The 72,089-nt window shown below is 44.7% G+C and overlaps 1 protein-coding gene across 1 annotated transcript; it reads left to right on the top strand.

Moving 5' to 3' along the window:
• Positions 1 to 29,204: 29,204 nt before the first annotated feature.
• On the top strand, positions 29,205 to 65,061 carry LOC308610310 (transcription termination factor 1-like; the record flags this gene model as incomplete). The annotated part of the gene is given in 16 exon segments (XM_081259493.1): positions 29,205 to 29,375; positions 31,885 to 32,089; positions 36,421 to 36,584; positions 36,586 to 37,094; positions 38,424 to 38,601; positions 38,605 to 38,650; positions 39,764 to 39,949; positions 40,886 to 40,964; positions 44,248 to 44,377; positions 47,439 to 47,671; positions 50,400 to 50,489; positions 52,084 to 52,149; positions 56,367 to 56,452; positions 57,334 to 57,483; positions 64,587 to 64,626; positions 64,797 to 65,061. Coding segments are annotated over 16 exon segments (2,598 nt in total).
• Positions 65,062 to 72,089: the final 7,028 nt, after the last annotated feature.

Raw genomic sequence — 72,089 nt, 5'->3', positions numbered from 1 at the left:
CTTTGTGACGACAATTGCATGGAGCATTGTGATTACAAGGTTCTTGGAGACTTGTGATGAAAAGGGCATGGACCATTGTGATGAAAAATGCATGGGGCCTTGTCATGACAATGTTCAAGGAGCATACTGACGACAAGTGTCAGGGAGCATTGTGATGACAAGTGTATTGAGCATTGTGATGACGAAGGTCATGGAGCATTGTGATGAGAAGACCATGTATAATTGTGATGACGAGCATCATGGGGCGTTGTGATAACAAGTGATATGGATCATTGTGATCACAAGTGTTTGGAGCATTGTGATGACAGAGGTCATGGAGCAGTTTGATTTCATTGTGATGACAATGGCATGAAGCATTATGATGATGGGCAAGGTGCATTGTGACGACAGGGTTCATGGAGCATTGAGAGGAAAAGGGGCACGGACCATTGTAATTACAGGGGTCTTGGAGCATTGTGATGACAAGGGGATGGAGCATTGTGATGAGAAGGCTATGGAGCATTCTGATGACATGCGTCTTTGAGATTTGTGAATGACAAGGGCATGAAGCATTGTGATTACAGGGGTCTTGGAGCATTTTGATGAAAAGGGCATGGATCATTGTGATAACAAAGGCATGGAGCCTTGTCATGACAGGGTTCAAGGGGCATACTGATGACAAATGTCAGGGAGCATTGTGATGAAAAGTGTATTGAGCTTTGTGATGACAGAGGTCATGGAGCATTTTGATTTCATTGTGATGACAATAGCATGAAGCATTATGAAGAAGGGCATGGTGCATTGTGATGATAGGGTTCATGGAGCACTGAGATGAAAAGTGTCATGGAGCATTGTTATGGCAGCGGTCTTGGAGCATTGTGATGACAAGGGCATGGAGCATTGTGATGAGAAGGCCAAATAGCATTCTGAGGACATGTGTCCTGGAGATTTGTGATGACAAGAGCATGGAGCATTGTGATGACTGGGGATTTGGAGCATTGAGATGAAAAGCGGTATGAAGCATTGTGATTACTGGGGTAATGGAGCATTGTGATTACAAGGGAATGGAGCATTGTGATGAAATAGGCATGGAGCCTTTTCATGACAGGTTTCAAGGAGCATTCTGATGACAAGTGTCAGGGAGCATTATGATGACAACTGTATTGAACATTGTGATGACAAAAGTCATGGAGCACTGTGATGACAGGGGTCATGGAGCATTGTGATGAGAAGGTCATGGAGCATTGGGCTGAAAATGTTCATGGAGTCTTGTGATGACAGGGGTCAGGGAGTATTGTGATGACAAGGGAATAGAGCATTGAGATGACAAGACCCTGGAGCATTGTGATGAGAAGTCCATGGAGCCTTCAGATGACAATTTTCATGGAGCATTCTGATGAAAAGGGGCATGGAGCATTGTGATTACAGGGGTCTTAGAGCATTGTGATGACAAGGGCATGGAGCATTGTGATGACAAGGTGGTGGAATATTTTGATGGCAGGGGTCATGGACCATTGTTATGACAGTGGTAATGGACCATTGTGATGACAAGGGCATGGAGCATTGTCTATAATGTTTCATGTATTACTGTGATGAGAGTGGGTATGGAGCAATGTGATGACAAGGGCTCGGAACACTGTGATACATGGGTCATGTTGGATTTTAGTGACAATGGCATGGAGCATATTGATGAGAAGGGCATCAAGCATTGTGATGACAAGCGTCATGGAGCTTTGAGATGACACGTTCATGGAGCAATGTGATGAGAGTGTTCATGGAGCATTGTGATGACAATGGCGTGGAGCATTGTGATGCCAAAGGTCATGGAGTTTTGTGATGACAAAGGTCATGGAACATTTTGATGACAAGGGCGTGGTGCAATGTGATGAGAAGGGCAGAGAGCATTGTGATGACAGGGTCATGGAGCAATTTGATGAAAAGGGTCATGGAACATTTTGATGACAGGGGTTATGGAATATTGTGATGTCAAGGGTCATGGAGCATTGTGATGAAAAGGGTCATGGAGCATTTTGATGACAGGGTTTATGGATCATTTTGATGTCAGGCATCATGGAGCATTGTGATGATCAAGACATGTAGCATTGTGATGACAGGGGCCATGGGAAATTGTGATGACATGGGTGAGGTAGTATTGTGATGACTAGTGATGGAACATTGTGATATCAGAGGTGAGAGAGCATTTTGATGAGAAGTGCTTGGAGAATTGTGATTACAATGTTTATGGAGCATTGTGATGACAAGTTTGTTGAGCGTTGTGATGAGAAGCGCATGGCATATTGTGATGACATGTGTCATTCAGCATTGTGCTGACAAGCACATGGAGCATTGTGCTGACAAGGGTCATGGAGCATTGTGCTGACAAAGGCATGGGGTATTGTGATGACATTTGTCACAGAGTATTGTGATGAAAATTTCATGGATCATTGTGGTGACAAAGGTCACAGAGCCTTGTGATGACGAGGGCATGGACCATTGTGATGAGAAAGGTCACGAAACATTGTGATGACAGGTGTCACAGAGCATTGTGATGACAGGGGTCATGGAGCCTTGTGATGATAAGGGCATGGAGCATTGTGATGACAGAGACATGAAGAATTGGTCTGACATGTTTCATGGATTATTGTGATGACAGTGGGTATGGTGAATTGTGATGACAAGGGCATGGAGCATTGTGAAGACAAGGCCATGGGGTATTGTGAAGACAGATGTCACGGAGCATTGTGATGACAATTGTCATGGCCCATTGTGATGACAATGAAATGGAGCATTGTGATGCCAAGTGTCATGGTGGATTGTGATGACAAGTGTAATGGAGCATTGTGATGACAAGTGTCATGGAGCATTGTGATGTCAAGTGCATGGAGAATGGTGATGATATGGGCCATTGAGAATTTTGATGACAAATTCATGAAGCGTTGTGATGACAAGTGCATGGAACTTGCTATGACACGGGTCATGGAGCATTGCGTTGACAAGTGCATGGAGAATTCTGATTACAAGAGCATGTAACATTGTGATGAGAAGTGTCATGGAGCATTGTGATGGCAAGGGTCATGGAACATTGTGCTGACAAAGGCATGTAGCATTGTGATGACAAGGGTCACAGAGCATTGTGATGAAAAGTTTATGGAGCATTGTGGTGACAAATGTCACAGAGCCTTGTGATGACGAGGGCATGGACCATTGTGAGGTGTGATGACAAAGGTCATGAAACATTTTGATGACTGGAGTCACGGAACAATGTGATGACGGGGGTCATGGAGCATTGTGATGACAGGGGCATGGAGCATTGGTCTGACAATGTTCATGGATTATTGTGATGACAGTGGGCATGGCTCATTGTGATGACAAGGGCATGGAGCATTGTGATGACAAGGTTATGGAGTATTGTGAAGACAGTTGTCAGGGAACATTGTGATGACATATGTCATTGTTCATTGTGATGACAATTGCATGGAGCATTGTGATGCCAAGTGTCATGGAGGATTGTGATGACAAAGGTAATGGAGCATTGGGCTTCCCTAGTGGTGCAGTGGTTGAGAGTCCGCCTGCCGATTCAGGGGACACGGGTTCAGGCCCCAATGTGGAAAGATCCCACATGCCGCGGAGCGGCTGTTCCCGTGAGCCATGGCCGCTGAGCCTGAGCGTCCGAAGCCTGTGCTCTGCAATGGGAGAGGCCACAACAGTGAGAGGCCTGTGTACCACAGAAAAAAAAAAAAAGGTAATGGATCATTGTTATGACAAGGGCTTGGGGCATTTTGATGACAAGGGTCATTGAAAATTTTGATGACAAGATCGTGAAGCATTGTGATGAGAAGCGCATGGAGCTTGCCATGACAGGGGTCATGGAGGATTGCAATGACAAGTGCATGGAGAATTGTGATGACAAGAACATATAGCATTGTGATGAGATGTGTCAAGGAGCATTGTGATGACAAGGACGTGCAGAATTGTGATGACAAGGGACATGGAGCATTGTGATGAGCAGGGCATGGAGCATTGTGATGGCAAGACCGTGGAGCATTGTGATGAGAAGACCATGGATAATTGTGATGACGAGTGTCATGGAGCACTGTAATGACAAAGGGCATGGAGCATTGTGAGGACAATTATCATGGAGTATTGTGATGATGGGGCTATGGAGCATTGTGATGACAAGGGTCATAGAGTTTTGTGATGACAATGGTAATTTAGGATTGTGATGAAAAGCGCATGGAGCATTGTGATGACATGGTCATGTAGCATTTTCTGAAAAAGGCTAGGAGCAGTGTGATGACAAGGGTCATGGAGCACTGTGATGAAAAGTGTCATGGAGCATTGTGATTACATTGGTCATGGAGCATAGGGATGACAAGTGCATGGATCATTGTGATGACAAGTGTCATGGAATATTTTTATGACAAGAGTCCCGGATCATTGTGTAACCACAATGCTCCTTGACACATGTCATCAAAATGTGCCATGCGCTTGTCATCATCATGCTGCACAACCTTGTCATCACAATGCTCCATAAGCCTTGTCATCACAATGCTCCTTAAAACTTGTCATCACAATGCTCCATGCACTTCTCATCAAAATGCTCTCTCACCACTGATATCACAATGTTCCATCACAAGTCATCACAATACTCCCTCACCCTTATCATCACAATGTTCCATGACACCTATCATCACATTGCTACACGCACTTATCATCACAATGCTCCATGAACCCTGACATCACAATGTTCCATAACCCCTGTCATCAAAATGATCCATGACCCTTGTCATCAAATTGCTCCATGAGCCTGTCATCACAATGCACCCAGCCTTTCTCATCAAAATGCACTACACACTTCTCATGAAAGTGCTCCATGACTTTTGTCATCACAATGCTCCATGTCCCTTTGGATCACAATGCTCCATGCCATTGTTATCAAATTGCTCCGTGAAACCTCTCATCACATTGCTTCATGCCATTCTCATCACAATGCTCCATGCTCTCGTCATTAGAATTCTCCATGACCCATGTATCACAGTGTTCCGTGACCTTGTCATCACAATGCTCCAAGACCCCTGTCATAAAAATGCTCCATGACACCAGCCATCACTATATTCCACGGCCTTGTCATCACAAGGCTCCATGACCCTTGCAATCACAATGTTCCACGACCACTGTAATCACAATGGTCCATGCCTTTGTCATCTCGAAGCTCCATAACGCATGTCATCAGAATGCTCCATGGCCTTCTCATCACAATGCTCCATGCCCTTGTCATTACAATGCTCCTAGTCTCCTGTAGTCAAAATGTTCCATGCCCCTTTTCATCTCAATGCTCCATCAACCCTGTCATCACAATGCACCATGCCCATCATCATAATGCTTCATGCTATTGTCATCACAATGAAATCAAAATGCTCCATGACCTCTGTCATCAAAATGATCCAAACCCTTGTGATCACAATGTTCCATAACACTTGTCATCACAACGCCCAATGGCCCTCGTCATCACAATTTTCCATGGACTTCTCATTACAATGCTCCATTAACTTTGTCATCTCAATGCTCCCTGACACTTCTCATGAGTATGCTCCTTGAACCCTGTCATGACAAGGCTCCATGCCTTTTTCATCACAATGATCAATGCCCATTTCATCACAATGCTCCAAGAACCCTGTAATCACAATTCTCCATGCCTTTGTCATCACAAAGCTCCATGATATATGTCATCACAATGCTCCATTGACTTCTCATCACAATGTTCCATGCCCTTGTCATCACAAAGCTCCATGACGCATGTCATCAGAATTGTCCATGGCCTTCTCATCACAATGCTTCATTCCCTTGTCATCACAATGCTCCAATACCCATGTAATCACAATGCTCCATGCCCGATTTAATCTCAATGCCCCATGAACCCTGTCATGACAATGCACCATGCCCTTCATCATAATGCTTCATGCTATTGTCATCACAATGAAATCAAAATGCTCCAAGACCTCTGTCATCACAATGTTCCAAACCTTGTGATCACAATGTTCGATAACTTTTGTCATCACAAATCCCCATGAGGCTCGTCATCACAATTATCCATGGTCTTCTTCTCACAGTGCTCCATGACCATTGTCTTCACAATGCTCAATACACTTGTCATCGCAATGCTCCCTGACACTTGTCATCAGTATGCTCCTTGAACCCTGTCATGACAAGGATCCATGCATTGTTCACCACAATGATCCATGCCCTTTTCATCACAATGCTCCAAGAACCCTGTAGTCACAATGCTCCATTCTCTTGTCATCACAATGCTACATGACCCCTGTCATTACAAAACTCCATGAACATTTTCAGCCCAATGCTTCATGATCTTCTCATCACAATGCTCCATGACACTTGTCATCAAAATGCTCCATGACCACTGTCATCACAACGCTCCATGACCCATGACTACACAATGATCCGGGACTCTTGTCATAAAAATATTCCATGACACTTGTCATCACAATGATCCATGCACTTGTCATCCCTATGCTCCATGACCAATGTAATCACAATGCTCCATGACACTTTTCATCACAGTGCTCCATGACCCTTGTCATCACACTGCTCCTAGCCTTTTTCAGAAAATGCTACATGACCATGTCATCACAATGCTCCATGCGCTTTTCATCACAATCCTAAATTACCATTGTCATCACAAAACTCTATGACCCTTGTCATCACAATGCTCCATAGCCCCATCATCACAATACTCCATGATAATTGTCCTCACAATGCTCCATGCCCTTTGTCATTACAGTGCTCCATGACACTCGTCATCACAATTATCCATGGTCTTCTCATCACAATGCTCCACGGTCTTGCCATCACAATGCTCCATGCCCTGCTCATCACAATGCTCCATGTCCCTTGTCATCACAATTCTGCACGTCCTTGTCATCACAATGCTCCTTGACACATCTCATCACAATGCTATATGTTCTTGTCATCACAATTCTCCATGCACTTGTCATTGCAATCCTCCATGACCCCTGTCATGGCAAGCTCCATGCGCTTCTCATCACAATGCTTCACGATCTTGTCATCAAAATTTTCAATGACCCTTGTCATCAAAATGCCCCAAGCCCTTGTCATAACAATGATCCATTACCTTTTTTTTTTTTTCTGTGGTACACAGGCCTCTCACTGTTGTGGCCTCTCCCATTGCAGAGCACAGGCTTCGGACGCTCAGGCTCAGCGGCCATGGCTCACGGGAACAGCCGCTCCGCGGCATGTGGGATCTTTCCACATTGGGGCCTGAACCCGTGTCCCCTGAATCGGCAGGCGGACTCTCAACCACTGCACCACTAGGGAAGCCCAATGCTCCATTACCTTTGTCATCACAATCCTCCATGACACTTGGCATCACAATGCTCCATGCAATTGTCATCACAATGAACAATGACATATGTCATCACAATGTTCCCTGACAACTGTCTTCACAATACTCCATAACCTTGTCATCACAATGCTCCATGCCCTTGTCATCACAATGAGCCATGCCCACTGTCATCACAATAATCCATGAACATTGTCAGACCAATGCTCCATGCCCCTGTCATCACAATGCTCCATGACCCCCGTCATCACATTGTTCCGTGACTCCAGTCATCAAAATGTTTCATGACCTTTGTCATCACACCTCACAATGGTCCATGCCCTCGTCATCACAAGGCTCTGTGACATTTGTCACCACAATGCTCCATAAACTTTTCATCACAATGCTCTGTGACCCTTGTCATCACAATGCTACATGCCTTTGTCAGCACAATGTTCCATGACCCTTGCCATCACAATGCTCCATGACACTTCTCATCACAATGTTACATGCTCTTGTAATCAGAATTCTCCATGCACTTGTCAACGCAATGCTCCATGACCCGTGTCATAGCAAGTTCCATGCACTTGTCATCACAACGCTTCATGAATTTGTCATCAAAATTCTCAATGGCCCATATCATCACCATTCTCCATGCACTTGACATCACAATGCTCCATGACACTTGTCATCACAATGCTCCATTACACTTGTCATCACAATCCACCATGACACTTGGCATCACAATGCTCCATTTCATTGTCATCACAATGGGCCATGACAATTGTCATCACAATGCTCCGTGACATCTGTCTTCACAATACCCCATGGCCTTGTCTTCACAATGCTCCATGCCCTTGTCATCACAATTCACCATACCCACTGTCATCACAATAATCCATGAAACATGTCAGACCAATTCTTCATGTCTCTGTCATCACAATGCTCCATGCCCTTATCATCACAAGGCTCCATGACCCCTGTCATCACAATGCTCTGTGACACCTGTCATCACAATGTTTCGTGACCTTTCTCATCACAATGGTCCATGCCCTCGTCATCACAAGGCTCTGTGACCTTTGTCACCACAATGATCCATGAAATTTTCATCACAATACTCTGTGACAAATGTCATCACAATACCCCATGCCTTTGTCAGCACAATGCTCCATGACCCTTGTCAGCACAATGCTCCATGTGCTTGTCAGCACAATGCTGAATGACACATGTCATCACAATATGCCATGCGCTTCTCATCACAACGCTCAACAAACTTGTCATCACAATGCTCCATAAACATTGTAATCACAATTCTCCAAGCACTTCTCATCAAAATGCTCTCTCACCTCTGATATCACAATGTTCCATCACTAGTCATCACAATACTACCTCACCCATGTCATCACAATTTCCCATGGCCCCTGTCATCACAATGCTACATGTCTTGATCATCACAATGCTCCATGATGCCTGACATCAAAATGATCCATAAACCCTGTCATCAAAATGCTCCATGACCCTTTTCATCACAATGCTCCATGACCCTTGACATCACAATATTCCATAACCCCTGTCATCAAAATGTTCCATGACCCTTTTCATCAAATTGCTCCATGACCCTGTCATCACAATGCTCTCTGCCCTTCTCATCACATTGCACCACGCCCTTGTCATCAAAATGTTCCATGACCTTTGTCATCACAAAACTCCATGACCTTTGGCATCACAATGCTCCACGCCATTGTCATCACAATGCTCCATGAACACTCTCATCACATTGCTCCATGAACGTGTCATCTCAAAGCTCCATGACGCTTGTCATCACAATGCTTGATGCCCTTCTCATCAATATGCTCCATGCCATTGTCACTAAAATCCAACATGACCCATGTATCACAGTGTTCCGAGCCCTTGTCATCACATTGCTCCATACCCACTCTCATCACAGTAATACATGAAACATTATAGACAATGCTCCATGCCCTTGTCATCACAATGGTCCATTACCACTGTCATAACAATGGTCCATGACCCCTGCCATCAAAATATTCCACCACCTTGTCATCACAATGCTCCATGCCCTTGTCATCACAATGCTCCAAGACCCCTGTAATCACAATGCTCCATGCCCCTTTTCATCAGAATGCTCCATGAAAATTGTCATCTGAAGGCTCCATGGACTTCTCATCACAATGCTCCAGGGTCTTGTCATCTCAATGCTCTATTCCCTTGTCATCACAATACTCCCTGACCCCTGTCATCACAAGACTCCATGAACATTTTCAGCCCAATGCTCCATGACCTTCTCATCACAATGCTCCATGACCCCTGTCATCACAGTGCTCCATGACTTTTGTCATCACAATGTTCAATACAGTTGTCATCATAATGCTCCCTGACACTTGTCATCAGAATGCTCCTTGAAACCTGTCATGAAAAGGCTCCATGCCTATTTCATCACAATGCTCCATTCCCTTGTAATCACAATGCTCCATTACCCCAGTAATCACAATGCTTCATACCGCTTTTCATCTCAATGCTCCAAATCCCCAGTCATCACAATGCTCCATGCTCTTGTCATCACAAATCTCCAGGACACATGTCCTCAGAATGCTATTTGGCCTTCTCATCACAATGCTCCATGCCCTTGTCATCACAATGCTCCAAGACCGCTGCCATAACAATGCTCCATGACACTTTTCATCTCAGTGCTCCATGAACCCTATCATCACAATGCACCATGCCCTTCTTCATAATGCTTCATGCTATTGTCATCACAATGAAATCAAAATGCTCCATGACCTCTGTCATCACAAAGCTCAATACACTTTTCATCACAATGCTCCCTGACATTTGTCATCAGTATGCCCCTTGAACCCTGTCATGACAAGGCTCCATGCCTTTGTTATCACAATGATCCATGCCCTTTTCATCAAAATGCTCCAAGACCCCTGTAATCACAATGCTTCATGCCCTTGTCATTCACAAATCTCAAAGACGCATGTCATCAGAATGCTCCATAGCCTTCTCATCACAATGCTCCATCCCCTTGTCATCACAATGCTCCAAGACCCCTGTAATTACAATGGTCCGTGCCCCTTTTCCTCTCAATGCTCCATGAACCCTGTCGTCACAATGCACCTTGCCCATCATCATAATGCTTCATGCCATTGTCATCACAATGAAATCAAACTGCTCCATGACCTCTGTCATCACAATGCTCCAAACACTTGTGATCACAATGATCCATATCACTTGTTATCACAACGCCCCATGATGCTCGTCATCACAATTATACATGGTCTTCTCATCACAATGCTCCATGACCTTCGTCATCACAATGCTCAATACACTTGTCATCACAATGCTCCCTGACACTTGTCGTCAGTATGCTCCTTGAACATTGTCATGACAAGGCCCCATGCATTTTTCATCACAATGGTCCATGCCCTTTTCATCACAAGTCTCCAAGAACCTTGTAATCACAATGCTCCATGCAATTGTCGTCACAAAGCTCCAAGACCCCTGTAATCCCAATGCTCCATGCCTCTTTTCATTAGAATGTTCCATTCCCTTGCCATCACAGTGCTCCATGACACCTGTCATCACAATACTCCATGAACATTTTCAGTCCAATGCTCCATGACCTTCTCATCACAATGCTCCATGACCCCTCTCATCACAATGCTCCATGAGCACTGACATCACAACGCTCCATGCCCCCTGAAAACACAATGATCCGGGACTCTTGTCATCAAAATTCTCCATGACACATGTCATCCCAATGATCCATTCCCTTGTCATCCCAATGCTCCATGAAACTTGTAATCACAATGCTCCATGCCATTGTCATCACAATGCTCCATGAACCCGCTCATCACATTGCTCGATGTCCTTGTCATCACAAAGTTGCATGACACTTTTCATCAAAATGCTCGATGCCCTTCTCATCACAATGCTCCATGCCCTTGTCATTACAATCCTCCATGACCCATGTATCACAGTGTTCCGTGCCCATGTCTTCACAATGCTCCATGCCCACTCATCACAATAATCCATGAAATATTTCACACCAATGCTCCATGCCCTTTTCATCACAATGCTCCTTTATCACTGTCATAACAATGCTCCATGACCCCAGTCATCACAATGTTCCCCGGCCTTGTCATCAGAAGGCTCCATGACCATTGTTATCACAATGTTCCAAGACCCCTGTAATAACAATTCTTCATGCCCTTGTCATTCACAAATCTCCATGGCGCATGTGATCATAATGTTCCATGGCTTTCTCATCACAACACTCCATCCCCTTGTCATCACAATGCTCCAAGACCCCTGTAATCACAATGCTCCATGCCCCTTTTCATCAGAATATTCCATGACACTTGTCTACACAAAGCTCCATGGACTTCTCATCACAATGCTCCATTCCTTTCTAATAACAATGCTCCATTTCCTTGCCATCACAATGCTCCATGACCCCTGTCATCACAATACTCCATGAATATTTTCAGCCCAATGCTCCATGACCTTCCCATCACAATGCTCCATGAGCACGGTCATCACAACGCTCCATGACCCCTGACAACACAATGATCCGGGACTCTTGTCATCAAAAGCCTCCATGTAACTTGTCATCCCAATGATCCATGCCCTTGTCATCACAATGCTCCATGAACATTGTAATCAAAATGCTCCTTGACGCATGTCATTACAATGCTCCATGACCCTTGTCATCACAATGTTCGATGACTTTGTCAGCAAAATGCTACATGACCTTGTCATCACAATGCTACATGCGCTTGTCATCACAATCCTCCATGAACCTTGGGATCCTATTGCCTCATACCTTTGTCATCACAATGCTCCATTTCTCTTGAAATCAAAATGATCCATGACCTCTGTCATCACAATGCTCCAATCCCTTGTGATCACAATGTTCCATAACACTTGTCATCACAATTTTCCATGATGCCTGTCACCACAATACTCCATGCCCTTGTCATCACAATGCTGCATGACATTTTTCATCACAATGCTGAATACACTTGTCATCACAATGCACCCTGACACTTGTCTTGAGAATGCTCCTTGAGCCCTGTCATGAAAAGTATCCATGCCTTTTTCATCACAATGATCCATGCCCTTTTCATCACAATGCTCCATGCCATTGTCATCACAATACTCCAAAGGCTTGTCAGCAGAAAGTTCCATGACCTTTTTCATCACAATGCTCCATGAAACTTGTCATCACAAAGCTCCATGACACATTTTCTCACAATGCTGTCCCTTGTCATTACAGTACTCCAAGACACTCGTCATCAAAATTATCCATGGTCTTCTCATCAAAATGCTCCACGGTCTTGCCATCACAATGCTCCATTCCCTGGTTGTCACAATGCTCCATGACGCATGTCACCAGAATGCTCCATGGCCTTCTCATCACAATGCTACATGTTCTTGTCATCAACATTCTCCAAAATCCCTGTTATCACAATGCTACATGCTCCTTTTCATCTCAATGCTCCACGAAAACTGTCATCATGATGCACCATGCCCGTCATCTTAATGCTTCAGGCTATTTTCATCAAAATGAAATCAAAATGCTCCATGACCTCTCTCATCAGAATGTTCCAAACGTTTGTGATCTCAATGTTCCATAACACTTGTCATGACAATGCCCCATGACGCTCATCATCACAATTATTCATTGTCTTCTCATCACTATGCTCCATGATCTTTGTCATCACAATGCTCAATACACTTGTCATCACAATGATCCCTGACACTTGTCGTCAGTATGCTCCTTGAACACTGTCATGACAAGCCTCCATGCCCTTTTCATCACAATGCTCCAGGAACCCTGTAATCACAATGCTCCATGTCCTTGTCATCACAAAGCTCCATGATACATGTCATCAGAAAGCTCCATGGCCTTCTCATCACAATGCTCCATACGCTTGTCATCAGAGTGCTCCCAGACCCCTGTAATCAATATTCTCCATGCCCCTTTTCATAAGAATGTTCCATGAGACTTTTCATCACAAGGCTCCATGGTCTTCTCATCACAATGCTTCAGGAACTTGTCTGCACAATGCTCCATTCCCTTGCCATCACAATGCACCATGACCACTGTCATCACAATACTCCAGGAACAGTTTCAGCCCAATGATCCATGACTTTCTCTTCATCATGCTCAATGACCCCTGTCATCACAATGCTCCATGACCACTGTCATCACAATGCTCCATGACCCCTGACAACACAATGATCTGGGAATCTTGTCATCAAAATTCTCCATGACCTTGTCATCACAATGATCCATGACCTGGTCATCCCAAAGTTCCATGAACCCTGTAAGCACAATGATCCTTGATGCATGTTATCACAGTGATCCATGACCCTTGTCATCACAATGCTCCATGCCTGTGTCAGCAAAATACTACATGACCTTGTCATCACAATGCTCCATGCGCTTGTTATCACAGTCCTCCATGAACCTTGGGATCACATTTCTTCCTGCTCTTGTCATCACAATGCTCATGCTCCTTGAACTCAAAATGATCCATGATCTCTGTCATCACAATGCTCCAAACACGTGTGATCACAATGATCCTTAATACTTGTCATCACAGAATGTCCTCTAAGATTTGCACAAAATGAAATATTAATCAGCCAACAGCACTGACTGAACTAAACATGTCTTTTAAAGTATGTTTTGATGTAATAAATAAACTGAAGTGCCTACATCTTACAAACTTCTCATCACAATAAAAAAAAATTATAATACAATGCACGGTGACAGATGTTAACTAGATTTACTGAGGTGATCATTTCACAATACGCACAAATATCAAATCATTATGTCGTATACCCGCAACTAATATAATGTGGTCTGTCAATCATACCTCAATAAAAATAAATAAATAAATAAATAGATAGATAGATAAATAAATAAATGCCTGAAATGGCATTAGCACAGCTAAACAGCAAACCTACACTTTCAAGATTTGTAAATATAGATGGGTCTGATGGAATCCTTTGTATTCACTGGAATAACAATTTTGTCCAACTGTTTCACAAAGCTGTAATATTTATACATATACAATTACTCCTGTCAGCAAAAACTAAAAGGGTAGAAATGTCCCCTCCCATTCCTTGAGGGTGGGAAGCCCTGGTCTGAAGGTAACTGTCTAAGAACTGGCTCCACTGCCACTTCTCATCAGTGGCGCCAGACAGGGCCAACTAGGGTGGGAAGAATCGGGCTCTTGTTTCTGGAAATCAAAGGACTAAATAGGAGCTGTGCTGCTGTTTAACAGGCACGAGACCGTTCATCCCCTTACGGTGGATACAAGAGCATGTTGTTCGTTCTTAGATCACAAGGCTTATCCCTGACTAATTAGGCAGAGGAAGACATCCACTCCGTGCCCTACATCATTTTACTCAGAAAGAGAACACTATGCCTGAGTTACTCTTCTGCCTCTCCTGCTAAAATTATTCTACAAAACCAATATTGGAGTAAACTAGGCAATTAGATTTCTCAGTTCACCTGGAAAATAGACTGAAGTTTAAACTGAATCATATTTTCCTGAGATAATACTACTTCCAACATTGAAAAATTCCTATGAAAGGATTTTAGAAAATCTGGCCTAAACCTTCTTGTAAAAACTTGAAAACACCTGTTTACCATCTTCAGTCAAAGTCCCAAGAAACCTTCGAGTAATCTGATCTAATGAAACCAGAACTTTCTACCACTTAAACTTGTCCTTCCCTCTTCCATTGTACCTTGACGAAAATCCAGGGAAGAGCAAGAAAACCACTTGATATCAAGATTTGTAAGTAATGCTTTCAAAGGAACTGTCTTGTTTCTGTCACATTTCGTCCGTCTTCCATGACCCCCAGGGCCGGCTTCTTGCGTGTGGGCCCGTGCTGTGTGGGACCTGGATTTACCCATCATTTAAATCTCAGGGCCTACCTAGCAGCCTACACAGCAGGCTTCCAACACAGGTTACTTAATTCTCTGGCCCCCATCCAGCAGTGCAGCCCACAGGCGGCCTCAGGAGAGCGCCATGAAGAAGAGGCTTCTGCTTCTCACACCACTGCCTTGGGCGCTCTGTCAGCTCTTTCTCTCCCTCACTCCCTGACAGCACCGCGAGGAGGCGCGATGGAGCTTGCCTGTCATTTCTGGCCCTTAAAGAGCTCGGGCCAGTCTGATCGAAACCTAGACGCACTGTCTTCCCGCCCTTAACACACAGCTTCCCTCCCCCGGCCGTGCTGGCCTCAGCGGCGTGCTCTGTTCCTTGACTCTCCTGGCTCCACCCCTCCTGCGCTTCGCCCCTTACCTCCCCGCAGTCCTGCTCACTGGGGGATGGAAAAGGGAGGTGGGAGAGGGCGGGGATCCGACAGGAGAGAAAAAGGCAAGCTTCATTTTCCCAAGCCAGGCTCCTTGTGCTGCCCGCTGGCCGCTGGTGGCTCCTGTCGGGGCGGGTCCTCGCGTTCTCCACCCAGAGTGCACCCGGGGGGCCTCAGGAGACAGGTCTGGGGGCCTGCGCACTGCCCCTGCCCCTGAAAAGGACGACACAGTCTGGCCGAAGGCTTCCATCTCGCCCCTCCCTGCCCGCTCTGCCGCCTTCCTTCGGCCCTTCACTTGGCTCTCGGGCCCCACAGGCAGCGACTCGTGCAGCTCCCTCCGGAGGCCTCTGCTTGTCCCCGGGCAGCCATCCGAGTGCAGGCTGTTGGAAAAGCCGCCCTCTCTCACCCAGCCACGGAGCCTCAAGCCAGCCTTTGCCCTCAGACCTCTCCAGCTAAGAGCTAGGCGCCAGTTTCTGTTCCACCCACGGGATAGTCTCAGTGGCTGGGGACACCATCACGGTGGCTCGCGCTCCAGGTGCTGCTACTCTGGTGGCATCAGCTGGAAGTGGCCCTGGGAACGTCTGCAAGCTGGGGAGTGATGTGCCCCTCTCTCCTCTCACAGACGGCTCCTCTCTCTACTAGCAGCGCTGCCTGACCTGAGGTGGGCAGGAGAACACGCAAGCGGTCCACTAGTGTGGCCTGGGCGCTAACTCATCTTATGGACCCAGCTGTCAGCTCCCAGCCGGCTGCGTGGTGCACCCACACTGGGGCCCATCCCCGCCCCTGTCCTGTGGGGAAGGCCGTGGACACACCACACCCTCTCTGCAGGGCCTCGCCCTCTGCTTCTCGGACCATCGACATTCTCTTCCACTACCCGCTTGGGGTCATGGTGACTGCACCCGTTCAGCTCTCCTGCAAGTCCTTCATGGATGTGGCCAGGACCTCGCTTTAGAAACAACACCCTCTTGCAGAGTCAATCCAGCTTATATTGGGTCAAGGGTAGGCTGGCGGTAGGTTCCCAAATATGCAGAGGAGACACTGAGCCCTGTGTCACTGGACGTCATCACGCTCGATAGGAGATACCATAGTTAGGACTGGGTGAAAGGTGGGACGGAGAGTCTTCATTACTCTGTTCATTATTTGACTATCTTTGGTGAGTTACTCTTTACATCTTCCACCCAGCGCATCTCAGTAGGTCTGAGTTTTCTGCAGTATCCATAGAATAAGCAGTGACAGGATAGGAAAAAATAGATGTAAAAAAACGGCCAATGTTCAAGATTTGAATGTCTAAAGCCATCCTAACAGGCATTCTTCCCACCCTGTAGAATCCACTCTGCCTCACACTGGCACCAAAAGACCTCTGAAAAGCACGTTTAAAATCTGATCCATTTGCCAAGCTAGTGGTGTCTTTCTATTACCCACCACACTCGGGAGAGCCAGCCTGTCTGGGAAGCTGTTTCCAATTCATCTTGCATCCTGTGGTGCCCTTTCCCATAGAGGAAACCTGCTCATGTAAAGAAGCAGCCACTATTGGGGGGCAGCACGTGTACTGCATCTTAAACACATCCTGATTCATGAGGCAGCCCTCAGCCCTCAGCCCCCAGCCCCCTGAGCGCAGTGCTGCTGGGACTCCAGCTGCCTGAGCGTTCGCAGGAAAACAATTTGTTGACCCCAATCTAGGTTTGCACTTTTCAATTTTTCAACTGACACTGGCAACAAAAGCCTCTATATAGCCTATGCACCCAGTTCCAATTAAAACACCTTTGCAAATAAACCAGATTACATATGCACAGACTCCTACAATGTCTGGGTTCCGAAAAATAAAATTCCCAAAGTCAATTCCTCAAAACTAATCTGAAATGTTACATATTTAAATTAACTTTTACTAAGGATGGAAATGTGATATAACACAGTCAGTTACAAGGTGTAATTTAGGTACTAAGAGGAAGTAATAATACAATGAACACAGCAATGTATAAAATCTGTTGATCAAACATGACAATAAGATAAAAAGAGAATAGCTGAGGGGCTAGCATTGTGAGATGACCAGAGGCTTTTTTCCTTATATTCTTCTCTTTTTTTTGCATCTTTTAAAATTGAGGTATAGGTTTATGTACAATACTATATAAGTTGCAGGTGTACAACACAGTGATTTACAGTTTTAAAGGCTATAACTCCATTTATAGCTATTATAAAATACTGGCTCTATTCTCTCTGCTGTATGATATATCCTTGTAGCTTACTTATTTTATATATAGTAGCTTGTACCTCTTAACCCCCTAACCCTATCTTGCCCCTCCCCCTTCCCTCTCCCCAGTGGGAACCACTGGGTTGTTCTCTATATCTGAGTGTGTTTCTTTTTCTTATACTCACTACTTTACTTTTTAGATTCCACATATAAGTGATAACATACAGTACTTGTCTTATTATTTCACTAAGCGTAATAGCCTCCCAAGTCCATCCACGTTATTGCAAATGGCAAGTTTTCATCCTTTTTTTTTCGGTTGAGTAGTATTCCATTGTATTTGTATGTGTATGTGTGTCTCTGTGTGTGTGTGTGTGTGTGTGTGTGTACACCACATAATCTTTATCCATCCTTCTGTTGATAGACACTTAGGTGGCTTCCGTGTCTTGGCTATTGTAAATAACACCGCTGTGTACATTGGGGTGCATGTATCTTTTTGAGTGAGGGATTTTCTTTTTTTCTGATATATACCCAGGAATGGAATTGCGGGGTCATATGGTAGTTCTATGTTTAGTTTTCTGAGAAACCTCCATACTGTTTTCCACACAGGCTGTACAATTTACGTCCCCACCAATGGTGTACATGGGTTCCCTCTTCTCCTTATATTTTCCCTTTTTCATTTCTTGGAAGGCAACCTTCTCATTTTTTATTTTTAAAAGGTTATTATAAATTGTTTTGGAAAGAATGCTTCTGTTTAAAGCATAAGATAAAGGCAAATATATCTTTTCTAAAAATCTATAAAACAGGAGTAAAGTTCACGTAGGGCATCATTTGTTTTTTTACCTTACACCTCCTTCTTTTAATTTTTTTGAATCATGTGAGCATGTTACGTATCTTAAAATACATACATGTGCTGTGTATATATGTGTGTGTTTGTGTACACACAAATCCACATATCATATGTTTATATTGCTCCCCCAAATGTTCCTCTTCTCTTTTATCCCTTATATTCACAGTCCATGCATGATACATTTTGAGTCTGAGGAAGACAATAAATAGAAACCCTCTTTGTCAAGTTCTCAATAAAATTAAGACAAAAGAATGAAGCAGACAGGAGACCACAATAAAAGGCTGCGTGGGAGGATATGACTTTTATCAGGGGGCAAGTTTCCTTCTTAATTTTAAAAATATCCTGTGATGAGATAAATTCATCTACACTGACCCAGGCAGAGCTGAACCGAGGCAGGTATCACGATATTCTGGTGTAATATGCAAGATATTTAACACCTTAGGATCTGGCCCCTACCAATCTAAACAGTCTACAGCTACAGACAGCACGGACAACCATGTGGGTGTGTGAGCTTGCCCAGGCAGGGCTTGATTCTGTACTTAGTGTGGGGAGCAGCACAGAAAAATGTGTGCAGAGGGCAGGCCGGCTCCTCAAGAGAAGGGAACCCATGCCCCGTTTATCCTTCCAGCCCACCAATCAAATCAGTCATTTCACCTCTCAAGGGAAGAGTGAAGTAAGGGAGTAGAGAGAAACCAGGAGTGTTACCCTAATCACAAATGGAGATGGACGGAAACATCACAAATAGGGAAGATTCCTTCGGAAGAACAGATTCAAATGTAAAACTATTAAAAGTTGGACTAAGGCTCTGAAGAAAATAAACAAGGTGCTGTGACAGATACCAACAGTGCGATGAACCAATACATATGTAAGTTATTTTCAAAAGGAGTGCTGTGCACTTATCCCCTTGGCCCCAAGTTCACATGTTGAAGTCTTAACCCCAAATGTGAATGTATTAATATTTAGAGATAGGGCCTATAAGGAGATAATTACAGTTAAATGAGGTCATAATGGTGGAGCCATGATAGAGAGGATTAGCACCCTCATCCAGAAAGGCACCAGAATGCTCACTCTCTCCCCTGTCACTTCCCCCTCAACAAAGGAGAGATCATGTGAGCATACAAAGATTTGGTGTTGCCTACAAGCTGAAAGAAGAGGCCCCAGAATGAAACCTACCTTGTCAGCATCTTAATCTTCAAGTTCCCAGCCTCCAGAACTGTGAGAAATAAATTTCTGTTGTGATAAATTTCTGTTGTGTAAGCCTCCCAGTCTGTGGTATTTGGTTATGGCAGCCAGAGCAGACCAATACAATGAGAAGCGAACTCTTTTCTTGCTATCTTTATCTATCTATCTATCTATCTATCTGCAAGAAAAAAAAATATATATATATATATTATATATATATATATATATATATATATATAAAATACATATATATATATATATATTACACACACACACACACACACACACACACACATATATATATAAATGTAGAAAGCTTATGACATGTAACTACAAATTTTTGTATTTATCTTCATAGTGCCTATTGAATGAAGAGCATTGTTTGAACATGATATAAACTATAAGCTGAGCTAGATTATAAAGGTTCTTTTTAATGTTAAATTAAAAAGTGTGTCCCTAAAAATTTGAGGTATACATTATTTTCAAGATTGAGTTTTCAATGAACGTCCTGTCTCAAATAATGCTGCAAACAGTCAATTTAGACTTTTCATTGCTTACTTACTCAGTTGCTTCTCTGTTGGGAACTCTTCTCATGGAGAAAGACACCATCACTTTGAAGAGATATTCTTCATTTGTATCCCAGGCCTACTGAAAGAGAAGTAAAACCGAAGGTAAAGTGAAGCGGCATGGGGTAAAAATTGGCCCATTGGGTTCTAAGTGTGGCCACACTGCTGTTGGTGTGTGTCAGTCTGTCTCTGTCTGCGTCTCTCTCTGATCTTCCTCATACAATAAAGACTGGAGACCATGATAAATCATGTCACCATAAAGTTCAGGATAGAGTTTCCTGGCTATTCTATCATTGTAAGTGTGGTGTGTTTCCCATGGCATTATCTTCTTCCAAATCTGCAGTATTAGTAGCCAGTCAACAAATAGGTCATTTGGACATCTCATCCTGGACATAAACAGTTGATTCCCTTCTTTCCTTTCACCTTTCCCTCATAAACTGACTCCCTTTCTCAGCTTCCTTCCCTTTATTAACACCGGTACAATTTTACTTTTTATATTCTTAGCTGAAAACTTGAGTGTACGTGTTTATATTATGGGCTGAATTGAACCCCCCTGCAGAGAAATTCATATGCTAAATCCTACACCCCCAGTACCACAGAATGGAACCACATATGGAGATAGTGTCTTTACAGAGGTGATTAGGTTACAATTAGATGACTAGGGTGGGCCCTAATCCAATATGACGGGTGTCCTTGTAAGAACAGGAAATTTGTCACAGACACATACAGAGGGAAGACGTGTAGACACAGGGAGAAGTCAGCCATCTAGAAGCCAAGGGGAGAGGCCTGGAACACCTCCCTCCCTCACAGAACTCAGAAGGAACCGACCCCGCTGACACCTTGATCTTGGACTTCCAGCCTCCAGAATGAGAGAAAACAAATTTCTGTTGTTTAAGCCACTCAATCTGTGGTACTGTGTTACAGCAGCCCTAGCAAACTGAAGTGGCTGACCCCATATTTTAGGTGGTAATCAAGTGTAACTGGAGAAAATCACAAAACAGCTTTTGTGGCTTAACTCTAAACTCATGATGACCTACTCCCAAATTGCCTGGGATCCCCTTAGTAGTCTCCAACAGTTTTCTCGCTCTCATGATTCACAATGACTATTTCAAAGCTCCTTCAGGCCTCTCCAAATCTCAGTGCTGCCCTCAAACCTCACTCTCACTAGGCACTCTTGTTTTATAAGTTACTGATAACATCTCAAGTCATCCACTTACACTCCCCCGCCCTCCTGACACCAAGTACAAAACTTCCTCCATAGGCACATGTCTTATCCACGCCCTCCCCCGAAGGGCCAGATGTGGTGTTTCTCCTCCTGTCAAAGGCTGTTCTGTCCACCTCTATTAGGAACACTTCCATTCGGCCCTTCCCGGGATCTAAACAATACAGTTTCGTCCTCTCTTCTGTGCATTCAGTGCTGACTGGAGGCTCTCCATTGACTCTGAACCATGCTCAAGTCTTTCCCATTAAAACAACAGCAAAACTAAATCACTTTATTCAGTCCTCCTTCTTCTACCCATTGCTGTCTCTCCCCTGCCCTTCACAGCCAAAATTCCCAAAGGAGTTATCCATCCTTCTGTCTTTACATGGTCACTGCCCACTTACTCTTTTTTTATATAAATTCATTTATTTTATTTATTTTTGGATGTGTTGGGTCTTTGTTATTGTGCGTGGGCTTTCTCTAGTTGTGGCGAGCAGGGACTACACTTCATTGTGGTGAGTGGGCCTCTCATTGCAGAGCACGGGCTCTTGTTGAGGAGCACGGGCTCTTCTTGTGGAGCACGGGTTCTAGGCACGTGGGCTCAGTAGTTGTGGCACATGGGCTTCAGTAGTGGTGGCTCGTGGGCTCTAGAGCGCAGGCTCAGTAGTGGTGGCACACGGGCTTAATTGCTCCGCGGCATGTGGGATCTTCCCGGACCAGGGCTCGAACCCGTGTGCCCTGCATTGGCAGGCGGATTCTTAACCACTGTGCCAGAAGGGAATCCCCACTGCCCACTTATTCTTACCCTCCTCCACCATCTGCCTTCCAATCCCTCCACTCCACAAAGCAGCTCTCTCACATTACCAATGACCTTCACGCTGCTCAACACAATGAGCAGTTTTCAGTCACGCCTCGCTTGGCCGCTCAATGGCATCTGATGCTCTTGAACAGTCCCTTCATCTGAAAGCGCTCTCTTCCCTTTCGTGATATACAGCATCGTCCTGGTTTTCCTCCTGCCCCTCCGCCTCCTTTGCAGGTTCACCCTCCTCTACAAGGCCTTTAAGCTTTCGAGAATCACTAAGCTCAAGGCTAGCCCCTCTCCTCTTGCCACCCTCCGCTTTCTCCCTCAGCACCGTCATTACCACCTCAATGCAGGTGACACAGGAATGTGTATCTCAAGCCACTTCTCTCCTTGCCTGTTTGTCAATAATATGTCAAAGTCAGTAAGTCCAAAATTAAAGCCATGATTTTCTTGTTGGTTCTTTGTTCCCTGACTCGTAAATGGGCCATTATGCATCCAGCTGCATAATTAGAAACCAAAGCTTATCCTTGACCCCTCGTCCTCTCTTCCTTGTGAACCCATCCCCGTGGCTCTCAAATCCTTTCACTGCCCCCTCTCTCCACCAACACACCGTACTCCAAATAGCCATCACCTCCCACCTGCACTACTCCAACTGCCTCCCAACTGGCTCCTCCTCTCTACTCCAGTCCCCTTGACTCTGTCTTCCACACTGTGGCCAGAGTGTCTTGTAAACACAAATTCTGTCATGACACCCCTTCCATGAAACTCCTCATCGCTTTAAAGATAATATCAAGGACTTCCCTGATGGTGCAGTGGTTAGCAGTCCACCTGCCAATGCAGGGGACACACGGGTTTGAGCCCTGCTCCAGGGAAACCCCACATGCCGTGGAGCAACTAAGCCTGTGCTCCACAACTACTGAGGCTGTGCTCTAGAGCCTGTGAGCCACAACTACTGAGCCCACATGCCACAACTACTGAGCCTGCATTCTAGAGCCCGTGTGCCACAACTGTGGAAGCCAGCATGCCTATAACACGGCATGCCCGTGTTCTGCAACAAGAGAAGCCACCACAATGAGAAGCGCGTGCGCAGCAACAAAGAGTAGCCCTGGCTCGCCACAACTAGAGAAAGCCCGCACGCGGCAACACAGACCCAATGCAGCCAAAAATAAATAAATAAATACTTTCTTTTAAAAGAGAAAGAACTAGGGGGTTGAAATTTTGTCCGCAGGCCCAGTCATAAAGCAAGAAAACTTTGTCTTTCAAATACAGGAAAAGGGGCCTAAATTCTACTATGAGCAGCACTTGAGCCTGGAAGATTCTGGAAGGTCTGGAAGCCACTGCCGACTTGTTCATCCAGGACTCAGAATTCTTCCTGGAGGAACGGCCTTCCCACCACTGATCTGTGAGGAGTGTTCAAAAGGGGGCTGAGCTCATCCCCCAGGAACCCACATTCTGTGGTCTTCATTAACGTTGCAAAGCCAAAGCCCCCCTTTTTTAGAGAAACAAAGAGGAAGGTGGGCCCCTCCTCCAGCAGATCTTTCCCACCCCCCGACCCGGGCCAGTGGTAAAAAGCATGGGAGGGAGCAGGTCTCCTTTCTGAACCGACCACAGGGCTGGGCACTGCTGCAGCCCCTGCTTGCTCACCCTTGCTCACCGAAGGATGTGCCAAGGCGCCAGGAAGCTGGAAGCTTTCATTTAAAAAGACGAAAAAAGAAAAAAAAAAAAAATGGACCGAGAGAGAAAGAGTTGCAGGGATCGACAACCACATAGCTTTCCCTAGAAAAATGAAAACTGCCCACCAGCCTGCCAAGACTGGGTCGTTAAGGTGGGTAGCTCAGTTTCAGCCCCCCTTCCTTGTGTTTTACCTTCTCCAGTTACATTGTAAATTGAACATAAAAGGATCTGAGCAATCAAAGGCATATTCTCTGCAATACATAGCGGAATATAACGTTTTCCCATTTCATTCAAACATGATAAAAATACTGACCAACGGAGGCTTCCCTGGTGGTGCAGTGGTTGAGTGTCCGCCTGCCTACCGATGGAGGTGACGCGGGTTCATGCCCCGGTCTGGGAAGATCCCACGTGCCACAGAGCAGCTAGGCCCGTGAGCCATGGCCACTGAGCCTGCGTGTCCGGAGCCTGTGCTCCGCAACGGGAGAGGCCACAACGGTGAGAGGCCCACGTACAGCCAAAAAAAAAAAAAAAAAAATTACTGACCTACGATGGATTGTTTGCCCGACTGTGTGTTTGTCTGCCCACCTTCTTTGCATTTGTCTCTACCTATGTGCCAATGTTCACCAGCCTCAATATTTATTAGAGATGTTAGGCTCTTAGTGTGGTTGAGTGTGGTTGCCTAATTTTGTAGAGCATCCAATTTGGACACACTGGCTCTAAATAAATTCTTCCCCGTGAAGACGATGATAAGAATCCCAGCAGCGGTGCTGAGTCTTAGGAAATAGAACTCGGGTTGGGGTGAAAGTCTATGAAACCTTAGGATCTAAGGAGGGGCGAGTCATCTGGCCCCAGAGGGCTGAGTTTCTCCCAATCTCCATTCCTGATCAGAGTCTACATTTTCACCCTTCAAGGTCCAGTTTCAGGACTGTTCCTTTATAAAGCCTCCTGAGTCGTGCTCAGGGTTTCCTCCCCACAAATCTGAACCTTTCTGGGTAGTGCAGAAACTTGAAACTTACAGGGGCGTGACCCATGACATTGTTTGTCTTATCTCTCTCTGTGTGTGTGTGTGTGTGTGTGTGCGCACGCGCATGCACAAGAGTAAGAGCTAATGTTTCCTGAGAGCTTTCTTTGATGCAGGGGCTATGCAAAGCAATATATATGTCATACATATGAAATACATATATATAATGATATAGATAGATATTCTGTCTCCCCAACTAGATAATTAATTCCTTATGGGAAAGAGCTAAGTTCTGAACTTGGTTCTATGCCCCCAAGAGAGCTTAGGTTGGTGCAGAGTACTCAGTAAACATTCAATAAATATTTCTTGGCTGTCAACCAATCCCAAGAAATTAGCAGAGTTCACTCTGGAAGGAATGTTGAGTGAAACAATAATGGAACCGGACTCAGCAATGAACATTTTTTTGACTGCCTGATGTAGAGATATAACCAATCTGGCTTGTCATTCATTAACTAATTGTGTATCGCGGCCAAAGAGCATGGGTCTGGAAGTCAGGTGACATAAATCTCACCCCACTTCTGTGACCAGGTCAGGGTAGTGCCTTGGGTGAGTCTCTTCCCCTCTCTGGGTCTTAATAGCCTCAAAAAAGGAATTGGACTAGATGGCTGTAAGCTTCCTTCCAACCCCAGAATGACGTGATTCTATAGCTCTATCTACAAATGTACACGCTTCTTGTTTGTGACACAAAGCCCCACCGAAAAACAGAGTCGGTGAGAAATTATGAAAAACATCGGGTGCCGTGATCATTTGCACACTCTAAGGATGCTCAATTCAATAAATTCCACCCCTGTACCTAGCCTGCCTCTCCAGGGCAACAGAAGATTCAAGGCTGTCAGTGGAGCAAACCAAACAGTCTCTCCCCATAATTGTATTGACAGGATATCAGTCGAGTTCTGATGGCAGGAAGGGTGCACCCTGACAGGTTCTGTAAAGGAGCCTTGAAGGCTATTGTTGCAGGATCCTCTGTTGAGTCACAGAGTTCTGGGGAAATGAGAATCAAGCAGGGAGAAGCCTGGCTCTTTCTCTATTTAATTTTATTCTTCCCAGAGAGTCACATTTGAAGGAAAACTGGCTAACCACACGTCACTTTATACAATAGAATAGATGCCCTTTCTAATGGAAAACACCTGCATCTTCTTGTGGCCACATTAAAACATGCAGTTGTTTCAATCAGCCCCACTCAATAGCCAGCTGGCTTGGTTTTAAATGAGGCAAAGAGTTGTTGAGCTCTTGCTGATAAAATATCTGCTTGGATGTCTGAGGTTTTCACTTTTCACTTGGTTACGGTGACATCTGGCAGACATGTTCTTGAATAACTGATGTGTGTACGTCCCGGTAAATTCCATGGGTGTGAAACAGCAGTGTTGTGTTCGTTCAGGCAGTGTGTCTGCATTTTAAATGAAAAAGAAAATTGCAATCCTATTCACTGGAGAAAACAATCTGAGCAACAGCCTCCCAACATGGGGGAGTCAATGACTCTTTCTCAGGTGCTATGTTCCCCCAATACAGATGCAACGTTCAGATTCAGACGGAGACAAAACCAAAATATACTTCAGTTCCAATCATTCTCCTGCAGACACCCCAGGCAGAGGGCACTCCCACCTCTGCTGCACACAATGAGAACTCGCACAGAAACAAGGGTTTGAAAATCTGGGATTGTGAAACTGACATGCCACAGTCAAGAAATCCACAAGCCATGCCTCAACAGAAATTTCAGCAATACATTATTGTTTAAAAAGATTTTTTTAAAGGCTCCACCATCTTGGATACTTTCAATCTTCTTTTCTTGAGAGCTGAAAACCTCAAAGTTTTTTTTTCATAATTTAAATTTCCTTTAAAATAGAGGAAGCTTTTTGGAGTGGTAAAAGTAAAGCTGGGCTGGGAGCCAGTGAACGAAGCTTATACCCCTGGCTCTGCCAGAACCTGGCACAAAGAACCCACCACAGACCTCCTCAGCGTCGCCAGTGTAAGGAGGGGTCTGAAGAAGGTAATAATCAAGGTTACTCCTTGCTCTCAATGTTTCTGCAGCTTTTACTTAGGCCAGATTTTAGTAGAAAAATCTGGTGGTGGTGGTCAGTATTGAAATGTGGACATAATCTTCACTGCTACTGAAACTACCTTACGGCCCATCAAGAACTGGAGGGAGAAAAGTAAGAAGGAAACACCTGCTTTCCTGACAGGAGACAAGCTGGGCACGATCACCAGGGCGCCCCCTGCTGCTTGAGCCGAGTCACCGCTGACGGGGCAGCCCTGCTCTGTGTCACATGCTCTGAAGACAGAACCCTCGGTGGTGGGTCAGTGTCTCCCGCACGTTTTCCAACCCAAAGTTCAAGTTCAGGAATTAGGACTGAATTCATCTGGAAGCTGTTCAGCTAGTGCCATCCAGAGGCCAAATACTGTCTTTCTTGATATGCAGCACGAGCAAAAGGAAAAATGGGAGGGGAAATGTTTACTTAGAGATGTATGTTATACATGTTAAACACATGTATATTGTACATACACATGTGTGTATGTGTGCATACATATGTGTATATACAAGGTGTATATATCTATGCATATACCTATATGTATGTATGTGTCTCTATGGCTATGTTATAGCTTGGGGTGTGCATCACACTTAATTCCCCATGGAGAATAACTCCATTACACTGTCCATTTTGTATTTCACTAGGAAGGCGTTGGTCCCCCAGTAACTGCTTGAGTAAAAGCAATGATCAGAGGTGAGGAAATTGATTCTCCCCTTGATCCCAGAGTGGTGAACCCCATCTGTCTGTGCCATCTGTCCTCTGAGAGTGGCTCTTCTCACCTATAAATAAGTGAAGGATTTTGCTCCACTTTGGGAGGCCTAGGAAGGGGAGGTGTTAGATGGAAGGGTGCCTAGTGTGATAAGCCAGCTTCTCCCAGCTGCTGGTCCAGGAAACAGTTTGGGTAGGGCAAGAGCAGAGAATCCATGTTTTCACAGGAGCCAGTTAACTCAGCTAATTCTACCACGATGTTAAGAAAGCCCAGGTTCCCTGTACGAAACAAACAAAAAACTAACAACAACCAAAACCTCTGGGCTCTAAACAGCTCCTGGCGTTCAGATAAATAATTGTTACCGAATCCACGGTTATCACCTGCGCCGTCCACCCCCGGAATCTGGGGAACTGCGCACATTTTTAAAGGCACACTGCCCTCCAGTGGCGCAAGGTAAAATTGCTCCATGACCAGCTTCCCAAGCGCCAAACTTCAACTTGACCTTCCCTGAGGCCCCGGAAAGGAGCGTTGATGCCACGCCAGCGTTGGGTGATCACCATTCCCGAAACGTGACTAATGTAAGGGAGCGTGCGATCAAAGAGGCGGCGACCTAGTTGGAAACGGCGGCTCCCTCGCTCGTTTGTGTCTGTGGGACTCCTGGGGCAGAGATTCGCGCTTTTTGTCTCTTAGGGTCGTAATTCTGGTTAAGAGTATGATTGGGTGGAAATTAGCGTGTGATGTGATGCTTCCAAGGGACGTACAGAACACTGGCTACATAACAGCAGCCCAGGCATTCAGGGGAATCGGGACAGGCGGCCTGCACCCTGCGAGGGCTGGCTGGTGGTAAGGGTGCTGCTACCTGTCTGTCACCCTGGGGGTTCACCCTGCGTGAATACATATGCAAATAGCCGCCAACGTGGAGCACTTACCACGTGTCAGGGATCTCACAGGGATTACCTTATACAATCTTCCCAGTCACTCCCTTTAATGAGTGCCATTATCCTCCCACTTTGAGGATGAGGAAACTGAGGCTCAGCGAGGTGATGCGGCCTGCCCATGACCGCCTGGGGGTCCAGGTCTGTCTGGACCACAGCTGGAGCTCCCAGTGCCAGGCTTGGAGCGGGGCGGTGGGGCTGGGGCAGGATGGGTGGAAACCCCCGGCCGCGTGGGTGCCCAGTGAGGGGACGAGTGCAAGAGGGTGAAGGGCGTGGGGGCGGCTCACCTTGACGATGAGCGAGCGGGTTCTGAAACATGGAATCCCGCACGACCCCCAGCCTCTCATTCTCCATGGCCGGTTGGATGTCGGCCACGGTCAGGGGCCGCCGCGGGGGCAGGCAGATCTGGCTGACGGTGTGGCGCACCGGCTGCTTCTTCTTCCGTCGCGTGAGGTCGTGGCAGGAGGTCCTGGCCTCTGGCATCCTGGGGATCGTGGCGAGTCGACCAGCCGGCTGGATCGAGCGGCCTTCCCAGGTAGGGGGCTGGTGCGGAACTCGGAGGGGCCCTCCGCCAGTCCCGGGACATACCACCCGGACGCCGGGGTGGACACCAGACGCCGGGCTCCCTCCGGAGCGAGGCACGCCCACCTCGCGCCGCCCCCTCGTTGCAAGGAGCACTAAGACCTACAAAAGCCCCTCTGGCTCCTGAGAGCGCCTTCTGGGCTCTGCGCTGTGGATTCGAAAAGGAGAGAAAATCACGACCACCCCTTGAGGAAGAATGGAACCGTCCGTTTCCATGGTGACAGGAGACCAATGGCACTGGAACAGGGCTGGTCGATTTACTTTCAGGAAACTTTTTGGCGGCCACCTCAGTGGACGTGTTTTGAGTTTTCTTAAGTAGACCTGAGAAAAACCCAAGAATCACCACTGGGCTGTGTTAAAAGCGACGGAGTTCTAGAAGGCCAGCTACACTTGACTTCCAAGTCAAAGACACATACACCCCCCCACTCACCACGACCCCTCTCGCCGCCCCTTCCCACTTCTCCCAGCGACACACACACACACACACACACACACACACACACACACACACACACACACACACACACACACACACACACACACACACACACACACACACACACACACACACCGGGGCAGAGCGTTACGTGTTTCAGAATGAAATAGAAATCCGCATGCCAAGCCTGATGTTACTGCTAAACCACTGTGTGATCTCAAATTAGTCACCTTTTGGGTCCTCGGTATTTTCTTCTGTGAAATGTGTAGGGGGGGAAAGTCTAGAGTTGAATGAAATCAATGGTACCCAACTTTGTGCAACAGAAAAAAGGGAAGTTGAAAAATACAGATTCACTGAATCAGAATATCTGGAAATGGGATCTGAGAATCTGTATTTTAATCCTTCTTCCCCTTTGGATTTTTTTTTTTAAGTTCAAAGCTATGGAAACTTTGAAAGAAGAGTACAAGGAAAACCCATATAGACTTCACCTAGATTGACTGGTCCTTAGTATTTGCCACGTTTACTTTCTGTGTGTGTGTGTGAACATGCACACACACACACTGCTAAACCATTTTGAAAAGATCTGCAGACAGCATCATATCTGACCCTAAATACATGTACCTGCCAAGAACAAGGACAGTCTCACACAGAACTACAATGCTATTATGTCTATGGATTTCAATGTCACAATAATGGTGCCTGGTATGCAGTCTGTATGCAAAGTGGGAAATCTGCACTTTTTAAGAGCTTCCCGAGTGATTGGTGCAGTGTTTTGGGAACCACTAGCCTGGATGATCCCTAGTCTGCCTTCTAGTTCCAGCCTTTAGTGCCGTCATTCACCCATCATTATCATCTTCATTAAATGTGCAAATATCCACAAGGCTCTGGGTAAAGGGTTCACCACAGAGAAGTTGCACAGACAACAAACCTTCACTGCACGGCCTTGCACAGCAACAGTGGACAACAGCAGCACTGCCTTTCCAGAGCAAATCAGACAGACTTCCGACTGTCCATCCAAGGCCTGAAGAGGCCCTTGGGTGGTGACAGGTGTATGATGTACGCTTTATGGTTTCTCTAGTCTGCTTCACTTTCAGACTTTCACATAAGTGCGTGTTGTGCACTTTTTAATCAAAGCTGCTTGGCAGCTCACACAGAGGAAGTCAGGTGGTGCAGCAAGGCGCAGGATACTGCAGTAGTAGGAAGATCACAGGTTTGAATCCTAGCTGGGGCCACATAAGTTCCCCTGTGACAAGTTACATGAAGCCCTAGTTTTCTCATCCACAAAGTAAGGCTGATATTACCTAATAAAGATTTCCTAAAACAGGGGGTTGTTATAGGATTCCATGAGAAATCTCTTTGCTGGTGTGATTGTCTTCACTATGCAGTAAGACTAAAAGTTTGGGTGGCATGTATACTGGCCTCGACTTGATGGCCTGCTTAAAGCTTTACTTTTAATCATAAGCTAAGTTTCTTCAGGACTCAGTGGAAATGGGAGAATCGGAATAGATCTTCAAGGTTTCTTCTACCTCTAACCTCCACCTAAGTTCAATATGCATTAGACTCCACACCGCTGACCCCCTGCCATCCCCTGACTTCACCCCTTACCTCTGTCCCCGTCACTCACGGTGCTCCCGCTACCCTGGCCTTCTTTCAGTTCCTGCAGCAACCAAGTTCAGGGCCCCTGGATTTGCTCCCAGCCTGGAACACTCTTCCATCGATTTTTGTTCACCCTTTTCATTTAGAACTCAACGGTCACTCGTCCAAGGGCCTTCCTTACTATCTAACCTAGCTCTCACTGTCCCTAGTCGCTCCCTATCACATTACTCTGGTCTATTTTCCTTAGAGGATAATCTGAAATTATCTTGGTTGATTAGTTTGTTTTCTGTCTTCCTCAGGTTAGCCCTCAGCATCTTGTTCACTCCTAGACTGCAGACGGACCTCAGCAAAAAAAACTGTTGAATAAATGGCATGCATGCACGAATAAGCAAGTCGGCGGAAGGGCTCTGTCCCACTTTCTTAGTTTTAGGATCCCGCTCTACCCTGTCCCACCCCACTCGCAACAAGCCCGGGAGCAAATTGGGCAGAAAACGACGCGAGTCACAGCCCCACAGCCAGCGAGCTGCTACGGCAGGGCGATGCCGAAGGGGGCGGGCCGGAAGTGACACACCCACTTCCGCCTTCGCCACACCAGCACTTCCGGATTGGAAGGCAGGTGGCCACGCGTTCGGAAGGTAAGTGAAAGCGCCTTATAGTTGCTCCGGCTTTTTTCCCAGTTGGCGTGTCTGAGCCGAGAGGTGTGTGGCTGCTGTCTTCACCTCCCCGGAGGCCCGCCTTTGGCCCAGGTCCCCAGGGATGAGGGTGGCGCCTGTTTTCTCCGCAGCCGCTCCAGGCCCCTCCACTCGGGAACCTCTCGTTCGTTCCTCCCTCTCAGCCCCGGAACGCCCACCTCGGGGCAGAGCAGGGTCTCCAGGGCACCCCAAAGTGGGGAGGGGATCGGGACCAGGCTTGGGCACGTCCCTGAAAGGCGGGAAGTGGTATGTTCCGAATAAGTGTGAGTAAATGTATATCCATACATATCGAATGCCGGGGAATCATTTGGGAGCCAGACGGACGAGAAGATCCCAGCCCTTAGGAGGCCGGTTCTGTCCCAACGGAGCGAAGTGCAGTAGGCAAGCAGCTGGATTGTTGAGAAACATTGTAACGAGAAGGCGGGACCCAGAAGTGATGAGAGAAAGTGAGTTTCAAACTTAGACCAGTTATAGCGCAGAAAGGTAACGGAGGAAAGGCATTCCTGGGGAAATGAGATGCTTTTGTAAAGTCCCTGATAACGAGAAGGATCACGGTGTATTCTGGGAACGGAAAGAAGACAGGATGTCTGAAACCCAGGGAGAAATGAGCGGTGGAGGGGTAGGCATGGACTAGACTAGCTCATGAAGGGCATGGTAGGTCTGTAAGGATTTGGAACTTTATTTTAAGAATAATGGAGGGACTTCCCTGGTGGTGCAATGGTTAAGAATCCACCTGCCGGTGTAGGGGACACGGGTCCGAGCCCTGGCCCGGGAAGATCCCACATGCCTCAGAACAGCTAAGCCTGTGCGCCACAACTACTGAAGCCTGCGCTCCTAGAGCCCGTGCTCTGCCACAGGAGAAGCCATGGCAATGAGAAGCCTGCACACCACAATGAAGAGTAGCCCCCGCTCGCGGCAACTAGAGAAAGCCCACAGACAGCAACGAAGCCCCAGCACAGCCAAAAATAAATAAAATAAAATAAATAAACTTACAAAGAATAATGGAGAAGCCATAAGAAGGTTTTAGTGGGACGTGACTATATATTTAAAACGTGGTGCTGAGTTCAAGAGACCAGAAGGAGAAGCATAGAAGGTATTTACAAAAAGAAAGAAAGAAACTAATGGAAGGTAAAAATACTAAAAGGAATTATCTGCTCTGTTCATTGTTATTGAGAGATCCTGAGGGAATTCCCTGGTGGTCCATTGGTTAGGACTCTGTGCTTCCACTGCAGGGGGCACGGGTTCGATCCCTGGTCAGGGAACTAAGATTCCGCCAAGCCACGTGGTGCAGCCAAGAGAGAGAGAGAGAGAGAGAGAGAGAGAGAGAGAGAGATCCTGAAAGATGGGCCAGGAAAGTATCTCTTGAATTTAGTGGCTCTAAGGTCATAGGCACTCTAACTGGAGCAGTCTCAGGGGGCGTGTCTTGGAGATGGAAGCTGCAAAGAAGTGGGTTAAGAAGGGGTTTCTGTGCATCTCTGGGTGACACCAGGTAGGAAGGCCTTAACCAAAGCTCCTGTTGCCTCCGTTGGAGGTGAGATCCTGAGGCTGGTAGTTTTGGCTTATAGGTATCAGTCCATATGTTTGTTATTCCCCATCCTTCCAGCTAGACAATTCTTATAGTTTCTTGACTACCGAGGAGAAAGTAGGTACCTTCTGGTAGAAAAGGTGCTTAAGCATTCAGACTTGAAAGACCACTGACACAGAGAGGTCTCCAGGATCTGTTGTTAAGTGAAAGTAGCAAAATGCAGATCAGAATATACAGATGCTGCCTTCTCTGTGAGAAAGGAGGGAAAATAAGGGCAGATTATTTTGATGTTTGAACCATGTAAACGTATTACCTTTAGTATTACTTTTAGTCGCAGAGAAATAAAATCTTAAAAATTGAAACCCAGAAGCAATACGGAGCAAGGAGAGTTGTAAGATGTGTTTGTAAAATTATATTTTTAACCATGTCTTTTGTGAAGTACATTTCTATTCCTGTACTTAAACTCCAGGATGCACGTGCTCTGTATAAGAATTGACATTGGAGCCTTATTAAACTTCATTCCAACTTATTGCAGAACTTGGACATTTTGTTGGACACTAACAAGGCCCATTCAGCCTCTTTCTCAAAGATGCGATCTACTAGTTTGAGGTCAGTGGATACTTGATGTTCCCGCTCTGAACCACAGCTGGGCTAAATGCTACAAAAGAAAAATAGTTTGCTATGAAAGTATAGCATTTGGGGAATGGACCAAGCTCAAAGGGTCAGGAAAGGTTTCTTTCTTTTCTCTCTCTCTCTCTCTTTTTGGTAAATACTTGAAACAGTATGTTTACATCCTTCAGTTGCTTGTTTTTACGCTTGTATTTTTTAAAAATAAATTTATTGATCCATTTATGGCTGTGTGGGGTCGACGTTGCTGCCCGCAGGCTTTCTCTAGTTGCAGCGAGCGGGGGGTTACTCTTTGTTGTGGAGCATGGGCTCTAAAGCAGAGGCTCAGTAGTTGTAGTGCAAGGGCTTAGTTGCTCTGTGGCACGTGGCATCTTCCTGGACTAGGGCTCGAAACCGTGTCCCCTGCACTGGCAGGTGGATTCTTAACCACTGCGCCACCAGGGAAGTCCTTAATGCTTATTTTTCAGTGAAAGGAGTCTGTATTCTTGTTCTGCCCCTTGCTTTTTAGAAAGTGAACTATTTCAGTTCACTTTAAAAGAGTAGACAAATAAGAGTAGACAAAAGTATAACAAATACCCCTGTACTCGTTACTCCAGTTAAGAAATAAAAGATTGAAGATATAAGAGTAACTGGCTCTCTACTTGTCCCTAATCCCTGAATTTACCAGTTATATTCCCCGTGCTCTATTCATAGTTTTACTACATATGTATCCATTCAGAAAAGATACATGAAACGATTTTGTGTTTTGAATGTAACATACATGGCATCATCATGTATGTATTCTCTTAACTCAATATACACGTCATCATAACATTTATATTGTCTTAACTCAGGATGCATGGTATCATAATGTTTATATTCTTTTAAAGCTTTCTGGAAGAAGCGATGCTCAAGCCAAGCTCTGAAGGATGAAAGGAGGCAGGGAGGGGTAGGAGACAGCGGAGAGCGGCCCAGAGTGAGGGAGTCGTGATTTATAAGACCTCAAGCCAGGGAAAGGATTGGAGCATGTTTGGGGAACCGAAAAAAAAAAAAATAGTCCCGTGTAGCTGGAGCAACAGAGTTTGAGAGGAGAGGTAGAAGATGAGGCCATGGGGGAACAAGGGCCCGATCATGGCAGAGCACTGTTCTCAATTAACTATATTTTTTCCATATCATAAAGGCAATGGAACCAGACAAGTGAATTACAGTGAGCTTGCTACACATTTAGAATAATGGAAAACTTATAATCATGACTCCAGGCTTGCCATTTGTCCTGCAGTTTCGTTTTTGTGTGATTTTTTTTTTCCTCCTGAGGCTAATGTTTAAAATGCTCTGCAAAAAGAAACCATGTGGTTCTGTTTCCCTATAGGAGTAAAATGGAAGGAGGATCAAGCAGATTGGAAACCCACACTCCAGTTTTCGTCTAGAAAAAGATCAAGCATTCTGTACATAAGGAGAGACATGGGAGGCATCCCCATGAAAGATTCAGAGACTCCTCCCTGGCAAAGAAACCGGCTGACATAACTAAGGGTAAAAAAAAAAAGAGAAAGGATGCCCAGCATCTTGTTTCTTCTGCTTTGAAACAATCAGAAATGTGTGATGAGCCTGAAAAGACCACTTCTATACCGAAAAAGAATAAAAAGAGAGGAAAATGTGCTTTGGGAGTCTATAAGGAAACAGGTATTGTGTACATCCTGGTGGATAAAGAAAACATTGTGGGGGCTTCCCTGGTGGCGCAGTGGTTGAGCGTCCGCCTGCCAATGCCAGACACATGGGTTCGAGCCCTGGTCTGGGAGGATCCCACATGCCGCGGAGCGGCTGGCCCCGTGAGCCGCAATTGCTGAGCCTGCGCGTCTGGAGCCTGTGCTCCGCAACGGGAGAGGCCGCGATAGTGAGAGGCCCGCGCACCGCGATGAGGAGTGGCCCCCACTTGCCACAACTGGAGAAAGCCCTCTCACAGAAACGAAGACCCAACCCAACACAGCCATAAATTAAAAAAAAAAAAAAAAAAAAGAGCTGGTGACACGTACGTGCGCCGAGACAGCGCGAATTGGAGGAAAAAAAAAAACTTCAATAGGTTACCAGAGTAATTCAAGGTAAACTACAAATAAAGGATAATTGAGACAGAATTAAAAAAAAAAAGAAAACATTGTGAACACACCCAAGAATTTTAGAAAGCATGTCGATGTCATTTACATTGATGTAAGCAAGCGGCAAAAGTCAACAAAAGGGCCTGAAGCACATTTAGTTACTAAGTCACGTGAAAATGAGTCAGAACTGCATGATAAAGTTCGGGGGAAAAAGCATAAAAAAACATCGGAGGAAAGTCAGGTCCTGTGATGCTGTCCAGGAGAGTCTGGGTGCAAGCATCACCCTGCCCAGATCAGAATCCCAAGAGCAGGAACCCCAGCCTCCCATGGGCCAAGAAGGTGAAATCGCACAACTACCAGTGTCTGCAGATCAAAGCAAGTCTAAGACAAGAAAGAGGAAGCGTCCAAGTGACCAGGAATTCGAGGCCTTGCCTGCGCCTGAGAGCGCTGAGAACATATACTCAGAGGGATCTCAAGTGATTGGTGAGGTCGGGACTGCAGGGGGCAATCAGGAGTCCAGTGGCCTTAAGAAAAAGTCTAAGAAAAGGAAGAGAAGATCTTCTGTTGATACTGCCGTGGCACCTGCTGGTGAGTGTTCAGTGCTCAGGACGAGCTCTGAGGACACGCGCTTTGATTCAGTGGAAGGTACTGGTACCTTGATTGAAGAAAGTGTGAAACCCAGGCCACAAGAGGAGAAACCCCAGGCCTGTTCGGAAGAGGTGCAGAGGTAACGTGTGGGTGTAGAGCCTTCTGATGGTGTGCGTCTTGGGTGTGAAGTCTGCCCGTTACCTCTTTGTTCAGCACGGCCATAGGAAGTGGCAGAAATCATAAAGAGATAGACCATCGAATGTATAGGATGTCGTGCACATTTAACTGAGTAACTTGGCAGGTACTTTGCGTTCTTCATGTACAAAATAAGGCAGTTACAGTCTGTTTTCACTAAGAATTATTCCAGCCCTGAAATTCTATGTATAAGTTTAAAAAGAATTTTAAGACCCCACAATTACCTTGTCTATATGTACAGAGAGAGGAGAAAGGATCAGAGAACTTAGAATGCCACAGAACAGGAAAAAAACTTGACTTAGGGTTCTCCCTAATAAAAGAAACTTAGATATCGTTCTTTATATAATTATCATTTAAGTATACTGGCCGATGAGTAGATGCAGGAATTTTTTTGAAGCACTTTATTTCAGTTCCTGGGAGTTGGGACAGGTTTTCTCCCCTTTTCTACTCTGTGACGTTCTTACATTTGCTAGATTGTCCTGGCTTAAAATAGTTTCACATAGAAGTTAAATGGCAGAGGGCCCAACTCACATCATCCTCTGTGCCCTCTCTTTGGGGACATTTTTAGATCACTGATAATGATGCAGGAATGTTCTCGGCCTGTGGTTCTTAACTTGTATGGGGCTGTGGACCTGTGAAAGCTGTTGACCCTTTGCTCAGACAAATGCGTACAGTTTTGTTTTTGTTTTTGTTTTGTTTCAGTTTCCTGTCTGGGTGGTTAGCTGATGCCCTTGGCTAAGAACACCTTTGCACATCTGGCAGAAAGTCTGTGGGAATGAATTAGTGATAGATACATAGAAGACTATGTTTTCTTTATACTGCCAAGGGGAAAATATGTGGCCATTGTTAACTGCAAGGAAGCAATTGTAACGATGTAAACCCTGAATATTGACTTAACTAATTAGTAACCATTATTATAAAACGACTCATTGGTGGGGGGGAGGTGTCTTGAGTATCCATGGGTGTAGAAGAGGGCTGAGCTTATGAGGAAGTCAATATCTGAAACAATACAGTTGAGAAATAGTAACATAAGCAATGCCTGGTGGAAATAGGGCTTAAGGCGACATGTTTACCTTCCAGGCAGCCTCTGAGGTGTATCCAAGTTAGTAAAGCTACATTAAAGAGTTCAGACATCACAGACGGAATCAACTCCAAGATCCCTTCCAGCTTTAATGCTGTCGTAGTCAAAGGGAGAGTCACTGTAAGGAAAGAATCTGAAAGCCATTAGGGCACGTGACCTGTCAGTGTTAATCAATCCAGTTTTTCTCCTTAGATTAGAACCCACAAATGAAGAAGAAAGCAATTTGGAGTCGGCTAAAGATCCTGAAACGAAATATTTATCTGAAGATTCGAGAGATTCAGATAATTCAGACGTGGATTTGGATTCCACTGTGAGGCAGCTCCAGGAGTTCCTCCCTGATATCAAGGAGAGGGCTGCCACTACAATTAAGTGAATATATCGGGATGACTTGGGACGCTTTAAAGAATTTAAAGCCCAGGGTAAGCTTGTGGGACTTGAATATTTGTTGAACTTTTCTATATGCGTAACTAGCCCTGACTTTCTTTTGTGAGTGGTTCATATTTATAGATTCACAAAGAGCATCCCTTAGCTACTTTCAGCTTTATCTCCTTCCAGAATCATTATCTGCACTGTAAAATTACCAAACTGAAGTGCACTAGTTTTCCTCCTCTGTGCCCAACTTCTGGTAGGGGAGGCGAGGAAAAACGGGACTAATGGATCCAGGTGATCCACAGACTAGAAGATCAAGCCCGGAAGAAGAGGGGGAGGAGGTTAAGTGGTTGAGACACTGGGAGGGGGGCACAAGTGAAATCAAATTAAAACACGCATATCAACATCATCAGCTTTGATGAGGTGTAATTTCAAGGATATTAATTTGAGGGTGAGCTGGTTGTAGTGGGCATGGCTTCAGGCAACACCCAGCTTGGTCTCCTTCTTGATTTCACTGTGTTACAAGAACCTCCCAGAAAGCTTATTGGGTTTCAGAATGAACTACAAATGTAAGGTTGTGTACTGCAAGTGATAAAAGATTTTTAAAATAAGTTTAAGATTAGGAAAATGTACTGTGTAATGCAGTCAATAATAAGGAGACTTGAGTGCTTTGAGTTATGACGAGGAATAGAACGTAAATTGCAGTGACATTGTCCCCACCTCCCCCCAACATATATTCGTAGAGAATATACATGTTCATGTTTGTGCCACCCAGTTCCCAGCACTGCCTTGGGGGGAGGAGGGGCAGAGGATAGTGAAGTGGGGGGGGGGGCGCTTCTTTTAAACTTTTATTTCAACACTGTTTGAATTTTTAATGAATATCTATTACTGTTAATTTATTTCTTAAATAACTGTGTAAAAAGGAATTGATGACACAAGAAAGGTCACATTGGAGTAGGATGGCCAGGGAAGACTTTGGGAGGACAGTGTGGCTTTGGCCGAACTCTGCAGGAGAGCCAATGTCAAGGGCACAAGCAGGGGCTGCTCCCCGATAGGTGGGGAGGAGCTGACGGGTGCTGTTGTGATTGCTAAAGACAAAACGGTGGTTCGCTTTCATTCATTGTTGACAGTTGTGTACCTTTTTCTCCTTCCCCAAATCCTAGGTGTCGCTATTAAATTTGGCAAGATTTCCGTGAAGGAAAATAAGCAGTTAGAGAAAAATGTGCGAGAATTTCTGTCTCTGACAGGAATCGAGAATGCAGACAAGCTGCTGTACACAGACAGATACCCAGAGGAGAAATCTCTAATCACCGACTTAAAAAGAAAGTACTCGTTTAGATTGCACGTTGGTAAGTTTAGAACTGTGGCCTCTTTGACCATCTGCAGCCTTCCAGCCTTGCACAGATAACCATGGTGAGTATTGAACACAATGCCTGGCCCGTCCAGTACATGCAGTGCATGTTAGCCGCTGCTACGTTAATAGTATTTTTATTGCCAGCCTATACGTTCAGGGATTTGGAATGTGTTCACGTCTCCCAAGGATAGTGCTTTTACAGATTTTCTAACAAATTAGATGATCAGCTTCCAGCTTTCCTACTTGGTAACAATTACGGTTTTGGTTTCTCTTCTTGACCTCTATTGTGTATTTTTTGCATACACTGCACAAAGTACTCTGGTATACACCAGAGTCTCAGACGTTTTTTTAAGTAGAGCCATTTTTGCGCTTTGAGCTGGAACCCTCCTCTTGGAGGTATCCTGGGGAAGTTAGAAGGTCACGAAGCAATGTAGGTTTGGACTGGAAAAAAAATCTCTCTTGAATTTAAAGAGGATAATTTCTTAGGTGAAATGCACAAAGGAAAACAGAACAGTGAGCCCCTGCTGGGGGATCCTTTCATCTTTAGAGTGGCAAAGCAGGAAGAAGCTTATTCAATTGCAAAGTTTTTTTGTTTATCTTATGGGGAGCTGCTGGAGTGTGTCCTCCACCTCCAGATTACGGTAAAAGCTCTTTGCCTAATAAGGGTCTTTTCCGTGAATTTAGCAGAACAGAAGCTAGAGCCCCTACATACTAAGCATCTAGTTTCCAGAGATGGCCACGGAAACTGGGGATTTTGTATATCTGCTCCCCAAGACGGCTTTCTGCAGGACATAGGAAACCGCACCCTCCACCTGGGGTCTAGGATAGCGTGTGCTGTAAAAAGGGGCCCTTCTGGGTTTCTTTTATAATTGCGACTGTGTTTCATGCCACGCTCCGGTTGTCCCTCTGACCACCTCTCTTCCGACTTTAGGTAAGGGCATTGCCTGGCCCTGGAAACTCATATACTGTCGAGCAAAGAAGATGTTTGATGTCAACAATTACAAAGGCAGGTAAGAAAAAACTTGAGCAGAGCATTTCTCTAGTCTTTGCTGATACTGTAAATCAAAACGTACACAACAAAATCGTGAAGAGTTTCGTGTGTGAAACCAGATGTGCCGTCAGGTGTATGTCTCCAAAGTCCCTTTCAGTTTCCACCTCTTGAATAAATCTTCTGTCATCTTCCCCTTTCTAAATCCCTGGCTTTTACTTTATGCTGTCAATTGTAGCATTCTCCACGCGCTGCCTCTTAGCGTCACCTGTGCAGTTTTCTCGGCAGTCTCCTAAGTTGTAAGCTCCTTGCGAACCCAGACGTTCCTTCTCAGTGTGATGTGTGCCCTTCAGCACTGAGCCCAGTGCTTTGGGTTTTCAGTAAATATTTGAAGGTGGGGGTGAGCATTTGTGTGAGGTCATTTAAGTGTGATTCGGTAACATCAATGCAGAGCTTCATGTGGCGGTAGCCTTTCTGTCCTCCCTTTTTTCCTAAATAAAATACCCAATTATGTTCTGTTTCCAACATTCCAAATAAATCAAATGTAGACTGAGCGTCAGTGGTGGGTAAGCACTCTGCTTAAGGACAAAGGGATGAGGGAGAAAGCATCAGCTCCTACCCTTGAGGGCCCAGACAGCCACCTAGGGCTCAACTACTGATCTCACTTCCAGGAGGCAGATGGAGTGAATCTGTCACGGCCAGTTGGGTCCTACTGAGCGCCGTGATCTTGAATCAGGACATAGGTACTATCAGAACGTAACATTGATATGACCTCGGCTTCTTTTTAAAAATTTTTACCAAAAGAAATAAACCGGAAGTAGAGGAAAGGCGCCTCCACACAGACTGAAACCTGCCCTCTCTTTTTCCCAAGCCCCCGCCATGTACTTTAAGGAAATTCACTAAGGGTGACATTTTAAGTGGGACCAAAATGATGCTTTTGGTAAATGAGTGAGGTAACCTGTTTTTCTACCTGTTACATCACTGTGGGAAATGGCATTTTTCAAATAATGAAGGTCTGTCATTCTGATAATAAAGTTCATTCACTGGTACCATATTACTTGTGTTGTGCTGACCATTTACCCTTAAAGTATGTTTCCAACTTAAGGAACTCTTAAGTGAAAAAACCATAGAAAGTCAAAAATCAAAGAATTGTAAGGCTCCAAGGGGCCATGGAGGTCAGTACACCTGTTTCCTCATTTTCGTACACTCTGTTTTTCTCTCATGTCCTCTTTTTTGTTGCTTCAAGGGTACTTTTAAGTCTTGTTTTAAATCTCAGGAAGACCCTGCTTGCCTTATAAAGGAAACTGCTAAAAAGCTTGATTCTTAATGGTGAAGGATTTCGCATCTCTGTTCACCATGCTCTGCATTTTAGATCCATTTCTGAGAATGCTAGGATCTTACTGTCCCCCGGTAGTTGTGGATCATCCTCATTAGAAATGGTTAGTATTTTATTAGGGCTGCTTTTGTGTTGCATTAGTAATAACATAAACTACCACTTCTGACCCCTCTTCCTTCCCACCAAAAAGGAATTATAAAATGTCATAATGATGGCTTTTTTCCCCTTAAACATTTAAGATGTTTAATCTCAAAATCTGCATATATTATAGTGCACTTTAGTTCTTTTCTTTTAATGTATTTGCTTTTATGTGGGATTGCTGCCTCTTAACTTCCTTAAACTGTGACCGATTTGTGCTAAGGCATCTGTCACATCTTTTATTTTTGTCTGTGTTCGGTCTTTGTTGTTGCGCACGGGCTTTTTCTGGTGGTGGCGAGCAGGGCCTACTCTTCGTTGCAGTTTGTGGGCTTGTCATGGCGGTGGCTTCTCTTGTTGTGGAGCATGGGCTCTAGGCGCACGGGCTTCAGTAGTTGTGGCTCTCAGGCTCAGTAGTTGTGGCGCACAGGCTTAGTTGCTCCACAGCATGTGGGATTTTCCCAGACCAGGGATCGAACCCATGTCCCCTGCATTTGCAGGCAGGTTCTTAACCACCGCGCCACCAGGGAAGTCCCTGTCTCATCTTTATTGAGCATCTGTTGTCTGTCAAGCATTACCGGGTTCCAAAGTGTAGAAAACTGACAGGGTCCCCACCCTCCGAGGACTTCCCCTCCAGAGCTGTGCTGTCCATCCATGTGACCACCAGCCTCATGTGGCCATGGAGCACTTGAACTATGGTTAGTCCAAGCTGAGATGCGCTGAAGAGTGAAGTATACAATGGACTTAGAAGGCTTGGTGTGGAGAAGAGAGTGTAAAGTATCTCATTCATACTTTTAGGTTCGGATTACATGTTGAAATGGCTGCATTTTTAGTATATTGAGTTAAACAAGATATGTTATTAATTCATTAAAACTAAATAAAATTAGGGACTTCCTTGGTTGTCCAGTGGTTAAGACTCCGTGCTTCCACTGCAGGGGGTGTGGGTTTGATCCTTGGTTGGGGAACTAAGATCCCACATGCCGCATGCTGCCGCTAAATAAAACCCCCAAACACATGGAAGGCAGAGTGGAATGGTGGAAAGTGGTCCTTGGTGATTTGACTGAGCTCCTGGATTAAGCTCACCCTAGGGCCCACTTGTATCTGGACTTTTCAATTGCCTGAGCCAATAAATTATCTTTAAAAAAATTAATAAAATTAATTTTCACCTGACCACTAGAAAATTCTAAATGACATCTGTGGCTCATATTTCCATTGGCCAGTGGTGGCCTAGACGACGGGTCAGATAAACCAGGGAAGCCACGAGCGTACAGTTGCCAGTGGTGATGGGGGCAGTGAGAGAGCAGCAGAGTGTCCTGTGGGAGAGGACAGCAGGACACCTCCAACCAGGTGGTCAGGGAAGCCCTCTCTGAAGATGCACCATTTAAGCTGCTTCTGAAGAGCTTGCAGGAGCTTTCCAGCGGTGGAGGGAGGCCATTCCCAACACAGGTCCAGAGGCTTCGAGGTGAGAAAGGCCGATAAGGCCAATAGGGTTGAACTTAGGGAGCACCGAGCTTTGCAGGCACAGTCAGAAGTTTGGGTTTTATTGTGTGAAGCCTTTATGGATTTGGCTGGGGAATAGCATGATCAGATTATTTGTCCTGGCCTCTGTGTAAGTGAGCCAGGGACTGCGGTGACTGACTTACAGGATGCTCATGGTTGTGATGCCGAGACAGGAAGTATCTGGGCTCAGGACCTTGGTAGGACTGCGCTGAGCAGGTTTCCTGACAGCCCGCCCTATACAGCTTCTCCCAGCGTCGCAGCGTGCTGCAGTGAGAATAGTGGTTTTAAGCTTGTGGTTAACGCTTAGCTGTGATCTGTTTTCCCTTCCTCTAAGGTATAGCAAAGGAGATACCGAGAAGCTAAAGATATACCAGTCCCTCCATGGAAACGACTGGAGAAAGATTGGCGAGATGATGTCTGGAAGTAGCCTCTCTGTGGCCCTGAAGTTCTCCCAGATCAGCAGTTGTAAGTCGTGGTCTCTAGAGCCCACTTTGGTGAACAAATCAGCCCACAGTGGCCCAGGGCCCAGGCATCACTGCAGGCCTGTCTTCTGAGAGAGTCATCACTCTTTCAGCCATTCTCTTACTGATTCATTTATTTCTTCATGCATATTGATGCAGCCTTTATTCACCAGACTGATTTCTGCCACACGTTATGTCAGTAGCTTTCAGTGTGACTCCAACTGCCAGGTAAACTGAAACCCACTCAGCCGGTGGGCAGGAGAACCTGGGCCACCAAGGTCCTTTCCCCCAGGTGACCAGGGAAACCATCAAAGGGAGGGCCTGTTAGTCAGGGACGTTTCCCAAAGCCAGTGTCAGTCGTCTCTTGTCTGTTCTCTTCTTTCATAAAAAGCTTCCTTGGTTATATTCTTCACCTTAAAAAGTCCCCAGTTGCTTTCAGAAGACAGTCCTTAGTGGGTGTTAGCTTCAGCCCAGAGGCTCACATGCTCCGGCCCTGCAGGCAGAGCCGTGCAGCGGGTCCCAGCAAGGCGTCTGCATGTCCGCACGTGGTAAACTCTGAGGTGGTGGAGACCACGCCTTTTGTGCCACCAACTCTGGCCACCGGTGCCACGCGAAGACTCAGCACAGCCAATTCTGCCAGTTTCCAAGAAGTAAAGCAAACATCTGGATTTGCACGTGTGTGTGAAATCAAGATCTTTTTTTTCTTGGGACTCTCTTTTTTAAAATAAATTTATTTATTTATTTATTTATTTATTTATGGCTGTGTTGGGTCTTCGTTGCTGTGAGCGGGGTTTCTCTAGTTGCGGTGAGCAGGGGCTACTCTTTGTTGCAGTGTGCGGGCTTCTCAGTGTGGTGGCTTCTCTTGCTGTGGAGCATGGGCTCTAGGCGCGCTGGCTTCAGTAGTTGTGGCGCACAGACTCTAGAGCGCAAGCTCAGTAGATGTGGCACATGGGCTCAGTAGTTGTGGCTCGTGGGCTCTAGAGCGCAGGCTCAGTAGTTGTGGTGCATGGGCTTAGTTGCTCCATGGCATGTGGGATCTTCCCAGACCAGGGATTGAGCCCGTGTCCCCTGCGTTGGCAGGCGGATTCTTAACCACTGCCCTACCAGGGAAAACCCTCTTGGGATTCTCTTGATTTTTAAATATTCATCCAAATTGTTATTGGGGAAATAGTAACAATAACATTCTGTAGGCCAGATCGAAGATATCTGTAGCCTTCCAGCTTGCGGCCTCTTCCTTAGCATGACTGTGAGCATGTAGACAAGAAGAGCGAATCATAGAAGCTTTTGATGCCCTGCACCAAGGACTGGCTTTAGGAATTTACAGGTGCTGGGACTTCCCTGGTGGTGCAGTGGTTAAGAATCCACTTTTCCACTTCAGAGGGCATGAGTTTGATCCCTGGTCAGGGAACTAGGATCCCACATGCTGCAGAGCAACTAAGCCCACACTCTGCATCTAGAGAGAAACCTGTGTGCCACAACGAAGGTCCTACGTGCTGCAGCTAAGGCCGAACACAGCCAAATAATGTTTTTTAATTAAAAAAAATAGCTTAATGAGTGCAATATGTAAAAAAAAGAAAGAAAAAAAGAAATTCACAGGTGCCTTCATCAAGTACTGTGGTGACGCCATTGTAGCTGTTAATTTCACTCCAGAAACTCTTGGGGAGAGTTATTTATATAACATGAAAGTCGTTTGGTTATTCTCTTTCCACTAAATGTTTGGGAACCTCACAATTTCTTGCAGTAGGTATTACTCTTAGAAACAGGAAGAACAGCTTTCTCGAAGATAAAAAAAAGATTGCATTAAGAAAGGATTTTTTTTCTTTGCAGTTGGTTGTGTATGTGTGTGTGTGTGTGTATGTGTGTGTGAGTGTGATTGGTCCTTAAAAGGAAACTATGGCCACTTTCGTAGTTTCATTTTGATTTGCATGTAACTGATAGTTTTTTTGGTTTTGTTTTGTTTTGTTTGGCTGCGTTGGGGCTTCATTGCTGCGCGCGAGCTTGTTCTAGTTGTGGCGAGCGGGAGTTACTCTTTGTTGTGGCGTACGGACTTCTCATTGCCGTGGCTTCTCTTGTTGCAGAGCACGGGCTCTAGGTGCGCAGGCTTCAGTAGTTGTGGCATAAGGGCTCAGTAGTTCTGACACGCGGACTCTAGAGCACAGACTTAATAGTTGCGGCGCGTGGGCTTAGTTGCTCCCCGGCATGTGGGAACCTCCTGGACCAGGGCTCGAACCTGTGTCCCCTGAACTGGCAGGCGGATTCTTAACCACTGCACCACCAGGGAAGTGCATAACTGATAGTTTTATGTTTGTGTAATTGAGATGTTGCCCATTGTCTTCTGAAAAGTGTCTGATTTACCTTTTTGTTTATAAAGGCTTTATTTTGGGCCTTCCCTGGTGGTCCAGTGGTAAAGAATCCTCCTTCAGATGCAGGGGACGCTGGTCGGGGAACTAAGATCCCACATACCGCGGGGCAGCTAAGCCCGTGTTCCACAGCTGCTGAGCTCACGCACCCTGTAGCCCATATGCCACAAACTACAGGGGCCATGCACCACAACTAGAGGGAGAAAATTCACACGCCACAACTAGAGAGAAGTCCGTGCACCATAACAAAGAGCCTGCGCTGCAACAAAAGATCCCACGTGCTTCAACAAAGATCTCATGTGCTGCAACTAAGACCCAACACAGCCAAAAAAAATAAAGAAAATAAATAAATTAAGGGAAAAAAAAGACTATTTTTCTAGAGCAGTTTTGGGTTCACAGGTAAAGTGAGAGGAAGGTACAAAGACTTCCTACTTATCTCCTGCCCTACACATGCACGGCACACCCCCATTCTCAACACCCCCCAGCAGAGTGGTCCATTTGTTACAATCCGTGAAGCTACCTTGACACATCTTAACCCCCCAGAGTCCACAGTCCACATTAGGGTTCACTCTTGGTGTTGTAGCTTCTGTGGGTTTGGAGAGATGTCAAATGACAGATACCCCTCATCATCATTTTGTTGTTAATATTGTGTTTGAAAGCAAATAGATGAGCAACTTCAAGACCATCCTTTTATGTCAACAGAAAGAAATCATGGTGCTTGGAGCAAGACGGACACCCAGAAACTAATCAAGGCTGTTGAAGAAGTGATTCTAAAGGAAATGTCTCCCCAGGAGCTAAACGAGATGGATTCTAAACTCCAAGAGAATCCTGAAGGTCGCCTGTCAGTTGTTTGGGAAAAACTGTACAAAGGCATATCCTGGGTAGAAGTGGAGGCAAAAGTGGAAACCAGGAATTGGATGCAGTGTCAAAGTAAGTGGTAAGTTTGAGGCTTCTTACATAAATTTCAACAAGAAGCATTCCCTGCCCCTCTCTCAGCAACTTCCGGAGAGGGGTGGACTGCTGAGGTTACTAAGAATATCTGTAACGACCACGTGGAAAGCCTCACAGTAGGTCAAGAATGATCCTCTCTAATCCGCTGCTCCAAGCACTTCAATATCGAAAGTTGATTTAAGTTAGCATTTAACCACCCCTGATTCATTGTGTGGCTTCTTCATAAAGAACTTGGACCTTTTTATTCTATTTATTTATTTATTTAATTGAAGTAGAGTTGATTTACAATGTTGTGTTAGTTTCTGGTGTACTAAGTGATTCAGTTGTGCATATATATTATTTTTTTTGATTCTTTTCCAATGTAACTTATTACAAGATAGTGAATACAGTTTCCTGTGCTGTACAGTAGGACCTTGTTGTTTATCTATTTTATATATAGTAGTTTGTATCTGCTAATCTGCAATTTCAAATTTATTCCTGCCCCCTTTCCCCTTTGGTAACCATAAGTTTGTTTTCTGTATCTGTGAGTCTGTTTCTGTTTTGTAAACAGAACTTGAATCTTTTTAATATTGAATATTGACTTCTGATTTCTTCACTCTGTCCCTTTCTTCATAAAACAAGATTGTTACCTATTTATAGCATGAAAGAAATACAAAATTAACGTCTGGATATTTAGGAGGGAAATCACAAGTGTAGTGATCAGTAATACCTCCACCTTTTTACTTGTGCTTTCTAATTCAGCAGTTCCTCTGTCTTCATCCAAAGCAGGGCAGTCATACTCTTTCATCCTAGAACATCTTTAGGTACATCCGTCATGAAGAAGTAGTTTCGGTCCAGATGCTGCTGCATGTTCTTTGCCCAACCTAGCTTTTCCCAGCCCTGGAGGGATTCCGAGCTAACTTTCAGCTGCAACATGACAGCTTGAAGCAGTGGTTCTACAGCCCACGACCCAGGTCTCCTGTATAAACGGGGCTCCATCATCCTGCATAAAGGGGGCTCCGTCATCTTGACCATTAAAGAAGAATGAAATCCAGAGTGGGCATGTTGTACGTTAAAAGCAAACTGCTAGATTATACTGAGTATTGTTTATATACCTTACAGTTCTGCTGTAGAATATTTATCTTACTAGAAGACTACCCTCAGGAAATAAGGACAGATAATGTTTTGGGGGGGAAGTGTGTAATATGGAGGAACCAGAGCCCTTTCTACCCCTATATCTTAGGCTTAAAAAAAGGAGTGGGGACTTCTCTGGTGGTGCAGTGGTTGAGAGTTTGCCTGCCGATGCAGGGGACATGGGTTCGTGCCCTGGTCCAGGAAGATCCCACATGCCGCGGAGCGGCTAGGCCTGTGAGCCATGGCTGCTGAGCCTGTGCATCCAGAACCTGTGCTCTGCAACGGGAGAGGCCACAACAGTGAGAGGCCTGCGTACCGAAAAAAAAAAAAAAAAAAAAAAAGGAGTGGGGGCTTCCCTGGTGGTGCAGTGGTTAAGAATCCGCCTGCCAATGGAGGGGACACGGGTTCGATCCCTGGCCTGGTAAGATCCCACATGCCGTGGAGCAACTAAGCCCGTGTGCCACAACTACTGAGCCTGCACTCTAGAGCCTGTGAGCCATAACTACTGAGCCTGTGTGCCACAACTACTGAAGCCCACCTGCCTAGAGCCCGTGCTCTGCGACAAGAGAGGCCACTGCAATGAGAAGCCCATGCACCGCAATGAAGAGTAGCCCCTGCTCGCCACAACTAAAGAAAGCCCACGTTCAGCAATGAAGACCCAACACAGCCAAAAATAATTAATTAATTAATTAATTACTTTTAAAAAAGGAGTGGGTTATAAAGCCTCGGTTGGAAGATGATATGTCAGTGTCTTAAAAAGGAAATGATGAAGGGGAGCCGTGCTTCAGAATCAGCATAATTAAATAACATGCAAGGGTTCTTTTTTAATTTGAAGAAAAAAGTAGGAAACTTGAATGCTGAGCATAGGTTTACTTCATGAAACATTGAAATGGCATCAGCGGGTACATTTCAAACCAGTGAACATGGGCGGCTATTAGTAAAAACTCTCAGTTTCTCTGTGTGTGCCTCATGTACCTCCCTGCTCAAGAAAGTAAATGTCACAGCTCATGATCTGTCCATCAGATTGTGACAGATTTCACTCTTCAAGAGAAGCACTTTTTAAATATTTTTAATTGGGCTGCTTCTCTCATTAGGAACTTCAGGGAACCCTTTCCCTCAGCCTTGAACTTGGGGCCTTAGAGGAATCATGGAGTCATTGATCACTTTAGTAAATCTGTGTAGTTTGGTGTTTCAGCAGCTATAATGGTAATAAGAGCAATATCTCTCTGTTTGATAAACAAGCAAAAATAAATTGAGTCTACACAGCATCCTTTAGCACCTGCAAGCAGGCTTATTCTTTTTTTTTCTCCCTTTTATTATACTGTTTATTATGGAAATTGTGTAACACACACCAACTTAGAACTCCTTGTATCCATCACTCATTTTCAATAACCATCAACTTTCTATCTCTTTATTTACCCTCTCCCACTTTAAAAAACTTTTAAAAAGGTATATTCTTGATGGTGGTAAATCTTAGCTGTGATGAGTTGCAAAAGTTATAAAGTGGTTCTGAATAAGGACAATTTAAATGAGGAAAACAAAGGACATTTTAATGGAAACTTTACCCCGAAAATAAACTGTTTTTCTTTCTTTCAATGTAGGACGGAAATTCTAACCAAGAAGAGGACAAATGGTCGGGACGTATACCGGGGACTTAATGCCCTACAGGCCAAGATCAACCTCATTGAAAGGTACAGAAATAGAAAGTGACGATATTTTACCCGTTTTCCTCTCTAGCCAAAGAGTAATTGTTAAACAGCAGAATCTGCAGTAAGATTACCACGGTTCATATTCCTGTTCCAGCACTTTCTACGTGCATGACCTTGGATGTGTTTCCTGCCTTTCTAGTTCTTGGTTTGTTCATCTTAAATGAGGATGATAATAACAGTACCTGCCTCTTAGTGTTATTGGCCGAAGAAATGAAATAATGCATGCAAAACGTAGCATGCACTCAATAAACATAGCTCTTTGAGTCTTTAAGGCTTTCACATAGACATTGCTTACTTCTGTCCATTGGAAAATGGAGGTAAATACTTCAGGCCGAGCCCTACTGCTCTCTAGCATGCATTAGTTGGCGTCACTGCTGCTTGGTCTTTACTTTTGTCTTTGAGTTCCTGGTCCGTGCAGAGTCCTCCCTCCCCTGATCGACAGGGAGACACAGAACTGTTTTACAAAGACTGCGAGTCTAGTGGACCTGGCCTCATGTCCAATGAGGAACAGCAAAGAGCAGAAGAAACCTTTGGATTCTGGCCGCCCTGTCCAGCTTCATTATTCTTGCGCTCTGTCAGGAAGCCTGCTTCTCCTTCATTGGTGGGCTTCCTCGTTCTCCACGCTGGCCTGGCTGGGGTTTTTCTCCTCTACCAGAGACAGCAGAGACTAGCAGAGCCAAGGAGGGCATCTCACGTCAGGCAGGCCTGGGTTCCAATGTGGGTACCACCTATGAGTCATGAAACCTTGAGCCAATGACCCGAGCTCTCAACCCTGATTCCTGGCCTGTGGAAAGGACATAATCCCCTAGCTTCATCAGGTGGTGTTGAGGGTAAATGGATTAGTGGGTATCAAGGTCTTAACCCAGTGTTTGTCACTTAGTAAGTGCTGAGTACACATGTATACTACTCTTGTGTGTCTACATTGAATGGTGAAGTTGTGTTTTTGTTTGTTTGGTTGGTTGGTTTTTAATATTGTATTTATTTATTTGGTTGTGCCGTGTCTTAGTTGCAGCAGGCAGGTTCATTAGTTGTGGCATGCAGACTCTTAGTTGTGGCATACATGTGGGATCTAGTTCCCTGACCAGGGATCGAACCCGTGCGCCCTGCATTGGGAGTGTGGAGTCTTAACCACTGTGCCACCAGGGAAGTCCCTGTGTTTTTTTTTTTTTTTAATTGAAGTATAGTTGATTTACAATGTTGTGTTTAACCTTTGCTATACAGCAAAGTGACTCAGTTATACATATATATATTCTTTTTCATATTTCATTCTTTTCTATTATGGTTTATCACAGCATATTTAATATAGTTCCTTGTGAAGTTGTGTTTTTTACTAGGCTTGGTGGGAGATGCAAAGGGCTCAGGAGGAGGAAGGGTGATTTTTTGGTCTGTAGCTCAGCCCAAGACCTTGGGCTGACCTTGGGTTAGCATGCCAGTGACACTGGGCCTGTGTAACAGGGGAGCTGGAGCAGGGGTGAACACGCTGAGGCCTTCCAGCTCTTAATATTCTGTGAGCCCATGAAGATGTGGATCCTGTTGATTTTTGGCTTGAAAACTTAATTTTTATTTTTTCTCATAGGTTGAATGAAATAAATGTGGAAGATGTTAATGAAATAGACTGGGAAGATCTTGCTAGCACCATAGGGTAAGGCCATTTGTTTAATATTAATCTAATGAAAAAATCAGAGAGGAGTTCTAATAAATGCCTCTCAGATTTGAAGAACAGGACTGAGATTCCTGCTGCTTATGGAACTCATCTATAAATTGTATTTGTGTATATATGTATTGGGAACACCCTGTCTACGTACCAGACCAGGTAAATCAGACCAGTCCTCCCTCCGCTCCAACCACCACCTCCACCCCAAGACACCTGAGAAGAGTGAATGAAATGTGTGCAGAGTCTCTTAAAAGCTTCATGGAGCACACCAGCTATGACTGTGATGAAGAACCCATGGTCCTTTTGCCCATAATTAGCCTTTTACCATTTGCCACATTGACTTTATCATCCCTCCCTTTCCCGCTCCCTTCTACAAGGGAATAGAATTCTTTCCCTTAACCGTTTCAGTGTTAGTGGTGGACGCCATGTCCTCAGCAAGGCTGTTATTCTGCATCAGCACAGTGATCGTACTGAGGGCACCTGACACTGATGCACTACTATTGTCTAAAACACAGCCCCCATGCAAATTTCACCCAGCGTCCCAGTCCTGTCCTTTATAACACTTTCCCCCTGATTTAAGATCCAGTCCAGGATCTGTCTCCTTAGAGTCTTCTAAACAGCAGAGTTGTTCTGCCTTTTCTTTTCTTTTTTTTAATTATTGGAGTATAGTTGATTTACAATGTTTCAGGTGTACAGCAAAATGATTTCTGTTATAGATTTTTTAAAATATATTTATTATCTTATTTATTTAATTTTGGCTGTGATGGGTCTTCATTGCTGCGCGTGGGCTTTCTCTAGTTGGGGCGAGCAGGGGCTACTCTTCATTGCGGCTCGCGGGCTTTTCATTACGGTGGCTTCTCTTGTTGAGGAGCACGGGTTCTAGGCGTGTGGGCTCAGTAGTTGTGGCTCGTGGGCTCTAGAGCACAGGCTCAGTAGTTGTGGTGCACAGGCTTAGTTGCTCTGCGGCATGTGGGATCTTCCTGGACCAGGGCTCGAACCCATGTCCCCTGCAGTGGCAGGCAGATTCTTAGCCACTGCACCACCAGGGAAGTCCCTCCGTTATAGGTTATTACAAGATATTGAATATAGTCCCCTGTGCTATACACTAGGTCCTTGTTGTTTATCTATTCTATATACAGTAGTGTGTATCTGTTAATGTCTTTGTCTTCTACGATGTTGAAATTGTGGGAAAATACAGGCTAGTCATTGTGGAGAACTTGCCTCAGCTGGGGAGTTTGTCAGACGCTTCTTCACTGTTAGATTCGGGTTTTGTATTTTACACGGGAATCAGTCACGGGGGAGGCTGTGTTTGTGTCACCATGTCACATCCCATCATGAGGCATGTGGTTCTGATTTTGATCCCCTGGCTCTGGCGGCCTCTGCCACACTGCCCCACTGTAGAAAAGTAAGTTTTTCTCTTGGTGAAAAGAAACGGCCACGGGGAGATATTTTGAGACCACATCAAGCTCCTGTTCCTCTTCGGATTTGCCTCAGTGGTTTCGGTGTGCTGTTCCTTTGCATTTCTCCTCTGAGGAGTGAGATTTCATCGGTTGTCACTGTCTGTCTTCATTGCTATGGTCCTTGCATTTTCAATCAGTTCCTGCCACTGGAGGAGAGGCCATCACTCTGAAGACCTGAGTTCACTGCTGGCCAAGCAACAGAGAGCTGGCTGGCAAAGCACAGTCCCTCTAAGCAATGCAAACTGTTGAGCATCACAGGGCTCAGGGGTTGGTGGGCTTTGGGAGGTGGGGATATTGAGGGACTGTCTGGCCTTTAGTTCGGGAAGGGTGCTGAGGGGAACAGGGCTGCCACAACCTGGCTGCCTTTCAGAAACGTGGCTGCTGGCGTGAGGTTGTCACTGATCCATTAGGAAGGGTGTAAACTGGTTCTGCTGGTTAGTTATTTACACCTTGGGATTATGGACAAAGAACAATCAGTCCTTTTTTTTTTAACTTGGAGAATTGGAATCTTTTCGTGGCAGGCCCTGTTGGGAGTCACAGACACATGCCCACGGTTCCAAACCCTTTCCTCTTCTAGCTCGTCTCAGGGGTGGGGCACCAGCTCTTGGGTGTGGGTCCCTGAGAGGGGAGGGTGTTAGGGGCTTTGAAGGAAGGCTGTCCTGCTGTGTACCCCACCAACTCCCATCCTAAGAAGTATTCATGTCGATAGGTCCCTCCCTTTGTAATATCAAACCCCTTTTGAAAAATCTGACTTTTCCAATAAATGTTTGTGTATCTTGTGACATTGCCACAGATCACATTTCTTAAATTAAAATGGGTTTTTAATGATTTTAAGTAGAATTATATACTTAAATATTGATTGTTCTGGTTAAGGTTTAGAAATCTCAAAACTGTAAAACAGACATCATGGCATCCAGTCAAATACCATTGGAAATAGTACATCCTCAAAGTTTTAATAACGAATTAAAACAGTGAAAATAATTAAATTAGAAGTTCGGTCTCTTCAGGTTCTTTAAGCCTCCCTTGTGAATTGTTTAGGCAGGATTTTAAAGAAAGCATCTCCACCTAATGAGGTGTAACACCTACTTCGTTTGAAAATGTCCAGGTCAGTTATTGTTACTTCTTGAAGCCTGAGCTTTGATCTGCAGAACAACCTGGGTGCGGGGCGCTGTGGGAAGAGGGAAGGCATAGATGCCCTAGATCTTGGGCTTTGCAGTCAGGTGGACCGGGCGTCAAGTCCTCGGACTCTGCTCATAATTTAGCCAGCCTTGGGCAGGTCATTCCCTCACTTGCCTCTGCGTAACGGTTTCCTCATCTGTGCAGCGTTGTAACAGCACCGTGATGACGACGACAGCAAGGAGACAGTGCGTGTCATGCCATGCACACACGGCGGGCAGCTGCTGCCATGAAGAGGCAGACAGAGCCCAGCCATCTTGTACTTCCACATACCTAGCAGATCCAGTTATTCCCACTAATCATATAACAACTAGATTAATTAATTACTGAAACAAATATGCCACGCTTTTGTGGCTTAGGAAGTGAGTGCCCAGGAAGTGAAGTTAGTGATTTTCACTTTAAAAAAATATTTAAGATGTGGTTGTTTCTGTCCTACTTATTGTAAATGAAAAGTGGATTTGACTCACCAGAATATCGTAAGCATCCACTTTATTTAGCTTTGTAAAGTAAAAAATCCAGACCCCTGCCTTTGCATTGTGACAAATATATAGTTAGCCTGAAGGTAGTGGTTAAGAGTGTAGGATTTGTGAAATGTTGCCATTGGCAGCAACACGGATGGACCTAGAGATGATCATACTAAGTGAAATAAGCCACACAGAGAAAGACAAATAGCATAGGATATCAATTATATGTGGAATCTTTAAAAAACTGATACAAATGAACTTACTTACAAAACACAAATAGACTCACAGACATAGAGAACAGACTTATGGTTACCAAAGGGTTAGCGGGCGGGAGGTAGGGGGATAACTTAGGAGGCTTGGATTAACATATACACACTACAGTATGTAAAATACATAAACAATAAGGACCTACTGTATAGCACAGGGAACTATACTCAATATCTTGTAATAATCTATAATGGAAAAAAAATCTGAAAAAATTATATATATATATATATATATATATATGTACAACTGAATCTTTCTGCTGTACCCTTGAAAGTAACACAGCGTTATAAATTAACTATACTTCCATTAAAAAACACTGATATCAAAAAAAAAAGAAAGAAAAAAGTAGAATTTGGAGTGGACCCAATTGAAGTCCCAGCCCTTCCCCCCTATTCACTGTAAGATCTTGGGCATCTTCTCTTGGGTTCCCCATCTCCAAAACGAGGGATAAGCATAGGAGGCCCCACACAGAGTGGTCGTGAGGGTTATTTGTTGCTCTGCGGAGAGCCCTCAGGGTGGGGCTGAAGACAATGTTAGCATCAGCCCCTGTGATCTAGTGTTACACCTTGTCTTCTCAACTGGTAGTTTAGATTATTCTAGTTTAGACAGAATCCGTGTTGTTGTACTTCTGTTTTTCTTCCTTTTGTGTGTGTGTGTTCAACCAGATGAACAATAGCCTTTCATACGTGTCTTATTTTTCTCACATGTGTAGACATGAGGATTAAGAAAGCTGCTTAGGTCTGTAGACCACCCCTCAATCAATGCACTTAGTACACAGGACTGAAATGATTAATTTTTAAACTGCCACTAACTTTTTGACACCTTTTCCTTTCTAAAGGGGTGTTCCTCCATCTTATGTCCAAAGTAAATTTTATAAGCTGAAAGCTTCCTGTGTTCCGTTTTGGCAGAAGAAGACTTTTCCAGGTCAGTATTTTCGATATCTGAATAGTTAAAAACGCAGCATATGGGGACACATGCTGGTAGTGTGACCGTGGGTAGTGACTTTTGGGAACCTCAGATTCTTCAAATGGAAAATGGTAAAAATTGGCAAATTATAACCCCTACCTGACAGGACTTTCAAAAGTACTAAATGAGATAATGAGCTTGAGAAGTGTGGTCACCAGGCCGCCGGGCGTTTAGCAAGCACTGGGTGAGGAGCTGCGAGTGCTTCTGGATTGCACAGCACACATGCTCACACCACATGCCTGCACACACACTGATGCACAAAAAACTGGAGGTACAGTTTCTTCTCTGCAGCCATTTGTAGGTGGTTTACATATGTAATTCCCAAACCTGGACTATCGGAGTCAGGTGGGGAACTTGGGAAAAAAGATACATACCTGGGTCTCATCCCAGACCCAGTCGATCCTAGTCTCTAGTCTGGGTCCAGAGGCTAGATTTTTCTCTAACAAGCTCACAGATGAGTCGCCAGTGGCCTGCCCAGCATCATTGTTTGGGAACCACTGGTTCGGGTAACACTGCACCCTGCAGTGTGTGACAAAATGCTCCTTGCTTTCAGCGGACAGCACTTCCTGGGTTTGAATCCTGGCTTCGCCCTCCTGACTCTATGACTTTGGATGAGCTTCATGTCTTTATGCCTCATTTGAAACACGGGTGAACAATAGTGCCTACCTCATAGCATTTTTGAGAGGATTGAATGAGTGACTATGAATAAAGCAGTTAGAGCCAGGTCTTGCACACAGTAGTGCCAGTAACAATGCATTGTCATCATCTGTGCCGTCCGTCCTTTGACCTTGGGAAGAGGCTTTGTCAGATCATCTCAAGATTCAGTTTCTTTTCTTTAGAGATTATAGACTACCTTCATGAGACTAGTCTACCGTTGCTTAAAGAAAAATTAGAGAAGAAGATGGAGAAAAACGGGACTGAGATCCAGACTCTGGCAACCCCCAAGCCAGTCTTCCTGTTTCGAGACATCTGTTGTTGTGACGATGACAGTGAGGGAGAAGACGGAGATGAACAATGTTAAGCGGCTGATACTCTCTTGTCCATTTTTCTAGGTCTGGTTGTGTTTATGTACGTGTCAATAATGCTATTTCCACTATTGATTTTACTGAAGAAGGTGCAACAGCCAAAGGAAGGGTATGAAAATAATAACATACTGTGGAACATTAAAAATTGATTCACATTTCATATTCAAGTTTGTCTGAATGTGAAAAGAAAGGCGAGTACATGAGTTGATTTAATATTTTCTGTGCTATTATATTGAAAATTATCATATTGAAAATACTTACAACTAATGGTTTTCATACAACAACAGGATCCCAAGTCCCTCTAATGGCAGCAGAGGGTAGTCATGTCCAAGGAACATTTTCTTTTTTTTTTTTTTTTTTTATGGCTGTGCCACATAGCTTATGGGATCTTAGTTCCCCACCGGGGATTGAACCCAGGCCCTCGGCAGTGAAAACGCAGAGTCCTAACCCCTGGACCGCCAGGGAATTCCCCAATGAACATTTTCATGGTGTGGATTCAACTATACGTGCATTCAGCAAAACAGAGAATGTTAACAATTTTAATAATGCATGCCATTTTTTTCTGTGTTTCAGTTGTTTAGATGTATATTTTAGTGTGTGTGCGTATTAGGTAAGTGGTACAGGGACGTTTGTGTTCCTGGAAGCTGGTTTCGGTTCCCATGTGCCTGTCATGGTGTGCGTATCTCATCTTCCCGAGTGTGATTCTAGTGTTCAAAGATAAGTATTTTTCATACAAGATGCCCTCTCAAAGCCAGTCACAGAATTCTTCTGGTGTTTAACTGGAAAAATCAAAGAATCCAGCAGTCTCTTCCATTGCTTCTGGAAAAACTGCCTCTGTTAGACTTCCCTTGCTGGCAAGGGGAATAAAGTGCCCAGGCTTCTAGCCTCATCTGTACAGGGGAGAACATAGAAAGGAAGGTGTGGGTGAGCAATATCCCATACAGTGAGGCCACCCTCTGGGCCAAGGTGCAGCACCCTTGTCTCCTGAGTGTAGCATCATGCTGTGTGATGTTGGTTAATTCATCCACAAAGCTAGACATGTTTCCAAGCTTGCCGTCATCAGAGAAGGAAGAATAGAGAGAAACAAGTTTAGGAGTCCTCATTCACCAGTATATCCACAGCACCTATCATGGTGTTGTGCAAATAATAGACACTCGATAAATATTCAGGGCACAAATGAGTATTTTCTTTTTAAAAGTTAATTAATTACTTTATTTTTGGCTGTGTTGGGTCTCCGTTGCTGCAGAGGCTTTCTCTGGTTGCGGAGAGCAGGGGCTACTCTTCATTGCAGTGCACGGGCTTCTCACTCTGGTTGCTTCTCTTGTTGTGGAGCACGGGCTATAGGTATGTGGGCTTCAGTAGTTGTGGCCCATGGGCTCATTAGTTGTGGTGCACAGGCTTAGCTGCTCCGCAGGATGTGGGATCTTCCTGGACCAGGAGGTGAACCCATGTCCCCTGCATTGGCAGGCGGACTCTTAACCACTGCGCCACCAGGGAAGTCCCAGAACAAATGAATATTTTCTTTTTAATAAGCATCTTGCCTTTAGTCACCTCCTTCTATCTGTCAAACATACCAATCTTCAGGCTGATGGGAATATAAATTACATGTTCCTTTTGGAGGACAATCGGGTAGAATACATCAAAGCCTTAAGAATGTACATATTCTGAGGTCCAGCAATTTCACTTCTAGGACCTAAAGAAATAATAGAACTAGTGTAAAAGAATGGCACATTTATAATATGGAAACTAGAAAAAATGAATGTTCTTTCATAGGAAATTTACTATATATGATGGTGTATTCCTAGAATGGAATATTAGGCAGTAATTAAAGAATGATAATGAGGGACTTCCCGGGTGATGCAGTGGTTAAGAATCTGCCTGCCAATGCAGGGGACATGGGTTCAATCCCCGGTCTGGGAAGATCCCACATGCCACAGAGCAACTAAGCCCATGCACCGCAACTACTGAGCCTGCGCTCTAGAGCCCGCAGGCCACAACTACTGAGCCTGTGTGTCACAACTACCGAAGCCCACGCTCCTAGAGCCCGTGCTCCACAACAAGAGAAGCCACTGCAATGAGAAGCCCACGCACCACAACAAAGAGCAGCCTCTGCTCGCAGCAGCTAGAGAAAGCCCACGCATGACAACAAAGACCCAACACAGACATGAATAAATAGATAAATTAAAAAAAATAATGATAGTGATAGATTTGTTTAACATACAAGGTAAACAGTATCATCAACTAAAATATATACTGTTTTTCATTCAGAAGTGTACATATTATCTTCTTAATTTTGTAACAGTAAAAAAAAAATAGGGACTTCCTGGTGGTCCAGTGGTTAAGACACCTTGCTTCCAATTCAGGGGGCACAGGTTCGATCCCTGTTGGGGGAACTAATATCCCACATGCCGCGTGGTGCAGCCAAAAAAGAAAAAAAAATGTGTAAATAGAGTTGCATTACAGAGTAACGGAGGAATTAAACCCAAAGTGTTGACAGTGGTTCTCTCCGGGGAGTGGGATTGTGAGTTTATAGGTTAGAAGTCTTGACTTGCAAGTGCCAGAAAATGAGACTCAGATAGCTCAAAGGAATCCGGGGACTCTCAGACTGAAAATCCAGAGGGAGAGGATGGATCCAGCTACTCGGAGTCCCCAAAATGTGTTTTCTTGCTGATTCTCAGCTCTCCCTTCTCCAGAGTCCACTTCATCTTCAATCCACACAAGGGGCCCCTTGGTCCTGAGGGGTGCCTTCATAGAGCCCCATGTTATAGCATCCTTATTATTACTTAAATAGAGGATGCCATTCAGAGAAGAGAACAATAGCTCTTGCTTAAGTCCTGGGTTTCGTTCCCAGTGCCCAAATTAGAGCTTGTGCCCAACTCTGAGCCATCACTGTAGCCACAAAAAATAGGATGGTCTTCAACCCATCTGGGCTCATGTCTGGAGCTCGGATTTAGCTCAACCTTCCTTAAATGGCTGAAAGGGTAAATACCCCTGTGGACAATTGTTCCTAATTGTCATCTCTATTCTGCATTGTTATCACCATACAAACAAGCCATGGTGTTAGCTATCTTTTTTATTTATTTTTTTTTTTTTTGTGGTACGTGGGCCCCTCAACGCTGCGGACCCTCCCGCCGCAGAGCACAGGCTGCGGACGCGCAGGCCCAGCGGCCATGGCCCACAGGCCCAGGTGCTCCGCGGCATGCGGGATCCTCCCGGACGGGGGCACGGACCCACACCCCCTGCACTGGCAAGCGGACCCCCAACCACTGTGCCACCAGGGAAGCCCAGTATTAGCTATCTTTGATTCTATACAGGTAGAATCAATTACCACTTTCTGCTACACTCCCCCAACTGCCCCCAACTTCTAAATGCTCATGTTCCTCGAGACTTTTTGGACTCTTCACATTCTCCCGGTGCCTCGAAATAACATCTATGTGCTGATGGCTCCCAAATGTGTAGTTATAGGTCAGATTCTCCCCCAAACTCCAGGCTAAAATATTAATCTACCTACCTGCCATTTCCATTCAAACGTCTGAGCTGTTTGACCATAAGGTTAAAAAGGACTTTAGTTTCTCAGAGCAGTTTTAGGTTCACAGCAAAATTCAGAGGAAGCTACAGAGATTTCTGATATACCCGCTGCTGCCCCCCGCCATATGCATAGTATCCCCCATTACCAACATTCCCTACCAGTGTAGTACATTTGTTACGACTGAGGAACCTGCGGTGACACGTCATTATCACCCAGAGTCCATAGTTTTCATTAGGGTTCACTCTTGATATGTACATTCTATGGATTTGGACAAATGTATACTGACCTGTATCAGTCCTTTAATATCAGAGTACTTTCACTGCCCTAAAAATCCTCTGTGCTCTGCCTGAAAGCTCAGTCAGTTCACAAAGAAGATACACTAATTCTCAATCTGCACATGAATAGGTGTTCTAGGGCTTCCCCCGTGGCGCAGTGGTTGAGAGTCCTTCTGCCGATTCAGGGGACACGGGTTCGTGCCCCAGTCCTGGAAGATCCCACATGCTGCGGACCAGCTGGGCCCGTGAGCCATGGCCGCTGAGCCTGTGCTTCCGGAGCCTGTGCTCCGCAACAGGAGAGGCCGCAACAGTGAGAGGCCCGCATTCCACAAAAGAAAAGAAAAGAAAAGATGTTCTACATCATTATTCATTAGGGAAATACAAATGAGGCACCATTTTAACCCATTGGGATGACTGAAATTTAAAATACTTACAATAGGGGTAGTATTGACAAGGATGTGGAGCAAATGGCAGTCTTATACTTTGTTTATGGTAATTGAAGATGGTAAAATCACTTTGGAAATGGCTTGTAAATTCTTGTAATGTTAAAGGCACACCTACCCTGTAACCCAGCAATTCCACTCCTGCATATTTATCCATGTTAAATGAAAACATATGAGCATAAAAAGACTTGTACAGGGCTTCCCTGGTGGCGCAGTGGTTGAGAATCTGCCTGCCAATGCAGGGGACATGGGTTCGAGCCCTGGTCTGGGAAGATCCCACATGCCGCGGAGCAACTAGCCCCGTGAGCCACAATTACTGAGCCTGCGCGTCTAGAGCCTGTGCTCTGCAACAAGAGAGGCCGCGATAGTGAGAGGCCTGCGCACCGCGATGAGGAGTGGCCCCCACTTGCCACAACTAGAGAAAGCCCTCGTACAGAAACGAAGAGCCAACACAGCCATAAATAAATAAATAAATAAATAAATAAATAAATAAATAAATAAAAATTTCTAAAAAAAAAAAAAAAAAAAAAAAAAAAGACTTGTACAGTAGTGTTCACAACAGCTTTATCTATTAACAGTGGAAAACTTGAAACCACCCAATATTCATCAGTAGATGACTAAAAGAAAAAAACCCAATTGTGGTGTATTCATTGAATGATACCCTTCTCTGCAATAAAAATGAATTGCTGATACATACAGTAACATCTGTGGACTTCATACACTTCCTGTTGAACAAAAGCAGATGGTCAAAAGAATGCATAGTGTATAATTCCATTGATAGAGTTCTAGAATAGTCTAAATTAATCTATGATGATAGATATGTTGATAGAAGTCAAATCAATGTTTCCATTGGGTGAATGGGGAGAAGATTTTCTGCCAAGTGTCCCAAGGGCACTTTTCTGGCAGGAAGAAAATGTTTTATATCATGATTAGAGATGGTTACATGAAATTATGGAGTTGTTAAAATCTCTCAACCATACACCTAAAATGTGTACTTATTGTGTATAATTGTATATAAATTATATAAAGTTGACAGAATAATGGACTAAGAGGCTACAATGAAGGTTAATGTTGATGAAGTCAATAGAAATTATAATATAACAAATATTTTAGTAATTCATTAAGAACAGATCCATTTCAAATAGAAATAATGTGTAACATGTTCTTGGATTGTTGATGATCCAAATAATGATGAGTAATGAGTCAAATGATCAAACTGGAAAAAGTACTGAAAATTTGACATAAAATACTGACATATAAAACTCACAATCTGTATCTAAAAATGAGAAAATCTATGACAACCTAGTAGTAATGTGTTATCAATTCCAAGTACTTAGGTTCAATCATTACACCAGAAACTTTATGTGTTCTGAATTCTTACAGCTTATCTGTGAAAAAAGGCTTGATCCAAATTTTTTAAACTTGACAATCCTAAAATGTGCATATTATCAAACGAATTATTAATTTGAAATGTTCATAAACACCATAAAATTTCATCAATCTTACTAGAAAAGAGACTGAATTACATTTGTGTTCCTTGTATAGAAAATGATCTTCAACTTCATTGCTGAGATAAAAGTGTATGAAGCCCAAATATATAACTTTTATAGAGTTGTGTTTGCAGCTTAAATATTTTTTTTTTCTGAATTTTTAGTATTTGTGGGGTTTGTCCATTTAAAAAATTTGTAATTTGTGCTATTCATTTCAAATAAATATTAAAGACACCCCTCAAGTTTTGTAAACTTTTTGCTCTACAACTCCTGAGCATACCTTGGGTCAATGAATCTCTGAGTATAAAAAGCAATTCACGGAAAAATGCATTCAGTCTAATTTGATAAAGCTCAAAAACACGCTAAGCTTCATATGTTTACAGATTAAAGACAAACGTGGTAATATCATAAGGAAAGACCCACAGCGGGCTCCAAAGCAGGATGAAATTATGGCTTCAGTGGCCCTAGGCACTTTTTGCCTTCAGGGGCACTCTCCTCCTTAAAAATACCAAAATTTATATTTTATGACTGTATTGGTATAAAGACAAATAAATGGTAAATATTAAAAGATTTTCTTCAACGTAATATTCCACTTGTTTTTCTGATTTTATAAGAAGTTAAAACATTTCTGTGTGTCCCTAGCCCAAGCTACCCTATAAAATGGAGGAGCCCCTCTGTTCAGGATTCACGGTAATATTCCGTTTCTTACACTGTGGTGAGTAGCTTAGCATTTTATAAATATCCTTTCATGGCTACTTTAATAAAAACGTATGTAATACATTCTTCAAGGATACACATTAAAATGGTTATCTCAGGGAAATAGAGATTCCGGTGATTTTTTTTTCCATCTTCTCTTTCAGAAAATTTTTTTTTTTTTTTTTTTTTTTAATAGCCAGCCAGATCCCTATTTTACAAAAGTATTAATATTATTTTAAAAAGGATACCTACGCAATTTATAGTGCAATATAGTTCCGCACAGTTTTGTAACTTTCGTATTTGAACACTGGATTTGAATTTGGCCAACAGTCTGCCTGACAGAGAAAAATCTAGAAACGAGAATAACAGTCTTTGCCTCCCGCTGGGATTGTTAAATTTCCATAACAGGCATCGGGGCTTTCCGATAAGCCACGCCCTCTTTCTGGAATGTTCTTCAGCAGGACCCTGCCCACTTCTTCCCTGGCTCACCCCTTCTCATTCTTTGGTTAGGGTTTTCTGCTCAGTAAGATCGTCGCTGGCTGACCGGTCTGGATCGGGCCTAACTCAGCCTCTGCTTTCCTTTAGAGCCTTGATCAGAACTAGTAATTATTTGTTTTTCTGTCTCCTCTATTAGAGTATAAGCTAGTGGTGACGCCTCATCGTCGAAGTCAGCAGTAAGCGTTAAAAGAAAAAAAAATGGGTAGGCTTCCCAGGGGGTTTTACTGTTATATTCTGTACTGTTTTTCCTCTTTCCAATACTTAATGTATCCCTTTTCTATGATACAAAGTATATACTTCCCCCAAAGTACGTGTTGATTACATATTATATTTTAGGTCTTTAAAGGAAATCGAAAGAGAAAAACAATTCCTTCGCAACCCGTAACACCCCTGCTGAAACTCCTGAGGCGTCTAAAAGGGAAGAAAAAGGACTGGGCGGAAAAGACAGCAGGGTAAGCGTCCAGGTCGCCCGGGGTGGGCGCATCGGTGGGCGGCCGCTACCTGGAGAAATCCGGGTCAAGGCCGCGGTGGAACCTCGGCCTCAAGCTTTCCCCCAGACCCCGCCCCTCACGGTCGCTCCTGATTGGGCGGCCCTGGGAGCCCGGAAGTGACGCCGCGCCGGGCTTCCCGGCCTCCAGGCGGAGCCCGGGCGTGTCTCTTCCCACGCCCCGCCCCTCGGGGCACCAAAACAAGAAAGCGACGGCCGGGGCGGGGCCTGCGGACGGCCGACGCCACGCAGAGGGCGGGTCCTGCGCTCGGGGCTTCTTCGGTTGGGTGGTCGGTTACGGATGTTGGCGACTGATCGCAGGCCCGCACTTCCGTTCTCGGCCGACTGTTGAGTTGAGGCATGGAGGCGGAGGCTGGTTAGCGGCCGGGGGGAGGCCGAGACGGGTGAGGAGAGCGTTGAACTCACGGCTGCTGGCCCGGTGAGCGTGGGAGTGCGCACGGTGTAACCGTCGCAGCGTGTGAGGCCCGGGCGGGTGGGGTAGGGGCGGCGTGAGCTCGGCCGCGTCCCTCAGGACAGTTGCGGCGCCCATTGGGGCGCCCTCCGGTCCTCTCCCTTCGCGTCGTCTGCAGTGCCGTCCCGTGTGAGCTCTTCTGAGTCTGGGCGCTGCGTAGTTTCTGTGGGAGTGAGTGGGGTGTCTCACTACAGAAAGTCTCTGTCCGCTCGGCGCCCCCTGCTTTCTCCTGCTGGGGTTCGTGCCTTTGGAGAGTGTGCCCCTCCCGAGTGGCCACCTGAGCCCTCCCTGCCCCACCTGAAGGCGATGGAGCGCTGACAGCCAGCCAGAGGGCCCTTTGCCGTCCTCCCCACCTTCCAGGAGCGACGATGTGGCAAGACCTGTGTGGCCCAGAAGGAATCGGGCCCGAGGCTCGAAGGAAGAAGAGCCCTTGGCTGGTCAGTCAAAGCGGCAGAGATGTTAGCTACTGACGATCGTAGGGCTGAACTCACCTGCTAATTGCGGGACTTAATGACAAAGTGCCTCGCTGTCCCCAGCGTGGGGACGAGGTCCCCCGTGGAGCCACTCCCCCTGTGGAGTCAGAATGGCAGTTGCACTGTTTCTTCATTCCTTGTTAGATCCACAGGCATGTTGTCTAACCTCTGGGAGCTTGAGCCCTGTCATCAAATGGTAATATTTGGTGGTTCTTTATAAGGATTGATGTGAAGCCCAGGTGAGAGAGCGAGTCTAAAAACCACTTCCTCAGTTTTGTTTTGTTTTGCTTTTTCAGAAATGTTGGGGGCCAGAGTCTGGTTATATATGAATGCAGATCCTCACCCATTCTCAAATAAACCCAGGAATCTCGACTGAAAGGATGGCTTCGCTGTAGGCCATTACCCCAGGTAATTATTTGTTGTTTTTTTTTTTTAATTTTAAATGTTTACATGTTTTATTATTTATTTGTTTGCATTGGGTCTTAGTTGCAGCAGGCGGGCTCCTTAGTTGTGGCATGCGAACTCTTAGTTGTGGCATGCATGTTGGATCTAGTTCCCAGACCCAGGGATCGAACCTGGGCCCCCTGCATTGGCAGCGCGGAGTCTTAACCAGTGTGCCACCAGGGAAGTGTCGGCAGTTATTTGTTAAATAGACACTTAAGACTTTTTTTTTCAGGCACTTATTATGTGCCAAGCACTGAGAAGTAAGACAAAAGAAAAAAAAATACAGAACGGATCCTTGCCCCCTAACACACGCAGAATTGCTGAGGATGGAGCTTGTAGGTGGGAGACAGATAAGTAAACAGCTCAGCCTAACATGGTAAATGCAGTGATAGAGACCATGTACAAAGTCCTGAGGGGATGGAGAAAAAAGTCATCAAAGACAGATTGGAAGGTAGGGAATGAGTCAGACAAGCCTCCAGGCATGATGATGCTCAGAGGTAGTTCTCAAATCTGGCTCCTCCCACCCCCGCCCCCGAAATATTTACTTATTTATTTATTTTGGCTGTGCTGGGTCTTAGTTGTGGCTTGCGAACTCTCAGTGGCGGCATGCATGTGGGATCTAGTTCCCAGTCCAGGGCTCGAACCCCGGCCCACTGCATTGGGAGTGCAGAGTCTTACCCCCTGGACCACCAGGGATGTCCCCCAAATCTGGCTTTTTATCAGACGTACTGGTGGAGTCTTTTTTAGAACGCATCTGAATTTTCTCAGTGGTATCTCACCATGTGCCTTTGCTAATTTTTTTTGCCAAGTTCCTTTGGTGAGTCTGAGGCACATCCAGGGTTAAGAAGCAGGCAAAGGTATGAAGAGTAGGTGTCCAAGGCAGATGGAAGAGCTTCCATAAAGGCAGGTAATGCCAAACACCAGGAAGCATTTTAGGAAGTGCAAGTGAGGGGGAATGTCAAGAGATGATGCTGAAGCCAGGTCATGGAGAGCCTTGTGTGGTGAGGTCAGAAATTTTAATTTTATCGGCCAAAGGTAGAGGAGTCATTTGTGCTTTTAGAGTCTGGTTTTGGCTTTGGCCTTTGGCAGCACTTTGGAGGAAGAATTGATGGTGGATCAAACAAGAGGCAGATCATTTAGGTTTCTTCTGTAATCCAGACAAATAATGAAAATGTATTGAACTAAGGAAATGGCAGTCTCACTGAGAGTAAAGTACAGAGGTAATCAAGGTGGTAGACTCTATGGAACTTGTAGAGATGGGGGCTAAGGGAGGATAGCATAGGAGAATTCACAGGTTACTGGTTTGAAAAGTGAAGTCATGGTAATACCGTGGATACAGAGAATACAGGACAGATAACACATTGACGGGAAGGACTTTGTTCTGTTCTGGTCCTGTTTACTTTGAGGCAACTGTCAAGTGAGTATAGATTCACTGTACAGTTGGATATTGAGTACGGTCAGCCTTCCATATCTTTGGGTTTCCCATGTGTGGATATAGAGGGCCAACTGTGTTCCCTGTACTCCACTATTTTATGGAAGGGACTTGAGCATCTGCAGATTTTGGTGTGCATGGGGGGTACTCCTGGAACCAATCCCCTGCAGAAACTGAAGGGCAGCTGTATATCTTTGTGGAATTCTAGGCTAGGCTATCATTTATTGAGTAGCTGAAACACAAACATGGCATTGAGTTTTACCTACGTTCTCAGTCTTTGGGGAAGCTTCATTATAAATAGTAGTTGAAGAAATAGGTTGAATTGTCACCCACAAAGAGGATATTGAATGAAGGGTTAGAGTCCTGAGGACAAACCTTTGGAAATGTTGATATGAAGCAGGGGGAAAAGGAACAGATGATTATGGGGGCTGGGTAGAGGAAGTGAGAGAAGAATGCTGTGTTGTCGTAGCTAAGGAATACATGCTTAGCAGTTTCATATGCTTTAGAGGAGTCCATTAAAGAACCTACTGGATTTGGTATTAAAGAGATTATTAGGGACTTTTGTGAAAACATACAGTGAAACATAAGGTAGAAGCCAGAGTGCAAAGGAGCTAAAGAAGTGAATCTAAATTATTTTTTCAAGGGGAGTTCCCTGGTGGTCCAGTGGTTAGGACTCGGCGCTTTCACAGCCGTGGCCCGGGTTCAATCCCTTGTCAGGGATCTAAACTAAGATCCCTCGAGTCGCTCAGCGTGGCCGAGGAAAAAAATAAATAAAAGCAATTGTGAAGAAGTTTAAAATAAATAAATTTTCAAAAAGTTTAGCTAGGAAGGATAGAAGAAAGTGATTGTTATTTGAAGTTTCTGTCCAGCTATTATTGATAAATGATATCCCCTGGATAAGTCAATAGAAAATTACAGTTATACCTCTGGTGAAGCATCCTATGTTATTGGCAAAAATACTGTCTCTCTGATGCACAGGAGCCGCTCTTACTTCTGTCATGCAGCTTGAGGATTCCCTGGACTCCCCCATTTGTGGTTCAGTAATGATTCCAAGCAGTAAAAACACTGATGAACTTAACAAAACTGTCCTCCAGAAGAACTGAATTGTACAAAAATTTGCAAGATTCATAGTCATCTACCAGCAGTTTTCCCTTAAAAGAAAAATTTCAGTATACCCTGTTCAGATTTTTTTGGGCTTAGCTATCAGGCCAATGATGATTTTAGTTTTAGGAACATAACCACACCCACTTATGGCCTTTGAGAGGAACTATGGAAACATGTTTCTATTGTTGATTTGCTGTAGCACTGTTCTCTCTGTTTTCTAAATTCCATGGCACTTATCTGTTATATGGCAGTACCTCCTATCTACTTTGAGAACATTTAGTTTGCTTTCTGGAATGTGGAAGTAAGCCAGCTCTCTGAGTGAGTGAAATAAAAAGCAGCCTCCATAATTTTTTTTTTTACTAGAAAGTTTATTTTGCTAACTAACTTCTCTGTTAATAATTATTTTAAAGTATACAACATTTTGGGCTTCCCCGGAGGCGCAGTGGTTGAGAGTCCACCTGCCGACGCAGGGGACACTGGTTCGTGCCCCAGTCCTGGAAGATCCCACATGCTGCACGGAGCGGCTAGGCCCGTGAGCCATGGCCGCTGAGCCTGCGCGTCCGGAGCCTGTGCTCTGCGACGAGAGAGGCCACAGCAGTGAGAGGCCCGTGTACCGCAAAAAGAAAAAAAAAAATGTATACAACATTTTATTTGTACTTCAGTACCTTGATTTTTTCAAAGTTGCAGTTGACTGCAGTCTTGTTTCCTGCTCAAGTCAAGCTTGAAACAACTGATGTTTGAGAAATCTTCCCTGAGTTTCATTTTCTGTCCTTGCATTGTCTAGAAGGGTGAAACTTGTTGAATTAGATTACATCACTGGAAAAACACAGCTTCTGCAGACTTTTAACTTCCTGGTATTATATTACTGGTTTTTCAAGTATGAGAAGTTCTTTGAGTGAAATTTATATTCTGCAGAAACATAGTGTCTATTCTGTTACTTCATATTTCCTAGTTTGCAGCACCCTTAAAAAATGTAATTGAATTAGAATTAGTGTTAGGAAAGGGCAGGACCCTCCAGCTGAACTAGCATATTACTTTTTAAATTTTTCACACAAGGACTGTGTAACTCATGCTATTTTTCTGCTCTACTTTTCAGGAAGCTCCTAAATTAGGCCTTATTGAAATTAAATTTCTTGTACATAAGTTTTGATTTCTCTCCCTTTCTAAATTGCCTTCTAAAATGTCTTTTTCTTTATACTTTAATGTTGAAAGCTGCCCTGCATTCTTTTCAGAAGCCTGAAGAAAGTATACAGTTAATATTTAATAAATTTTAAAAATCAGTTCACAAGACAAATCCATGTTTTTGATTGTACAGAAACTATAAATACTGTCAAGATGTGATCAGTGTCCCATTAGCAGAGCTTATTATGCAGTCTGAATTTTTGGGTGGTAATGCATTCAAAAATGTAACATTGTCAAGTTTCTGTACCCAAGTATTCAATGACTTGGGTCATGTTTCTTAACCTTTTATTGTCCCTTCTCCCTCTCTGAAAGGAAACGTTTAAGACATTTCTTTCCTATGAATTTGCCATGAATTTTAATCCCACCAATATATATTATATACTTCTTTACGTAATGTCCATATACCTGTGCTTTATATGTAAAAAGAGTAGGATGTGTTCCACTAACCAGTTTTCATCTCCTTGAGGATGATGTCACTCCTGATGAGAATGCATGGATTAGGATCATCCAGTTAGGCAATGAACTTCATTGGGTTTACAGTTGGGTTTGTAACTTTTTTCCCATCAGGCTGATATACATTCATTAGATAATGAAGGTCAAGTTTTCAAGACCGGTTTTGTTGGGTAATTTCCTGGCCCAATTCCCAATAAAATGTTTCCATACGATAGAACACTTGGTTTGATTTCCCTTGGGTGTGGTTTTCTCCATTTTTGTCAAAGACTGGCTAATAGCTGTTTGGCTAATACATTGAGTTTGTCTGATGTTTCTCGCATGAATAGACTGGGGTTGTGGGTTTGGGGAAGCATACTGCAGAGTTGAAGTTCCTGCCTCATCACATTGTGTCAGGGGTTACCAACACGACTTAACCACTGGTGATGTTAACCTTGATCACTTGGTTTGAGGTTGTGTTTGCCAGGTGTCTCCACCATAAGTGTGATTTTCACTTTGCATCCTTTCTTATTTGGAAGTGTTTCACCAAGTCCAGCCCTCGCTCAAGATAGGGTGGGATTAAGCTCCACTTCCTGGAATGGGGAGTATCTGTATATATTATTTGCAATTCTTCCATAAGGAAAGTTTGTTCCTTCCCCCACATTTGTTTATTCATTCATTTGTATCAGTATGGATTCATGTATATTTATACTGTGGGTTATAATCCAATATTACATTATTTTGTTACTCAGATTGTTTCAGCTTTGGCCGCTGGGAGCTCTTCAGGTTGGTGTCTATTATGTCCCTTTGACATGCCCCCATCCTTTTGTGTTTTGTGCACTTTGTTTCTGTTCCGGGCTTCCCTGGTGGCTCAGTGGTTGAGAGTCTGCCTGCCAGTGCAGGGGACACGGGTTCGAGCCCTGGTCCTGGAAGATCCCACATGCTGTGGAGCAACTGGGCCTGTGCGCCACAACTACTGAGCCTGCGCTACAGAGCCTGCAGGCCACAACTACTGAGCCTGTGCTCTAGAGCCTGAGAGCCACAACTACTGAGACCGCATGCCACAACTACTGAGGCCCACGCACCTAGAGCCCGTACTCCACGAGAGAGGCCACCGCAATGAGAAGCCCACACGCCACAACAAAGAGTGGCCTCTGCTTGCTGCAGCTGGAGAAAGCCAGCACGCAGCAACGAAGACCCAACACAGCCAAAAATAAATAAATTAACATTAAAAAAAGTCCCCCACTATTATTGTGTTACTGTTGATTTCCGCTTTTATAGCTGTTAGCAGTTGCCTTACATATTGAGGTGCTCCTATTTTGGGTGCATATATATTTATAATTGTTATATCTTCTTCTTGGGTTGATCCCTTGATCATTGTGTAGCATCCTTCCTTGTCTCTTGTAACATTCTTTATTTTAAAGTCTATTTTATCTGATATGAGTATTGGTGCTCCAGCTTTCTTTTGATTTCCGTTTGCCTGGAATATCTTTTTCCATCCCCTCACTTTCAGTCTGTAACTGTTCCTAGGTCTGAAGTGGGTCTCTTGTAGGCAGCATATATATGGGTCTTGTTTTCGTATGCATTCAGCGAGCCTGTGTCTTTTGGTTGGAGCA

This window comes from Mesoplodon bidens (genome assembly GCF_964165515.1).
Source record: "Mesoplodon bidens genome assembly, contig: HAP1_SCAFFOLD_958, whole genome shotgun sequence".
In the NCBI taxonomy this organism is placed as follows: Eukaryota; Metazoa; Chordata; class Mammalia; order Artiodactyla; family Ziphiidae; genus Mesoplodon; species Mesoplodon bidens.
The sequence above is the reverse complement of the archived record's forward strand: the minus strand, read 5'-3'. Positions and strand labels throughout refer to the sequence as shown.